The sequence below is a fragment of the Notolepis coatsorum genome (assembly GCF_963971535.1).
Source record: "Notolepis coatsorum genome assembly, chromosome: 2".
NCBI classification, from domain to species: domain Eukaryota; kingdom Metazoa; phylum Chordata; class Actinopteri; order Aulopiformes; family Paralepididae; genus Notolepis; species Notolepis coatsorum.
Genome location: NC_140166.1, coordinates 80,183,762 through 80,254,296, shown reverse-complemented (window position 1 = coordinate 80,254,296; position 70,535 = coordinate 80,183,762). Strand labels below are relative to the sequence as shown.

The following is a 70,535-nucleotide window of genomic DNA, read 5'->3' as shown; positions in this document are numbered from 1 at the left end:
AACACCTGCTATCGGAAGAATAGACAGTCAGAAAAAAAGTTACTTTAACTTTTTAGTACTTAAGTACATTTAAAAGTAGAATCTTTTTTACTTTTACTCAAGTGTATTTTTAGCCAGATACTCTGACTTTTACTTTTCTGAGACGGTATACCCCTACTTTCACTTAATCATTTCTGGGTACTTTTTACACCCAAAGCAAAGGCATCATTTAATAGTTGAACTTTCCAGCGGCAGCTGGGATTGAAAGTATTGTGGTGAAACTATAAGTTCCTGTGCCATCATCACAGTTGGCAGTCAATGTAGGCGCACCATAGGAGATAACCATGACCCAGAGCATCCAGAAGGAAAGGTGCTACTCCTGCCATTCAGGTTCTGCAACCCTCGAGTCGAATAGGGTCGATAGTGTGATCATATTCCCCAGATCTGTGTCAAAACTTGACACCATTCTCTTTAGTAAGCAGGTGACGTTATTTGCTATATATATATTTTTTTTACATATAATATAATAATAATAACTTTATTTGTATAGCACTTTTCATACAGAAATTGCAGTTCAAAGTGCTTCACAACAGTAAAAAAAAAATTCAGGCATAAACTAGCATACATTTTTTCTTTTTTTAAAGATAGAGAGGTAGCAAGGTAAGGTAAACCACAGTTTTTCAGTAATACAAATAATAAAATAGAATAGATTAATCTTAAGCTCGTCAAAATGAAGCTATTACTGCGTATTCTGAAATAAAACCTAATCTTGTAACCTCTACATGCTGTGTTACATTCAACACAAAACAAAGAGTAGTTATTCAAACAGGCTACTAATCATAATGCTTAGATATTCAGGAGCATCAATTCAGTTACTGATCCATAACTCGTAATCGTCTTAATAAATTCAGTTACTAATCCGTAATTTAATCATAATAAAACAACCTTTACATTCGGTAATTAATCCATAACTCATAGTCACCATAATAAAAAGTATCTCCAAGTTCAGCTACTGATCCATAACTCAGTCATCTTAATACAATGCGCTCCATATTCAGATAAGACCACATACCTGAACCACAACACTGAAGATGATAAGTTTCTTTCTTTCTTTCTCTCTTTCTCTCTCTCTCTGAATTATTTTCTATTCTACCCAACTCTATCCTTCCTCTACTTCCACTAGCCCCCCCCCCCCCCCCCCCCCTCGAGATGGGCAGGTGAGACCAACATGGGAGTGGATGACATCTAGTGGAAATATACAGCGGAATATGTTAGTGGCAAAACGTACACACAAAACTGCATCAAAATGCATTAGTTATAGGGGCAACTTTGAATGAATGAATGAATGAATGAATGAATTAATGAAAAAGTTTATTTTTGGACATGTTATTCTCCATATTTCTCCAAACAACTCACGATATCTTGTTCCGTCGAACCAAACAATCATAACAACAAATTATAAAAACATTAAAAGAAAAACATTAAAAAAAGAAAAAAATAAGGAATTATAAACAAAAGGTCAAGAGCAATGTGTTTGGTTAGCAGACATGTCCAAAAAAGGAGTAGAGGGAAGCTAAGCTTATTGATCCCTACCCCCTTACATTTATATTTGTTCTTCCATTAATTTTACTAAATATAACATAATTTTGTGTATTACAATATAGAATATACTTTTACTTATATTAAAAGATTACAAGAAAAAAAAACTTGATTCACTTGACAGCAGTGAATATAGTACAGCACTACATACACAATATAACATAACTTTGTTTATCCTCAATACTCATTTCTGTATTTTTCCAATGTGTATTTTTTTAGCTGCTTTTTAAATTGTGCCACATGTTTACTCAGTTTGATGTATTCGGGTAAATTATTCCACAAATTCACTCCACACACCGATATGCACATGCTTTTCAGCGTGGTGTTTACCATTGGTAAGTGGAATTGCATAATGCCAGCTATGTAATTGCAGTCCTTGATGTATATGAACAGAGGTTTTACACGGATATTGCTTGGGTACATTCTTTGTCAGGGACTTCTGCGAGTCTGCAGCGTTTACTGTTGTATCTAGTGGTCGTATCTCAAGTAAGGCTGGTCAAAAACGACTTTTTACATCATCGGTATGAAAAACCACATTATATAATCCAATCAATGTTCATCATATTTTGAGAGATCTGAGCCCTGATATCTGTCATGAATGAGAAAGAACACACCACCAGAGCCATTTATGACCAATAATAGGCTATATTTATGGTTACTATTGTGTCATCGATATACAATGAATTTTTCTTTCTTTTTTTAAGTAAAATAAGAAGTGAAATCTTGATTAGTATGGCATTTTTACAAGAAGCACAAAAATGGTGTTTGACCAGGTCCCAGTTTCCCAAAAAACCTCTTAGTACTAACAGCATCTTATGACATTCTGACTCAATGGGCTAAAGATGTGTTTAGTGTTAATGTCACTTGACATGTGATGTTGAAAGGTGTTCCTAAATGTAACCAAATAGCACAGCAATATAGAGTGAATGTGGTTCTCTTGACATTATCAATGTGACAAACATGGTGAACAGCGCTCCCTACTGACATTATCACCGCCATGCAGCAGCAGAGCTGGAAATGACACCAGGTCATTGGCCATACCTGCAAATCATTTGACAGTTGCCAATTGCAAGGGTGTAAAGTACTTGAGTAATTGTACTTCGTTACAATACTTAAGTACTGTTTGTATACTTGTACTTTTACTCAATTACATTTCAGAGAAAAAAAACCCAACTTTTTACTACTTACATTTAAAATGCAGACCTACAAAGTACAAATTTCGCAGGTCCAACCATTTTAATTAGAATATATGTTTTTCTGGCCGAACTAACGTTACCGCTATTAATTTATTAATCCTGCGGCCATCAATGGAAAATTAACCTGCCCATACCCATGCTGATTGGTCCTGTGTGATGCTTGGTTTCATTCCAGCCTTGCCTAAACACCAGCTGATGATTTCACTCATCTCACCTCTTCAACTAACTCTCCCTGAATTTCCACAAGGGGATCAATAAAGGAATATCTTATCTTATTACATGGCGTTTTTAACATTCGCCGAAATGCTTGATTGTGATTGGTCAATAGCCCCTGACAGCGGTGAATTATTTTTCGATAACCACCGGTGATTATTGTTTTTCGCAGCTGGAGTAATCAAGCCCAGTGCAATCAGACACACCAGCCGGGCTGCCGGCGATAATAATAATCACTTTATTTGGGCTGACAGAGCCACAGAACAACTGCGTCTGCATTTGATCTCGTCTTGTCGATGGTGTAAAATGAATTAGGTATATTGTTAGTAAGTTAGCCATGTAATAAGCGGGATAATGTATAGCTATACTCGGTCATTGTCGCAAAATAATTGACCTTCACTGACGTTTAAAACACTTCGGCGAGGCGCCTCGGTATTTTAAACTCCGCGTCGGTCAATTATTTTGCGACAATGACCTCGTAGCTATACATTATCCCTTACTTAACTCACCTGGTGCAATGTGTAGTTAAAATGAAAACTTGGCCCACGATGGAATGAGTTTGAGACCCCTGGTCTATCCCTTGCAATACAAAAAGTGTTTACTTTAATTTTCTAGTACTTAAGTACATTTAAAAAGTAGAATCTTTTTTACTTTTACTCAAGTGTGTTTTTAGCCAGATACTCTGACTTTTACTTGAGTACGATTTTGAGACGGTACCCATACTTTCACTTAAGGTGGGTACTTTTAGTTTTTACACCCCTGGACAATTGTCACATCCACAATTTTCAATGCCGTATAGCCAATCTAAGACTACGTTCACACTGCAAGCCTTAGCGCTCAATTCAGATGTATTGCTCAGATCCGTTCACATTATTATTATAATTTTCTTTTAAACATGGCCAATATCAGATTACAGTGTGAACCGCTCACCAGGGGCGGGGCTAGGGGGTGGCTACTTGGGCTCAAGCCCTGAATGTTTTCTGAAAAGCCCCGAATCTATTTAAAAAAATAAAAATAAAAATTATATATATATATTTTTTTGATAATTAATCATTGTTACATGAAAATATGTTTGCACCAGATTTAGCAGAAGCTAATTTCCATCTGTAGTCTATCCAGCTGCTAACTGTATTTGAGTGAGTTAAGTCTTGGTGTTATGGTAGACTCAGACCTAAGCTTTAAATCACAATCAACAAGTTGACAAAAACATAATTCTTCCACCATAGCTAAAGTACGGCCATTTATAAATCAAAAGGACGCTGAAAATAAAACCAGATCCATGCCTTTATCTCAAGCCGACTCGACTACTGTAATGCACTCCTTACCGGCCTCCCGAAAAAATACGATGATAACTATTTTATTGCAATGCACTATTGCATTATTTTATTCTATTTTACTAACTATTTTATTGCACTGCACTATTTTACTTTGTATCAGTGATAATCAAACCGCAAACAAAGACGCATATTAACACTTTCAGCGCCAGATGGCGCTGTTTACTGTTACTGTTGAAAGGCCAGCGCCTTTTAACATGGGGATACGTGGCTGTGTTTGCAGGCCTAAAGCTATATTATATATTATAGCTATGGATCTAATAATATAGTCGATTGTCATTGAGTTTCTTCCGGTCAAGATGCAAAAAACAGATACTTTTTCCATCCATACATTTCCGTTTTATACCGTCGTGAATATGAGTGTAGTTTCAGGGTGGTCTGGTGTCATTTCCAAAATGACAGACACCAAGCCACATCGTTTCAAATGGAGTGCAATAGCGGCCGCAATGTGTTAGAAGGCGGTATTGGACTTTTGAGATCTCAGACCCATCCCCAGTGATAACACAGGCTGCCGGCATGTCTTTATGAATGGAAATATCGAATAAAAGAAACAACGATGAAAACCCGACTATACTCTGGTTTTCGGGGGTCCTGGCGCTCAACGTTCGGCGAGTTAACCATAGATCTTAGATCCTAATATGAAAAACGATGTGATTTAATGTTCTATGTCTTACCTTGACTTTGTCTATTTTACTGCTATCTATTTTATGCTTTATGTCTGCACTTTATGCATTGCTCTTGATCTGCCAATGTTGTGCTCATTTTATGCCTGTCTTTTTGTACTGCTGTGAAGCACTTTGAGCTGCAATTCTTGTATGAAAGGTGCTATACAAACAGTGTATTATTATTATTATTATTATTATTATTATTATTATTATTATTATTATTATTATTATTATTATTATTATTATTATTATTATTATTATTATTATTATTATTATTATTATTATTATTATTATTATACATTTTTATAGTTTGCTTCATTAATTAAAGGGTGTGAATTTAAGTGTTCTCTAGTGCCTTTTGTCCACTTTAAGGTGGTGGTATAAGTTAAAGGTTGTGGTGTCGAAGTAAAAAAAATCACCTATCTGGGCTAAGCCCCGGATCTCCTACAATTCTAAATCCGCCCCTGCCGCTCACACTCCTGAACTGACCCGCATGCACATAATGAACAATAAGGAAGACGGCCGTAAACAGTTTATGGTTTGATTTATAAGTTAATGGACAGTGGAGGCTGGCTAATTAGTAAGCAGATGATAATGGGGCGCGAGGAGGTGAGAGAACCACTTCTTCTTTCAATATGCTTTATGACAATATGACACAGACCGGTTATGATACGTCCCCTAAAGTTTTGCTCGTACAGAAGTATCACTCTAAATACTTTTACAGTCAACTCCTCCACAGACCACCTCCGTCACATCTGTCTTCCGCGTTTGTATTCACTGAGTGACTCCCGCCTGTGCAGAATTGTGATGAACGTCAATATAGTGACAAATCCAATGGCCGAGGTCAGACTGAGGTCGCGTGGCAAAAGATCAGACCTGTATCTGATTTAAGACGAGATATGAAAGTGGCCCAAATTGGAAGAATTGAAAAGATCAGATTCCACGTGATTTGTGCCGTTCACATGGTCACATATGAGCAAAAGAAAATCTGATTTGGGCCACTTTCATCTGCAGTCTGAAGCTAGTCTGGCAATGAGATCCCCCTTCAAATACATTACAGAGGAACAAAGAGAACAAGGAACGAAACTGAAGCTGGTGCACTGCATACTGCAGTGGAGAACTGCTATCACAAATACCTAGCCATGATTAAAGGGGAATTGCAAGATACTTATTGCCACACAACCAGGTTGGTGGTATTTGTGTTCGAGAAGTGTTTGAAGCTCTGGATATACATAAAACAGGAACATGGATACATTTACCCCCCCTTCCCAGCAATAAATACAGCACAACACGACACAACATAACACTATGAATTGAAAATGGGGGACCCTGATGTAAACAAGACAAAACGTCTTTCTCTGGTCTGCATCCCCTTAACAATTGTGTGTATTGAGCCGTACTGTATTGTACCCATTCTGCAATCTGTTCAATAAAGTTTTCATTCATTCATTCACACACATAGAAGAGACTAGTCCATCAGGTCAGGAGCTTGGTTAGTGTAAGGGGGGGGGGGGAGGGGGGCCAAGGGAGTTCAGGGTCCAAATGGCTGTTGGGAAGAAGCTGATTGATTGATTGATTTGATTGAAAACTTTATTAACAGATTGCAGAATGGGTACAATACAGTACAGCTCAATACACACAATTGTTAAGGGGATGCAGACCAGAGAAAGACTTTCGTCTTGTTTACATCAGGGTCCCCCATTTTCAATTCATCAGGACATATATGACATACATGACATACAGATAGTCAGTACTGCTACATCTATACATTTATGACATACCAGATTTGCAAATACAGTACTGTTTGTGATACAGAAGGAGTCAAGAAAAGGGAGTATATACATTTGACGTAGAAACTGTACATTGGAGGAGGTTGGGTGGGGGGGGTTGGGTACACTGGGATATTGACAACCATACTGGGTAATCTACATTGGAGGTGGTTGGGGGGGGGGGCACACTGTATAAACAAGCAAAACTGTACATTGAGGGGGGGGGGGGAGACACTGTACAAACAAACAAAATTGTACATTGGACTATTGACAAAACCATACTAGGTAAATGACTGTATACATTGGAGGGGGTTGGGTTAGGATATTTACAGGGGCCAGTGTTGAATTGCAGTCTCCCGTAGGTGTCCCTTGAGAGAGGTTTTGAAAGTGGGTAGTGATCCACATTCCTTTACAGCTTTGGGTAGGGCGTTCCACATTGATGTGGCATAATTGCGAAACGTGTTTAGTCCCTTATTTGAGCCGAATCTGGGTTTAACATGATTTGTGGAGCTCCCTCTGGTGTTGTGATCGTGGTATTCACTGACCTTTGGGAAGTATTTTGACATGTACATGGGTACAAGCTGAATTCCACTCTGGGTGACTGTATTTATAATAAAGTTGCTTTACTACAGAGTGGGGCAGCGGTGGCCTAAAGGTTAGAGAATCGGGTTTGTGACCGGAAGGGTGCCGGTTCAATCCCCCGGACCGGTAGGGACAATCTGGGCAGGGGAAGTGAATGAATAACTCAACCCCATACCCTTAACACCAACTGTTGAAGTACCCTTGAGCAAGGCACTAAACCCCCAACTGCTCCAGTGGAGTTGCTCAGTGGCCAACGGTGTCAGACTGTGGTTGTACTGGGCAGCTCCCACGTGTGAATGAATGAAAACTTTATTTAACAGATTGCAGAATGGGTACAATACTGTACGGCTCAATACACACAATTGTTAAGGGGATGCAGACCAGAGAAAGATGTTTGTCTTGTTTACATCAGGGTCCCCCATTTTCAATTCATAGTGACATTTATGACATACACAACATACATGACACTGTGTGAATGTGAAGCAGGGCGTAGCTGAAAAAGAGCATCCGTGCTCAGCGAACCTATTTGCCTACTACTACCTATAAATAAAGGTTAAAATATATTTAAATGAGCCCACATTCAGCTCTGTGCCACCCAGAGATGGAGCCCTAAACTACTGCACTACTTGGCCACAGTGGCTCAGGAGGTATAAAGCTGTTGTCTGGTAATCGGAAGGTTCTCGGTTCGATTCCAGTGACTCCGGGGAGGATGTGTTGGCCCCTTGCACGGTTGCCTCTGCTGTGAATAAGTGCAAGTGAATAGGTGAATGTGAGTGTGAGGGCCGACGATCCACTCCATTGTGAGGCATAAGTTGTAAAGCAATGCCAGTGGTGGGTCAGTCGGTCCCATTACACAAATTTATTAACCGTACAGACCTAGATCATGAGGCTATTGAAACTGTTTTTGTAGAAATTCTATTTGAAAGGGCTAAATCTGTTCTAGTCGGCACAATTTACAGACCGCCAGACCAAAATGGCTTTTATGATGTGTTGGATGTGTGCTTAGCTGGAGCTGAGGATGCAGAAATTAATCTTATTGGGGATTGGAACACGGATATGCAACAAAAAGATGCACCCGTCTTCAAATCCTACAATAGGTTTTGTGATCTGCACGGCCTTAGCCAGCTAATCACACAACCCACACGTGTGTGTGAGTCAACTCAGACTACCATTGACCTCATCCTGACCTCTGACAAGTCCAAGATCGCCAATAAAGGGGTTATAGCATGCGGGTTAAGTGATCATTATATGATATTCTGTACGCGCAAAAAGCTAAAACAAAAGGCTGGCTGTCACAAAACAGTCACATCTAGAGACCTCAAAACCTACTCTAGCGAGGCCTTTAACCTTGAACTGGAGGGTCTGGACTGGTCAGATGAGCTCAATGGTACACTGGTTGAAGAAACATGGCTTGGCTTCAAAACCAAATTTTCAACGATACTAAACAACATGGCCCCCCTAAGAACCACCAGGGTAAAAGATTGCGCGGAGCTGTGGATGCACGCTGAAATACTGACCGCTATGAAAACCAGAGACAAAAAATGCTCTGAGTTTCGTAAAAGTCAGTCAAAGCTTACCATAAGCACGAGCAGTGAACTCCAAGCCCACGTGACTGAACTCAAACTGGAAAGAAACAGACTAAGAAATGATGTAAACTCCATGATCAAAACAGCAAAAATAAATTTCATCAATGACAAAACCGAGGAAAACAAAAACAAACCACGTGAACTTTGGAAATTACTCAATAACCAACTAGGCTGCAGTAAAAAACTTAAAACCAGATTCTCAAACATAAACATAAAGACGGACAACACGCTCATCACAGAAAAGCTGGATGTAGCCAATTACTTAAATAGTTTCTTCACAAACATAGCCACAACACTGGTAAACAAACTACCCTCCCACTCAGGGCAGTATGGGGTAGAACACATAGTAGCATACTACAAGAACCTAGGGGTCCACAAAGACGACTTCAAACTGGAAATGGTAACAACAGATGAGGTACTCAAAAAACTGAGCGCCCTCCAACCTAACAAGGCCACTGGCCATGACAACATCCCCTCCAAATTCCTCAGAGACTCAGCAGCCGCCATCACCCCAGTCATCACACACATAATAAACCTCTCCATAAAACAGGGACACGTCCCCAAGGACTTCAAAATTGCAAGAGTGACCCCTCTGCACAAAAAAGGCAGTAAATTAGACCCAGGCAACTACCGCCCTGTTTCTATCCTTACCTCCATCTCGAAAGTCATGGAAAATTTTTTATACGAACAGGTCGAAAAATACCTTGCGGAAAAAAATCTAATCTACGAATTCCAATCTGGCTTCAGAACATCCCACTCCACTGACACATGCCTTCTCTATTTAAACGACCACATCAAACAAGAGGTGGACGCGGGCAAATACTGCGGCATGGTCATGCTGGACCTACAAAAGGCCTTCGACACTGTCAATCACATCATTCTGATTGACAAGCTAAAAGCAAGTGGTTTTGATAGTCTATCAGTGAGCTGGATGCAATCCTACCTGGAGGGGAGAGAGCAGATGGTGGAGGTAAACGGTACCCTACCCCCCCCCCCCTCACAGTAAGCTGTGGTGTTCCACAAGGAAGCATACTAGGTCCGCTACTGTTCCTAATTTATGCAAATGACATGTCGTCAGCTTGTGACTGCAACTTGTTCCTGTTTGCGGACGACTCAGCCCTGCTGGTCTCTGACAAGAACAAGTTACAGGTTGAAAAAACCCTCAGCTCAGAACTAGGCAAAATCTGCATATGGCTCGCTGATAACAAACTATCATTACACATGGGCAAAACAGAGTCCATTCTCTTCGGTTCAAATAACAAACTCAGCAAGACCGACGGCTTCTCAGTTACAGTGGGTGACAATATTGTCACAAGGAAAGAAGATATTACCTACCTGGGTTACATCCTAGAGGCAAATCTTTCCTGTGACAAAATGGCATCCAATGTAATAAAAAAAGTCAACCAACGAACTCGATTCTTGTACCGGATCTCCTCACTGGTAAACAAGAATACCCTGAAGACTCTAGCAGGAGCACTCATTCAAGGGTACTACGACTATGCTTGCACCTCATGGTACCAAAGCACCTCAAAGGCGCTAAAAACAAAATTACAAACATCTCAAAACAAACTGGTCAGACTACTGCTTGACCTTACTCCTAGAACCCACCTCACCCCTGCCCACTTTGACAACCTAGGATGGCTTAGAGTAGACGACAGAGTACAGCAACTTGCAATGGGCCTGGTCTACAAGATACACTACACGACCAAGGTACCCATGTACATGTCAAAATACTTCCCAAAGGTCAGTGAATACCACGATCACAACACCAGAGGGAGCTCCACAAATCATGTTAAACCCAGATTCGGCTCAAACAAGGGACTAAACACGTTTTGCAATTATGCCACATCAATGTGGAACGCCCTACCCAAAGCTGTAAAGGAATGTGAATCACTACCCACTTTCAAAAACACTCTCAAAAAACACCTAAGGGAGACTGCAACTCGAAACTGGCCCATGTAAATGTCCGAACACAACCCCCTCCAATGTACAGTAAATTACCAAGTATGGTCTTGTCAATAATCCAATGTAGTTTTGTTTGTACAGTTATACAGTGTGTGTCCCCCCCCCCCTTATTTATTTTCCTTCTTCTCTACCCGGCTACAACACCCAAGAGTTTGAAACCCTTTTACAAACTGGGCAGTACATTAGGTAGGCAGGCAGTGTTCCTGTCTCAGAAGAGACCAGCTAATTCATTAAAGCAGATGTATCGTTTACATCCCTCGTGACATCTTGTTTAGGCTTGTTCATTTGAAGACTTCAAACCCTGGCCAAGCGGCAAGCCCAGCGCCTAAACATCCCAGACAGACAAATCGATGACTATGAACCCATTTTCCATGTCCCCACATATATACATTTATCTCAGTCAGAATATACCTGCATATAATCCTTCTATACACCTGCATATAACCCTGTACGATAGCACGTAATATGTATTCTTACAGTAAATATATATCCATGCACATCAGTCTGTACATAACCCTTTTACAAATCTGTAATTATAGACTAATCAACAGATCTGTAGACTAGATCTATATATATCCCTTACCTACTAGTTACACACTGCTGGCCAGTATGACTTACTACTACCATGGTGTCTTTATACTCGTATCACTGTACATATTAATATTAGAACTCTGTACATGCATCTGATTAGCACTACACTCAGTAGTACTAAATCTATATATTTTATACCCAGTTTAATCACCTGTACATTGTATTGCACTTTGGTTGGATGCCAAACTTCTTTTCGTTGTACTGTATGTACTTGTGCTGTAGTATGATGACTATACATTTGAATCTAATCTAAATTCAGCCAAGCCATCTTGCAGTGCAATAAAGAATACACACTTGGGATCTTTTTTTAGAAACATTTTATTTATCCAATCGCCATGAACAGGTTTAGTCAAAGAGGCCGAAACCCATGTCATCATCAGACCCCTCTGCAGACTCCTCCTTCTCCTCCTCCTTCTTTTCAACAACTGGAAAGAAATGAAATTGAAATTAACTGATTGGAACAGCCTACACACACACACTGCAACATTAGCCTACACAACACACACCATTGCTACATTAGCCTAAACAGACACACCACTGCTACATTAGCCTACACACACACACCACTGCTACATTAGCCTACTAGACACACACACCACTGCTACATTAGCCCAGGGGTTCCCAAACTTTTCAGGCCGGGGCCCAGAAAATAAGGCGTCAGAGAGCCGCGGCCCAATGCACATCGTCTGGCTTTTTTTTTTTTTTTTTTTTTTGTCATGCGACCGATTTTTTAAGCCAAATATCACTTCAATCCTATTAAGTTAGTTCAAGTTAGTTATTCATTTATATGTGCTATTTATGAGAGGGCTAACTTGTTGCAAAATAATAATGATAATAATAATAGCCTCATTAAAATACTATTGTTGCTTCGGTTGTTTTCAGCGTTTTATGTGCATAATCTGTTATTTAGTTTGAAATGTTCGTTGAAATAAGTAGATTTTTCGTTTGTTTATTTATTAAGTTAATATAAAACCATATAGTCACATTTTAGAATACAATAGAATAGAATTTTAGAATACAACTAGAAACACTGTCCTGGCCTGCTTCTAAGTTCAGTGGCCTGACAAAAAAAATTAAAATAAAAAAATAAAAAATAAAAAAATAAAAAATAAAAAAAATATTTATTTTTATTTTTTTTAAATCATCTCGCGGCCCACCCGTGGCTGCTCGCGGCCCACCTTTGGGTCGCGACCCCGACTTTGGGAACCACTGCATTAGCCTACTACACACATCACACTGCTACATTAGCCTACACACACCACACTGCTACATTAGCCTACACACACCACACTGCAAGATTAGCCTACACACTGCTACATTAACTCAGGGTAAGTAATGGCGGAACTGGATTCAATCAAACAATTTAAAGATTGTCCACAATTTTAGGAAGCCATGTCAGTCCCTTCAGTCGAGTGTTTAGTATATTGTAGGTGTTTAGTAGTGTAGGAATTACACCGGTGTTTAGTATATTGTAGGCGTTTAGTAGTGTACAAATGAGTGTTTAGTATATTGTAAGTGTTTAGTATAGTGTAAAAATTACACCAGTGTCTAGTATATTGTAAGTTTAGTATAGTGTAAAAATTACAGTGTTTAGTGTATTGTATGCGTTTAGTAGTGTAAAAAATACACCAGCTTAGTATATTTTAGGTTTAGTGTAAAAATTACACCAGTGTTTAGTATATTGTAGGTGTAGTGTAAACATTACGCTGTGTTTGGCATATTGTATGCGTTTAGTATATTGTAAACATTACACCAGTTTAGTATATTGTAGGTGTATTGTAAACATTACGCCCGTTTAGCATATTGTATGAGTTTAGTATATTGTAAACATTACACCAGTTTAGTATTATTGTAGGTGTATAGTGTAAACATTACGCCAGTGTTTAGTATATTATAAAGACTAGACTAGTATATTGTAGGCATTTAGTATAGTGTAAACATTACACCAGTGTTTAGTATAATTGTATGCGTTTAGTATATTGTAAACATTACACCAGTATATTGCTTTTTCTTTCAAATCGGGTTGGTGGATTTTGTGTCATTCTAGTACAGATAAAATCATTACATTAAATGAGGAGTTTTGGGGCATGGGGCATAATAAAGGAGATATGATCTAGAGCAGGGGTGGGCAATTAACTTTTACAAGGGGCCACATGAGAAACCTGAACTGTGTTGGAGGGCCGAACCAATGATAACTTGAACTTAATTCTGCTCACTATTCATTATCTCCCATTGTAAAAATGTACCGCAGGGCGGACACGGACGCCCAAAGGGCCGGAAGTAGGGGTGCACGATATTGATTTTTTGACCCAGATATCGATAACGTTCTGCTCCTCAAGGTCGATACAGATAATATATATATATTTATTGTATACTTTTTTTTATTATTATGTATATTCCTGTAATTTTGACCTAACCAGATTTATCACGACATGAGCGTTACTACTATGAACAAAACAAAGCCAAGAGAACCGTTTGACTCTTCAAATAAAGTGACTATTTATTTTTCCAAATAAATATAATTCGAGTCAATCACAAAATTCACAATCCGTCAGTCATTAACAATGCGTTTCCCTGAACAATGAGTGAACTAAAAACCAACAGGTATTGTGCTTTGTCAGCAGATAAAACATTTGACACTATAGGCGGAGAGTAGACTTGTGGTCTTGGTCCATGAAACAACTATTACTTGGCATTTATAGGACAGCACGCCTCAAAAAGAATTAAATAAACCAGACAAATCATCTGTCAAATGTCTTTAATTTTGCAAAGGCCTCGTCAATAGCCTAGGTACAAGCCGCGCCAGTTCCTTTGCAGCTGGCTTTGGATTCGCAGCAGCAGCTTAGCCTTTAGCTGCTCTGCGTCGTCGGATTTTAATACACCATCGTAGTGGTGGTGATGTTTCAGGTGACTTGGTTGGATGCGTTATAGCTTGTTGCCCCTTTCCCTGTGTGGAACTTCTGCATTTGTTACAAATAGCAAGCGAACTGTTTTCCTCTGAAACTTAGAAAAAGTCCGACGACGCCATCTTTGTTTACCATCTGCTGCCTCTGAATGTCACCAGCCAGGCATGACAAAGGGAGCGCTGGATTTGTGAAAAAGCGACACGCTATCAGTCGTACCACAGTACTGGCAAAACGGGAGGAGCCTACAATAAAAACAAGCGCCCTTCATCCCAATCCACCCACACCGGATTTCTTTTAACCAAAAAATGTATTCTATATTATCGGAGCTATCAATAATGTTATCGGGTTTATCGGGATGACGTCACAATTGCTGATATCGGCCCGATAATTATCGTGCATCCCTAGCCGGAAGTGGCCCGTAGGCCATATAATTGCCCAGGTCTGATCTAGAGCCAAGGTGCCATATGGCCCAGTGTCAGCGCTGCTGCTAAATGATGATGTTGAGCAGCTCACCTGCAGCAGGGGCAGCAGCGGCTGCGGCAGCGGGAGCAGAGCTGGCGGCTGCCACGGCACCACCTGCTGGCATGCTGGCCAGCTTAGCGTAGCCTGGGGAGAGAGAGAGGTCACGGGCAGGTTAAGCAGCAGTAGCATCAGAAAGGACGGCAAAACACAAACAATATAACGGATATCTTTACGAGGCTACGTTTAGACTTAAACGTCTTCGATTTAGAGCGGAGTAACTCATCTCCCGTCTACACAAGCGTGTTTAGCGCTACCCTGGAAGAGATCCGTCCACACGGCTCTCCTGAAAACACACATCACAAGACCTTTCGTGAATGTGCACGTCTGTGTACAGTGTCAAAGGGGAGGTTTAGTTGAAGGTGCAATGACCCGCAGTGAAGCTGCCCTGAACTCTGGTCTGTTTTGAGTTCAGCGCACATGAGTCGGGCTACTGCAAACTGCACCAAGCAGGCAACACGTGGGAAACTGGTCAAACTGCACCAAGCAGGCAACACGGTGGGAAACGGGTCAAACTGCACCAAGCAGGCAACACGGTGGGAAACTGGTCAAACTGCACCAAGCAGGCAACACGGTGGGAAACTGGTCAAACTGCACCAAGCAGGCAACACGGTGGGAAACTGGTCAAACTGCACCAAGCAGGCAACACGGTGGGAAACTGGTCAAACTGCACCAAGCAGGCAACACGGTGGGAAACTGGTCAAACTGCACCAAGCAGGCAACACGGTGGGAAACTGGTCAAATGTCAAAAAATACAAGTCATCAAACGCCGGAGACGCTGGATTCGCCTGTTCGAATCCAGTTCGAATCCAGCTCACAGCTCCGGCGTTGTCACCAGCTTGGCTGGCCGTTCACACTAATACAATTGGCAGTATTAGAGGGTGGGAAAGCTGGCGGGGTGGGTCCGGGTCATTGTAAACAGCGACTCCTACAGTTCGGTCGGGGCGCCTGCTCAGCGCGGATAGGATCTAAGGGGGGTAGTGTGATCCTTCCACACGTTACACCCTCTCAGTGAGAGTCCACGCTGCCAGGTGAAAAGAAGCGGTTGATTGGCTAGACGTGTGTCGGAGGAAGCACGTGATAGCCTCCACTCTCCCAGACCGACTGTGGGGGGTAAGTGCACAGCAACCAGGAAGGGGATTGGGAATTGGCATAACGACTAACATTGGGATGGGATCAAATTGGAGGAAAAAGGAGGGGGAAAAAGATAAAAAAAAATAAAAATACAAGTCATGTTTGTTGAGCTTTACGAGTCAGACCTTTGCAGGCCAAAGTCAGAAGAATTAGTAGGCTGGCCATTGTCGTAGGACTGCCTGGTCATGGATTATCAAAGGACATACAATAAATGCCCAAGAAAGACCCTGGGAATAATGGCTGTTTTTTGGGCTGTTTCAGACAAATCAACAGAGGTACACTTTTTATTGGCATTCTCAGAGTAGCGTCGGTTATCAATGAACGATGTCGGACAAATCACTATAAGCCACACAGCTAGTGGGCGTTTGTGCCGCGTGGTTGAAATGAGGATGGTCTTTAAGTCCCATCGATGTTTTCTTGGCTCCGCTGTAATGTCAGAAGATGTAACAATACTTTCCATCAGTGCACATGGGGGAGTGGGTGTACGTAAACGTATCTTCAATTTCATACAAAAGCACAATACTGCGTTGTGATTTTATTACATTTCAACAATGTACTACTACACTACCTGGTGCGCCTCTGCGTTGTTCAAACAGAGGTGGCGTGACGCCGACAGCTATGACATGATGTATTTTATGATCTGGAGCGTATCAAGTTAGCAATGACTTCATTATGTTAAATTGTCTGCATTTGTACCTCATTGTCTGCATTTTTACTTCATTGTACTTAGGTTGTACTTTAGTTTGTATAGTGTTATTTCTCTTTTACTTACTTGGCTTTTAACTGCCAGGCTGATATCAAAAGGCCCACCTTGAGTGCCTAAACCATCAACCAAACCATCCACTCTTATCTTGATCAGTTTGTGGTCCATTCAGATGAAACACTAATGAACGGCATGCAGACACTCACCTTGGGCAATCACCTCGTCCACGTTCTTGCCACTGAGTCCAGCGACGACCTGTTTGGAGGTGGGAGAGAGATAATTAAAATTAATATTCCAGGGACTAGTTGCCTCCCCATCAGATCCACATGACGATCTCGGATGCAATTTGTCTGGGTAACGTCAAGAGCAATGGGAAAGCATTTCACGCTGTAAATGTCAAACGCAGGACTTTTGAGAAATCAATCAAACCTTCTCCATGCGTTCATTATCGGCCTCGATGCCAACGCTCTCCAGGATCTTCTTGATGTCCTTGGACTGTGCGCCCTCAGCTCCACCAAGGGCAGCGAGCAGGTATGCAGCGACGTAACGCATCCTGCAAGGGAACAGCCAAGATCAAGTCAGTGACCTGCAAATGCTGAACACAGCACAGACTACAAGTTAAAACCGGGAAACACACGTGTGTGTATACAGGCTATATAATGCATTATTAGCAGGTGTTGTAGGTCTAAAGGGGTTAAACAAAAACAAACCAACAAGCACTTAATAGATTTACATATATCTTCAATAATGTTACTCTGCTACAAGCGATTCCAACCTCCACAGCAAACGACAAACGTTTGGTTTGTTTTCTGGGCATGCTCGTTATTAACTCCTGGGTGCTCCCGATTGAAGCAGATTTCAATGACTTGTAGAGTAATACGATAACGCTAAGAGAAAATACACAACCTCGCTGTTTTCACAAGTGAATTACCTGTGGTTAGACTTTCAAAAAACGTTAAGTGTTTGAGTTTTTTGTCACCCTTTTTCAACACCAATGGCAGTTTGATTCAGCAATAGGCAGAGATCAGCTAAAACTATTAGTGGTGATAAGTAAAACTTTGACTGGTATGAAAGCGCTTCTTACGCATGCATTTTTGTAAATTTCATGGGGGGCCGAATCACAGTGCAGGAGTCAACGCACTAGGAAACAAATGGGAGTTGATGACAAAACCAGATGCTTGTTTCATCAACTCTCCGAAATGCATGATGGTTCACACAAACATCTACACACCAGAGGTGTGGACTAGTCACATTACTTCAACTAGTCAGACTCTAGTCAAACATCTACACACCAGAGGTGTGGACTAGTCACAGTCACATTACTTCAACTAGTCAGACTCTAGTCAAACATCTACACACCAGAGGTGTGGACTAGTCACAGTCACATTACTTCAACTAGTCAGACTCTAGTCAAACATCTACACACCAGAGGTGTGGACTAGTCACAGTCACATTACTTCAACTAGTCAGACTCTAGTCAAACATCTACACACCAGAGGTGTGGACTAGTCACATTACTTCAACTAGTCAGACTCTAGTCAAACATCTACACACCAGAGGTGTGGACTAGTCACATTACTTCAACTAGTCGGACTCGAGTCACAAACATCTACACACCAGAGGTGAGGACTAGTCACATTACTTCAACTAGTCAGACTCTAGTCAAACATCTACACACCAGAGGTGTGGACTAGTCACATTACTTCAACTAGTCAGACTCTAGTCAAACATCTACACACCAGAGGTGAGGACTAGTCACATTACTTCAACTAGTCAGACTCGAGTCACAAACATCTACACACCAGAGGTGAGGACTAGTCACATTACTTTAACTAGTCAGACTCGAGTCACAAACATCTACACACCAGAGGTGAGGACTAGTCACATTACTTTAACTAGTCAGACTCGAGTCACAAACAAACATCTACACACCAGAGGTGAGGACTAGTCACATTACTTTAACTAGAGTCAGACTCGAGTCACAAACATCTACACACCAGAGGTGAGGACTAGTCACATTACTTTAACTAGTCAGACTCGAGTCACAAACAAACATCTACACACCAGGTGTGGACTAGTCACATTACTTTAACTAGTCAGACTCTAGTCAAACATCTACACACCAGAGGTGTGGACTAGTCACATTACTTTAACTAGTCAGACTCGAGTCACAAACAAACATCTACAAACCAGAGGTGTGGACTAGTCACATTACTTTAACTAGTCAGGACTCGACAAAGACTTGCAACTAGACTTTGACACCACTCAGGACTCAAGCCTCATGACTTGGAAGACTCGATATTCTCTCCAAGCACAACATGTATTAAAAAAATATATATATATGCCATACAAAGTGTAAAGCAAATCTTAAATTGAATTTTCCTGGCAACTACTACAATACCCATAACAAGCCTATAGCTAATCTTCAACCAATAACAAGAGCACAACTACTAACTTTGTTATGCCAGGTAACAATTGTTTGCCATCTCGCCCACAAAGATAAAGAGATAATAGGCAAAAATGTAACCAGGAATTTTAGAATGACGCCCAAGATCTATGAGTGGTGGGGTTCTCTAATTGAATTTACTTGCCAGATCATTTAAATGCCTTTCCACTTTTGGTGCAAACAGCGCTGGATCATTATAAACGGTATTGCTGCTGCTTGGCACAGGCACAGTTCTGGAGAAGAACCGCGCTCATCATCCGATCAATGTCTCGCTCAAAACGCACTTTTACTTGCTCTTGTCGATCGGATAAACGGATCTCGAGAAAGGACAAGACACAGACTGCTTCTATTTTAGTTAACTTTACAAGTTGACATCAATTCGCGCTCGTTTGGAGAGTGTATGTTTTGTGGCCTATGGTGGTATTTTCTCTCAGCCTTTTACAGTATTGAGCTTCAGACTCGGTTGGGTTTACCAGCTAGCAGAACGCGAGGGTAAGCGATGGTGAAAAGAGGCCGCAAGACAAGAATGTCTTGGAACCCATGATGTGTCAGAAAGACAGATACGGTCCCGATGGAGCGGGTTATTATTAGTAAGATATCAGATCAACTGTTCGCTAACGTGACATGTGGCTGCTGTTAACGCAGGGATGCTAGCTAGCTAGCCAAAGCCAGCGTTTCTCTGTAAAAACCAATAAAAGTATGTAAAACACCGGTTTTTGAGGTGGGGAATCGGCTTTAGAGTGAACCATTAGTGATACGCGGTCGTATTTGGGAGTTCTTCCCCACTCATAAGCATTGATAACAGTTTAATAAGTCACTCACTTGAGTCGAGAGAGGCTAGCGCGTGTTCTCGTCGGGTTCAGACGAGCAGAAAGGAAGTAGCGGAGCGGGGCGGAAAAGGAAGAGGCCTGTCACAGTAGCCCCGCCCCCTCTGGTTCCGGAAATAGGGGGTATCTGCAGAGCCATGCTGGACGGGTTGGAGGCAGGGCTTCATGGTCTGGACAAGTATTAGTGGTCTGGACAAGTATTTGCACTACTGCGCACCATTTTCAACTTCACTTTCGTCTCGTTGATTGATTGATTGATTGATTGAAAAGTTTATTAACAGATTGCAGAATGGGTACAGTACAGCTCAATACATACAATTGTTAAGAGGATGCAGACCTGAGAAAGACTTTCGTCTTGTTTCCATCAGGGTCCCCCATTTTCAATTCATCATATGACACACACGACATACAGATAGGCAGTACTGCTACATCTATACATTTATGACATACCAGATTTTCAAATACAGTACTGTTTGTGATACTAAAAAAAATCCAGAAAAAGAGTGTATATACATTTGACATAGAAACTGTGCATTGGAGGAGGTTGGGTAGGTGGGGTGGGACTGTACATTGGAGGTGGGGGGGGGGGGGGGGGGGGGGGGTTGGGTAGGGGGGACACACACTGTACATTGGAATACTGACATACATTTGACATAGAAACTGTACATTGGAGGAGGTTGGGTAGGTGGGGTGGGGTTGGGTGGGGCTGTACATTGGAGGTGGGCGGGGGGGGGGGGGGGGGGGTTGGGTACATTGGAATAATGACAAAGCCATGCTAGTTTACATAGATCCCCCATTTTCAACTTACCTTCCCCCATTTTCAACTTAACTTTCGTCTCGTTTACATAGGTACATAGACAGTAATGTTACATCTAGACATTTATGACATACCAGATCTAGTAATAATAGAGTAAACTTGTACATAGACAGTACTGCTACATCTAGACATTTATGACATACCAGATCTAGTAATTATATATCTAGTTATTATTACCATTTAGTAATAATAGAGTAAACTTAACTTTCGTCTCAGTAACAATGTTCATAAAGTGTTGAGTGCTACAGTGTAGGTTAGTTTATTAGGACAAGTGCATGACAGTAAGGTTAGTTAGGGTTAGATTTTTTTTATTCAGATAATGGTTGAAGAAGTGAGTCTTTAGTCGACGGCGAAATAATAGAGTAAACTTAACTTTTGTCTCGTTTACATAGGTACATAGACAGTAATGTTACATCTAGACATTTATGATTAGCCGACGCTTTTATCCAAAGCGACTTACAAGTTCTGTACGACAAGCCATCAGGAAGGGCACAACTCTATCAGCTGAGTAACAATGTTCATAAAGTGTTGAGTGCTACAGTGTAGGTTAGTTTATTAGGACAAGTGCATGACAGTAAGGTTAGTTAGGGTTAGATATTTTTTTTTTTATTCAGATAATGGTTGAAGAAGTGCGTCTTTAGTCGACGGCGAAAGATTGGACGTGATTCGGCTGTCCTAACTGGGGTGGGTAGTTCATTCCACCATTGTGGGGCAAGGACTGAGAATAGGCGACTTCTCTTTGATGACCCTCCCGGAGCTTGGATAGGAGTAGGTCTGAGGCGGCCAGAAGATGCAGAGCGTAGGGGTCTAAGCTGGTTAGAATAACAACATGCAACTTGACATTTCCGATTGTCATTTATTTATTTTTATTTATATAATGGTTGAAGTAGTGAGTCTTTAGTCGATGGCGAAAGATTGGACAAAATTGACTCTTTATACTCTCACGTGCTCCAGTCCACACGCATGCGCATACACATTGCACACTCCAACACATAGCGAGAGAGCCCCCCCCCCCCCATCCGCAATACTTGTCCAGACCACTAATACTTGTCCAGACCACGAAGCCCCGCCTCCAACCCGTCCAGCTTGGCTCTGCGGCTCTGCAGATACCCCCTACTCCTCCTCCAGCCAGCAGGGCCACACTGTTGTTGAGTGAAAGCACTTCACCTCAAGTTTCAAGTTCAAGTTTCTTTATTAGTTGTCATACACAGAAGTACAGAATACTTTTATATGAAGAACATCGGACATTCTTATTTAAGCGGTGGCAGTTCCTGTCATTCTAGCTTTCCAGTAACGTACTGTATCGTGTAGGTGTACTCAATAAATACTATTCGCTTTGCCTTATTTTTTTTAAGTATATAAAATAGAAGTCAAGTATGTAGACAAAAGTGTTCAATATATACATATATACAGTGTACAATGCAGAGTAGAAAAGTAACTGAGTTACAATACAAATTATGCTATATACTATACAGTACAATGCAGAAATGGGATGAGGTACAATTTCTGTACAATTTACAGGTGTAATGAGGGATCGGGTTGTAGTGCAAATTCTTTACCACACTTCACCTCGATTAATTTATTAAATTATCTCGAAAATATCATTGAGGTTACCTTCATTTGCAGTGACATCGAGATAGATTAGATTAGATTAAAATGTATTGCACAAGTACAGTACAACGAAAATAAGTTTGCAAATGTAACAGTAAAGTGCAACAGCAACAGTGGTTAGACTGGATACAAAACACACAAATTACTAGTACTACTGAGTGTATGTACAGAGTTGTATTATATAAATAGATACAGTATGACTACTACTCCTCGCCTATGGAGCGCCCTCCCTGACTACCTCAGAGCACCACAGACCACTGCTTCCTTTAAAAGAGAACTTAAAACATACCTCTTCACGAAAGCCTTCCCTTAGTTTTAACCTTTTTATACATGCCTTGTGTGTTTTATCCCTTTTTTATGCTTTGTCTCGTTTCTTTAATTGCCTAATGTTTTTAGTCTGTTTTTACTCTGTAGCACTGAGACTTGGTTTCCAGATATAGAGTGCATTATAAATCGAATGTATTATTATTATTATTATTTACTGACCAGCAGTGTAACTAATAAGTAGGAGTAGGATATGTACAGATATAGATATAGTAATAGGATAGGTATATATGCGGTGTGAATAAATATATAGTATGTAGCATTATAGTAAATGCGATCATACAGAGCTAAGGGTTTTGTGCAGGTGTATTCAGATAAATATGGGTATATATAATGCGGTAATATAAGATATAAATATGCTGTATATACAGCACTGTTGTACATGCCATCATACAGAGTATATGGGTAGACAGTGAAGCAGTAGGTAGGTATAAGTTGAGTTATATTGTGAATATGTACTTTATATTATTATATTATATTTGTATTTATACTTTTAAGTGTATCTATAGTGTATATAGATACTGGACTGTATAGGACTGTGAACCTATGCATCCCCCACCATGCTGCTTTGACAACCGAATTTCCCCAAGGGGATCAATAAAGGATCATCTTATCGAGATATATAGTTTGACTTTCCAAATTCAGAAACTCAAGGGACCTTAAATATAATAATAATAATGCAGGACCTCTTTAGGGGGGTCTTTATTCGGCATGCAATGAACTGGACATGCAATTGGAGCGGCACACACACACCGGGATACACACACACACACGTCGATGCGATTGAGTCTCTGCGCTTGACCCATCCCGTCGTCCTTCCCCCCATGGGCAGCTGGGAGCAGATAGGGCATCAACGTGAGCCGCGCCCCGGGGACCAATCCAAGTGCTCCTGTCCGTCTTCGTCAAGGACACCACAGCGTTAGCTATCTGTTGTTGTGCATGTTTTTCCATTGGGTTTATCTTATCGGGGGGGAAACCCTTGCGAGCACGGGGAGAACATGCAAACTCCACACAGAAAGGCCTGGGAGATACCCCACCTGGGTACCTGGCATCATGGAAACCTGGTCCCCAAGCGGGAATCGAACCCTGGACCTTCTTGCTGTGAGGCGACAGTGTTAACCACTACACCACCGTGCCGAAATAGGTTCCAAAGGTCAATCTAGCATATGTGTGATGTAAGATGGTCATTTTCCAACAAGGGGAATTGTCCATGATGATGTCCATTATGATGAATTGAAAATGGGGGACCCTGATGTAAACAAGACTAAAGTCTTTCTCTGGTCTGCATCCCCTTAACAATTGTGTGTATTGAGCTGTACTGTACTGTACCCATTCTGCAATCTGTTAATAAAGTTTTCAATCAATCAATCCAACTAATGTCTCAACATACTAATCATAGTTCCAGTTATTATACAGTTCAATGGTTACCATGAGGTCCAGCCACGCAAGGCCGGGGTGTGGTTAGACAACAGCAGAGAGGCAGGGAGAAGACGGATGGTTGCTCTCTCGTCAAAGACAATACAGTACAACAGGGTACATTAGAAAGTAAAACAAGTCGCTAGCCAAGTAAAAACTAGATGCTTATCTTGGCAATAAGATAGTTCCACAAAGCCAACAAACGACAAAATCATTTTCAGCATAATTTATTTTGTGCAGCAATCTAGTTGTTTTTGACCTACATTATTATACATCCACTACATTACTATACATCTACATTCATGTAACACGGTACATTTGATGACATTTAGAACACGATATAGCTTACAAGTCATAATAGTCGGCGACAAGCAGCAAAACATAAAATATTTTATCAAAAATTCACAAATGTTGTTAATTTGGTCTTGGTACTCGAAACAATACGGCCACATGCATAAGGCCTCTGAGAATATGAGCACTGATCTGAGGTCAGTACTTGTCCTCAGCCAGGAAGGTCGTATAGCTGTGAAATCTGACCAGTAGTCCTACATCAGTGCCGATACTTCAAAGTGACTTTAGGCATACTGGCCGTGGAACACAGTCAAAGGAGTACTAACAATTCCTGGAAAATTGTTTATGAAAATCTGTTGTGTAAAAGAAAGAAAGAAAAATATCAAAACAAAACTATTATAAAAATATTCTATTGACCATTTCAAAATATAAACAAGAATTACCGGTAGAAACTTTCAGATTGTTTTACGTTCTATTGAGGATTAAGTCAACGGTCACTAACATTCTGTGGAGTAGGCCTAGTGCAACGTTAACCACGCAGGTCCATAGTTAGGGTTAGTCAATCAGGACACCACTTGAGATTTTAGATATATAGGCCTATAGGAAATTGTCTCTATATTAAAAGGTGTTTTCCCTGTCATATAAACCCCTGCATTTCTACAAAACACCCCCCCCCCCCCCAAATGTCTTCAATTTCATGCTGAAAGGAGTCTAAAATGATGTCAATGGATGATTGACATTTTATCTAACCTATATTCACAATGACCGACCTGCAGTCCAACAATTGATTAGGCCAAACAGGACTAATCAATGCGGTTCCAGATGATACCATGTAAAAACCTCCAACCCCCACAAATCTGCCTTACATTAAACTTTATAGCACATCAACTTTGTCACAATTTTCAGTTATACACGCATAAGTAAACATTGATGCATACTTTCTTGACCATGAATGAGTAAATTACTGGGTAAACCTTGCATATTCGACGTACAACCTTTCACACAATTTTGCCAATATGTTTGCATGTATTGTTTTGACTGTGTGTACTTTTTGTCAGACTTCCTCATCTCATTAGAATTAGGGGATAGGAGTCCAAACACAATTTGGCTAATGTGCACTGTATGTCGTATCATGACCCCTTTTACACAAAAAGTTGTCCAATGCCATTTCATGACTACTTCAGTCAACCTTTGAGATAATCCAGTTGCAGCCTGCATATAGACTTGAGACACTAACATGGAATGGAACATTGAGGGATGCTGCCTGCCTGCCTGCCTGTCAGAAGACACAGAAACAATTGAATAACTAAAAAGTGAGATATGTCCAGTGAAACCAGAAAAAATAAAAACATCTTTCAGTAAAATGTCACCATACCTTTTTTTCTTCTTTTTTTTCTTTTTTTAAATCACTGATCACAACTGGTGGTTAGAAAAAGAACTATTTACAACTACTCTAGCTACTGTACCCAAGTACATTGAGTAGTGATACCTTTAACATTTTAAAAAGTATGTACCTTTTATTTTCACTTAATATCGAGTATTTGCTCTTACTTTTAATCCGAGTACATTGTAATGTTAGTCACAGTAGTGAGTACAATGAGATATATTGCTTTGTCACGCAAAGTCATTCTGGCCTTACTGCCTGCAATTGGCAACTGTTGATATGAGCAAAACCGTTGATAATGGCTCATTAAATAATTTCCCATACCATTTCTTAGACGAGTGTGCTTACATCTACTTGAGCAAAGATTCGGTGAAGTGACAGCACTTCTGCTTGAGTCATACGTTTCAGTGCTTTCCACCCCTGCAGGTAAGTAATGTATTCATCCTGAGAGTGAATAAGAATATGGCTTAGTCAACCAAAGCCTAGTGTATATACACACCATTGCATGCAGTATTGGAAATAAAAGTTTTTTACAAAACAGAAATGGAATTGTTTCCATTTCCAGGGATGTTTTGTATGTACAAACACTGGGAAACCCGGAATTCTTAAGGGGCTATCATTTAAACGACCGGTTAGCTTTCTTTCCTAGGAATTCCTTGTTTTTGTTTCTCCATAGTACACGAGAGACAGAGGTGCAGTTGTGTGTGTTGTGTTCTAACTTTTAGTAGTCACATTCCAAAGTTTTTCTTTTTGAGCACATATAATATGGGTATACACACATACATTCATGAAGGCCATGGCTTACAGAATTTATAAGCTTTTCACAACTTTCTCATGGTAACAAAAAAAATTAAGGCTCACTTTGTCCCCGTCACCAAACAACATGGACTTAAAACAATAGTGGTGCAAAGCAAGCCTATATTTAAAACACCATGGCCTGTCAATGTATGAAGACTTCCAAGTCTGACAATCCCGTGCCACCCCATCTTTGTGCCGTACCACTGACCCGGGACGTTCCCAGGCGAAGCCTGTGTATAAAAATTACTTTTGGTTGGACTATTAGCCTGCTCTAAAAAACATATATTATCAACTAAAGACTGTTTGGCAGCTGTGAGTTAATGTAGGGTGTTTCATCGTCATTCCCATATCTATGATGTGTTACTTTGTATATTACATACGGTGCCAATGATGCGAAGTGTCGGCTAAAGTATGCAGCAAGAATTAAAAGGTTAAGTAAGAAAGAGGTTCTAACTTATTGCTCTTTTGAACTATCGAAACGTCAGTACTGCCACGGGTGTTTGAATAGTATACAACCGTCATTAAAACCATACTCTGCATCTTATTACCTCATCCAAGCCCCTTAAAACCTACATATTTGAAGTCAATTATTCATGGCATGAGGAAGTTACAAAGTAGTGTTGAATATTTCATGAAAGACCTCAAAATCCTGTTTTTTAAGCCTGTGTAAGACATACCAGAATACCAGCATGATGTTAAAAATAAACCCAAAGATTTCTTGCTTTGTAGTTCAATTTGAAACGAGAAGGCAACCTTACAGCACACTCGACATCATACCCACAGTCTTATCGGGAGATACGGTGAGAATAGTGTCCACAGTGGCAGGGTTTACATATAAGCCACGCCTGTAGTTTCAAATAGAAGAGCATATTTACATACAGCACAGTGACTTAAAGGGATACTGTACTGAATTTGAGTCTCTTTCTTCACACATTGGATAGAGAGAAAAAAACTAAAGAAAAACGTTGGAACTGGCACTTCAGTTAATAATAATAATAATAATAATAATAATAATAATAATAATAATAATAATAATAATAATAATAATAATAATAATAATAATAATAATAATAATAATAATAATAATAATAATAGTAAAAAGGCTTCTTAGCACTAAATCAAAGCGATGGTTACAGACAGCCCGGAGCTGGACTCGCTCTCCTGTGACCGTCAGCGCCGCACGCCGCCGCACAGAGATTTAGAAATACTTTAGAAGCGGGTTTTCAGGGTAGCTGAAGGACAAAATGTCAAAACGTTCCTCCCAAAATGTGATAACTCACTGGCAAAGAAAGATAGCAGATTAAAAAAAAAAAAAAAAAAAAAAAAGGTCCTTGTCCAGGTATCCCTGTTTAAATCCCTTTATGTTTAGCGTGTCGTACATTCCCTCACAGGCCACGTGAAACGTCCAGCGGGCCCCACCTTCTGATCGTGCTACACGCACAGGGGTTCCACTTTTCCACTCTTTAGTTTTTTGGACGTAGGGGTTTTCTGCAGTGACGGGCGGCCGCCTGCACGCCCGAGTCCCCCTCTCGTGATGAACTGGTGTCGCCGTGTGTCCTACGGTGACACGCCGATGCTTTTATAGCGAGGACAGTACGGCGTAGCATGACGACGGGCGCCGTTAAGAGGTCGCCCGCAGAGGTGCACAGACGGAGCGCTGAGATGCTTTCATTTCTCCCATATTCAAACATATATGCGACGAAGTGAAATAGTAGATGTGTCCGTTTCAGGTTTTTTAGTCGATATGACCCATTAAAAGTAAAAATACGAATTGCCGCTTTCTTTATCTTAATGTTGGTGGGAGCGTCGCGCTACTCATTTATTCGTTATGGACTTAAGTCTATTAGCCGTGAATTGTATTAAATAAGCATGAACTGAGGTTTTCAATGATTTGAAATGAGGACCGCGTAGACTCAAACCGCACGCGCCCCATTAACGTGGAATAAGCACCAAGTCAGTTAGCCGTAGAGTCTATGGCTGAACGCGGACTTTGCAGACACACCGCTAAATGATGTGCATATTCCACCTAATAATTGTGTGGTCTGGTTTGAGTCTACATGGTCGGCATTTCAAATAATCTAAATATGAGTTAATGAATCTTTAAGTCAAATGATGTTAAAGAATAACAAGTTCAAAATGTGCAGTAAATCTGGCCACCAGTATTCCAGTACTTGGGGCCTTCTCTTTTGAACACCAGCGAAACCGGGAGTGAGAGAAGCAGCTCCTGATTAGAAGCGTTTGTTCTGCCCTGAGGCTCTCCGCAGTGGCAGCACTAACAAGAATAAAAACACCACCTCATCAAAGGATCTTTGTAGTCGGTCTCAAAATGTCCCCGAAAAACAGCATTCAAAATGTCAATTCAACATAATGCACAGGTTCAAATGTGACTAGCCATCGCTATTTACGCTAGAAAACTATAAACAATCTAGTGTCCCCCGCCTTGGTGTGCAGTGTCCAGTACAGTGGCAATAAGTCGTAGGGGGTGGATTATAAAAGGCGACAGGGAAAAAAAGGGTAGAAATGCAATACATGTGACTACAAATGAAAACTCTATCGTTATGCTGTTTGGGGAAGGGCGGTGATGAGAGAAGCGGGTAACATCGACGCCCGAGAGAACAGCTACTGGGGATAGCTGTTCTGTTGTCGGCGCTTCGCAGACCTCATTTTCTCGAAGCGCGACTCCATCTCCTCCAGGACCTTGGGGGTGTACCTCACCACCAGCTTCACGGTGCCCTGCGCCGCCTTCAGGAGCTCCACGGCCTTCTCGTGGTGTTCCCCCTCCACGCTCTGCGTGAAGCCAAAGAGAAGAGAGACAGTCAACACAGCGGTCATATCAGAGAGTTGTTGTCAACACAGCGGTCATATTAGAGTTGTCAACACAGAGGTCATATTAGAGTTGTTGTCAAGTGTCAACACAGCGGTCATATTAGAGTTGTTGTCAACACAGCGGTCATATTAGAGTTGTTGTCAACACAGCGGTCATATTAGAGAGTTGTTGTAATGTCAACACAGCGATCATATCAGCGTGAACTAAGTACAGCACATGAGATTTACCAGCGCTCCAAGATAGTTCATAATAGCCATCGCGCACAGGGCCAGGCATGAAACCGGCATAACCAAATGGAACGCCCTTCCCAACCATATCAGTCATGCAGACACTCTCGCATCATTCAAACAAGCCTTCAAAACCCACCTTTTTACCCTTGCTTTCAACCCATGAACTCCTATCCTCTCTCACCTTTTTTTTTCTTCTCTCTACTAAAAACTGTATTGTATTGTATTGTTTGTTATGTTAAAGGTCCCCTGTCTTATAAATAGCCTTTTCCAGTGTTTATCATTGTTTTCTAGCAATGGGGGTTTGTATCAATGGGGTCTGTGTCTCTAATTCTCATTTTGGCTCATCAGTCCAGTCTCGAGTTCACGAGATCCTCCCTCACTCAACTAAGCCATTCTGATTTGACTGTTTTGCTGACGTGAATAAGGCACTGGTTGTAGTCACCACCCAAAATCAACAATTCGCTCAACAACAGAGCAAGTGGAATTACTGACACTTCCTCAAACGGGTTGACGTGCGCGGGTGCCGACAGAGACAGCAGAGAACGAGAGAGAGGGAGATAGAGAGGGAGAGAGAGATAGAGAGGGAGAGAGAGAGAGAGGGAGAGAGAGATAGAGAGGGAGAGAGATAGATAGAGGGGGAGAGAGAGAGAGAGAGGGACACAAGCATTTACACACAACCTCCCGACCACGCACGGGGCAGGAGCTTCTCCACTCGCATATCACTGTCAAAATATCATTGCGCACGCTCCCACGCGCGCGCCCGTATTCCGATCCGTGCAATAATATTCACAGGGGTATATATTGTCATTTGAAACAAGTTACCAATTCAGATTCAGACTGTGGGTGACTGTCACTCAAAGCACTTATGGGCGGATCCCAGCCCAAAACAGCTTGAAATCTTGAAGTGGAAAAATGCTGCTTTAGAGTACTTGATTAGAAATACAAAACAATGAATTTTTTTGAAAAATACTTTACAGATGTTTTCCATAGACTCACAGGAATTGTGTAAAGTTGTCCAAATAGTGAAAGGAATAGCAAGACATGTCCCCTTTAAAGTGTCTTTAAGCATTTGGAAAAGCGGTCCGATGTATTATTATTATTATAATTCTTTCCATTACGGAGAACTCCCGGTGAAACCTACCACTCCGTTGACGGAGAGAAGCTGGTCGCCCCTCTTGAGACCGCCGTGGCGGTCGGCGATGCCGCCCGGGATGATGCGCGAGATGTAAATGGGGGAGTTTTGTTCCTTTCCGCCCATGATGTTGAAGCCCAGGCCCTCCTCCGTCTTGGGCAGCTCCACCACGCGGGGGTGTGAGTGGCCCTCGCTCGCTGCGAACGCTGCCACGGTGGCCTGCAGAGGAGAAGAACACAAGTGGTGTTAACCCTTTCACTACCACGCTACCAAAAGGGTTAACCCGTTCACTGTGACAATACAGAAGGTTAAAACCCTTTCACTACCACGCTACCAAAGGGTTAACCTGTGCACTGTGACAATACAGAAGGTGAAAACCCTTTCACTGCCACACTACCAAAGGGTTAACCCTTTCACTGTGACAATACAGAAGGTTAAAACCCTTTCACTGCCACACTACCAAAGGGTTAACCTGTGCACTGTGACAATACAGAAGGTGAAAACCCTTTCACTGCCACACTACCAACGGGTTAACCCTTTCACTGAGACAATACAGAAGGTGCCACACTACCAAAGGGTTTACCCTTTCACTGTGACAATACAGAAGGTTAAAACCCTTTCACTGCCACACTACCAAAGGGTTAACCCTTTCACAGCCACACTACAGACAGTTAACCCTTTCACTACCACACTACAGACGGTTAACCCTTCTGTAGTGTGGTAGTGAAAGGGTTAAAGCACAATATAACCCAGTGTCATATATCGTTAGCCTCATACGATAATTGCTGAAGTCATTTGACAAGATTTTTGGAATAGAAGAAAGAAAAAATACATTTTCCAGCAAACGTGTAAGAGTTTTTAATTTATATTTAGAAAATAAGTTCCATAAGGTGTATCAACAAGTTTGCAAAAATACAAAAACACAACAACCATTGCGTAACAAAATAAGGTGACTTTTAACACATCCGGGGCCATCCACGTATATATACGTGATTGGGAGTCAGCGCTTGACGGCCAATCACGTATATATACGTGTTTAACTCGTTATTTCTTTTATACTCTATTGCCATTCATAATTCATCGAGGCACCTTGTGCATACTGTTCTGAGTGTGTCTGCCATTGCAGACGGTCAATACTGCCCCTAACGCATTGTGGCAGCAACTGCACTACATTAGAAACGCTGTGGTTTGTTATCTGGGCCGAGCTGAGCCGTGCGGGCGGGGTTTAAATACTCCGTTGAGGTAACTTGTTACAACGATACATCTGCGAGGCTGCCCCCCCCCCCCCCCCCCCCCCTCCATATGCAATGCTGGAGAACTTGGCACAGAGACAAGGTATCTGATCAAATATATCAAATCTTGCATTGATCTGATATTTCTTTCTCCCGCGATTGAAGCTGTGTGTGGACTGTTGTGCTGTTTACCGTTGGCCGTTGGCTGCGGTGGGGGCGAGCGCCGCGCTCCAGGGCCCATTTCATTCTTGCATGAGGAAGGATAATAATGATAATCTAGTGTTGATTTCAGGATGATTACATAATCAGGCGAAAAATGACAACGTAATAAGTGGATTTCACTAAAACGCTATTATCCCGTCTTTTCCTGGGATTACTAAGAATCACCAAAACTATACTCATATTCAAAACGGTATAAAACGGAAATGTACGGATGAAAAAACAATCTGTTTTGTGCATGTTGACTGGAAGCAACTCACTGACAATCGACGGTGTTATTAGACCCATAGCTATAATATAAGATATATTTTAAGCACTTTTAAGCATATTTGACCACATCACCCCTGTCCTTGCCTCCCTTCATTGGCTCCCAGTACGCTACAGGATAGATTTTAAGGTTCTCCTATTTGTTTTTATAGCCCTTAATGGTCACCCCCTCCTACATCTCAGACCTCCTATCCCCCTATTCCAACACCAGGTCCCTCAGGTCAGCCGATCAGAGGCTCCTGACAGTCCGGAGGTCTAACCTCAAGCTCAGGGGGGGCCGTGCCTTTGCTATCGCAGCCCCTGAACTGTGGACCAGCATCCCCACCTACATTAGGCTCGCCCCCTCGATAGATGCCTTCAAATCGAGGCTCAAAACCCACTTCTACCTACTAGCCTTTCCCGTTCACTGACTCATGCCCTGTTTTCCTATGTGTTTGACTGTGTGCCCTCCCATAAAACGGAGTGTGATTCTTGTCTTTATGTATCTATGTGTACCTACCCTCTGTACAGCACTTTGATTGACATGCGTCATGTGCTATATAAATAAATCTGATTGATTGATTGACTCGCAAGTGAACAAAGCGCCCCATTGACTTACAGCCCTGGCGTTCTATACAGAAGGTAAACAGCGACCCCTGGCCGTGAATGTGTTAAAGGTGACTGTTGTGACTTAGGCATTTTTCCTCTTACATACATACATGTCATACACTAGGCAGTTGTTTTACTTGCCTAAGTCATGCGATCGCCGTCTGTGTATGTAACGTTAAAACGTTAAGTCACACGAGTGAGTTAGGCAGGTGGGGATTTTTGAACGTAACAAGCGTTCTGATTGGCTGAGGACATAGGCACTAAGCCAGGGCGATGCAGCAGTGTGAGGAGAGTACAGTTAGGCAGAAATCTCTTAGAAATTACTTGGGTAATTATCGTATGAGGCTAACGATATGCTAACTTGTAGGGAAGAAACCACCGACGTAGGGCTGGGCGATAAAACGATAACTATCGCGATATATTTTAATAATCGATATCGATCCATAAAAAAAAAAATCAATAAATATATATATATCTTTTTTTGTGACCTGCAACAGGGCAGTTTTAAAACCAGAGACAGTGGACAGACTTGTCTTTCTTGCCTGCAACTTAAAGTAATGGCTTTGCTTGTCCAAATGACAATACTGACCAAATTGAGATTTCTTTTTCTCTTGTCCATTTATTTAGTTTGCTTTCTAATTTAAAATACAGTTTAAAACAGTCTGTACACAGAAGGCTATGTGTGCTGGCAGAGCTAGTCTCCAGTCGCGAGTCACGGTGCACATGTGCGGTGGTTTGTCCACCAAAAAAGCGCCAAAAGATAGAAAAGAAACTAGCAGAGCCAGAACTATTCAACTCCCCTGGAGCCACAGCCAGCAGAGAAGCCTGTTTACTTTCGCTTTCAAACCAGCTGCAGCCTGAGAACTGGAGTGTGAGGGGCTGTAACACTAAAGATGGCGGCAACAACAATCAATAAATCAAATCCTTTATTTAACCAGATAAGCATCATTGAGATTAAAATCTCTTTTTCAAGAGCGATCTGGCCAAGCAAGGCAGCAGAAAGTTTCAACATAAAAAAGAACATCACAATAAAATACAGATAAAACATTTACATCAAGCTCCAATTTCAGGCAAGTTATCAAACAGGCAAATGATCAAACACAGTTGCACTGACCAAGGGAACTGAGTTCGTAGGATTTTAAAATGGCTTTGAATTCTCCGAGGGTGACCAGTCCTGGTAATTTTAGGTCCTCCTGTATCTTGTTCCAAGATGAAGGAGCAGCATATTTAAAAGCCCTTTTTCCCAATTCAGTTCTCATATGGGGAACTTCCAGTGTTAGAACAGCTTGAGAACGAAGGGCATACTTATATTGCTTTGTGCACAGAAGCACACTTAGGTACGAGGGAACCAGTTTAAGCAGAGCTTTGTGCACCAGAGAGAGCCATCGACAAAGAATTGAAAGAACAACAAAGAATTGCTGCAAAATAAACATACATCCGTTGTTTAAAAGATATATATATATATATTAGGGATGCTCGATATTGGCTTTTTTACCGATACCGATATACCGATATTGTCCAACTCTTAATTTCCGATACCGATATCAACCGATACCGATATATGCAGGGTTCCCCCCCCCCCCCAAAGAATGGAATAATTTCAGGTAATTAACATTACATATCTCTTGTTGTGGAATTAACACAACATTATGCATACTTTTGACAATAAATAAAATCTGAATTTGTTCTTACTTGCTTGCCTGGGTAAATAAAGGTTATAGAAATGTTAAAAAAAAAATATATATATATATATATATATATATTTTTTTTTAAACCGATACCGATATTTTCCAATATCACATTTTAATGCCGATATCGGCCGATAATATCGGTAGGCCGATAATATCGGACATCCCTAATATATATATATATATATATATAAATAAATTAATTTCTTTTTCTAATACTTATAACAATATCAATAATTATCTATATCGAGTGATGTGATAACATTATCATATCGTTATCGTGATATAATTTTTGGCCATATCACCCAGCCCTACTGACGATGTTTGTTTAGTTGGACCTTAATCAGAAGCAAACGGAGTAGGCCTTGATCATCCATTCCGGACACAGAGAGACCCTAATATAATAATATATATATATAATATAATGTAAATGTATTATTATATAATACTGAACACAGCCATGGGAGATGCTTATCTTTATCAATGGAACTAGTCAAGTGAATTGAGCTATCTCAAACCTCGCTCTATTGTCTGGATCCTCCAATCGCAACTGTCGCTTTTCTCTGACAAACCTGTGTCTGGAGGGAAGTGACAGTTGTGATTGGAGGATCAAGAGAATAGGGCGGGGTTTGAGACAGGTGAATCGGGTGTTGGATGTGATACTACCTTGGCTGTGGCGTTGGCCCTGACTTCAGGACTGCTATTGATGTCCACCGTTTCGTACACATGCTCATAGACCTGAGGACACAAGAGAATCCACGGAGTGGAAAGATCAGTCAACAACATATCATCTCAACAGTGAACTATGCTTTACAAGGTTTACAAGAGGAAGTTCAACTTAATTATTTTCAGAACATTTCTAAAGATTTTACATTTTCATTTTCATTAGCTGATGCCACAAGGACCGCTAGTCTCACTGGGGTCCAACATACAACAGAAAGAGATTACAGAACAGAAAAACACTCTACATACAAACATTTGACCGGACGTGAAAAGTTGTAAGTAACACACACAGTTAAAGCACCCGAGAGTTAACGCACAGAAATAACTAAGGCTGGAAAAAAACATCTACTTACTAATTAATTTTGACTGATATAATGCGACTGCTATATTATTCATGATGGGGAATGACCATGTTTGTGTCATTATTCTAATTTTCATCAGAACATCTTGATCGTGACGTGATGATTCTGTAGACCAGGACATCTCTGCAGCACCAGAATGGTATAACTAACATATTGCACCTACTGTGAGTTGGATATTGCACTAAAGACATTGCAATTTAGATTAAAACTTTATTAATTGAAAACATTTGAATTGGCGTTTGACCCACGTCGTGTCTCACTCTGTCGCCGTGAGCATTTCCCACGGCAGCTACGTAGCCCGAGAAGTCGCCTATAGAGTGACACCACTATCGAGAGTGCAGTCTTAACTCACTTCTCTGACGGAGTGACACTACTATCGAGAGTGCAGTCTTAACTCACTTCTCTGACGGAGTGACACTACTATCGAGAGTGCAGTCCTAACTCACTTCTCTGACGGTGTTACAGAGTGACACTACTATCGAGAGTGCAGTCTTAACTCACTTCTCTGACTGTGTTACAGAGTGACACTACTATCAAGAGTGCAGTCTTAACTCACTTCTCTGACGGTGTTACAGAGTGACACCACTATCAAGAGTGCAGTCTTAACTCACTTCTCTGACAGTGTTACAGAGTGACACCACTATCAAGAGTGCAGTCTTAACTCACTTCTCTGACTGTGTTACAGAGTGACACTACTATCGAGAGTGCAGTCTTAACTCACTTCTCTGACGGTGTTACAGAGTGACACCACTATCGAGAGTGCAGTCTTAACTCACTTCTCTGACTGTGTTACAGAGTGACACTACTATCAAGAGTGCAGTCTTAACGATAGGTTATGACTATAACCAAGTTCTGTTAGTTAGGGGCGATGCTTGGCATCACACTGCACTATCTCGCGTACGTGCACGCGCACTGAATAAACCACAAATGTACCTCTAATACCAGTATTAGTCTGACCACACCCCTCATCAGCTTACCTTCATAAGCAGGTGTGTGGTCACCTGCTCTCCTCCTTCCCAAGCTTTCACCACAAGGTGAGGACAAGGGCTGCAGCGGCCGTCTGATGCCAAGCATCGCCCCTAACTAACAGAACTTCGTTCTGTATCGTTAGTGGCTTAGCTTGGCATCACACTGCACAATGGGAGGCCAAGCGGAGCCACTGGCTGACAAATACACCCCGCTGACAGCCCCCCCACAACCATCAGAACAGGGAGGGCCGAGCCCCCCCGACCCCCCCTAATGGCGGGTAGCCCCCCTATTAGGGACGTCACGGGAAGGCGACGGACCCGACCGTGCGAAGAGGCACTCAAGCACTCAACGCACAGGGTGAGCAGCCGTGGCTTGACCCCACGACTACACACACGCACAACCCGCATGCCACCCGGGAACGAACGGAGGAACAACCTCGTTACTGCCCCCAGAATCACGGGGTCAAGGGCAAACCCAACCCCGTGGCAAGGCCGTAGCAGCGGAGCACGAAGGAAGACCCAGACCCACCAAAAGGACTGGACTCCCTAGAATGGGGGCCCGGAGAAGTCCATGATGCCAGCATCAAGACCCCACCAGGTGGGCACGTAGTGCCCCGCCCCCCACATCGCCAGCGTATTCGGACAAAGGCCCCTCAGTTACTGCACCTGGTATTCCCAGGCGGAATCCCATCCAAGTACTAACCAGGCCAGAACCTGCTTAGCTTCCGAGATCGGACGAGATCGGGCGTGTTCAGGTTGGTATGGCCGTAAGCCGAGCGGGCCCTGTCCCCCCAATAGTACACCACCTGGCACACTGACCCTGCAGAACAGGCAGTCAGCATGGCCGTAAGCACACAAAAGGTTAACCAACGGAAGCAGGCAGCGCACCGGGGAAAAACCAGGCAACAGGCTGTTAACCCTAGCCTGGAGACTGCGGACGAGACAGGCGCCAGAGGGGACAGCTGAACACAGCCGCCCCGGCGGAAGGAGCGTAAGCTGGCGGTGTTGCATGACCAAGCCTCCATTTAAAAACCCCCACCCAGAGGGGTCGAGGCAGAGAAGGCTGACACGATTGGCAGACGTCATGAACGTGCAGGGGCACCCTCAAACGGTGAACCCGGGAGTTGACACTGCTCCAACACACCAGGGAATCAACCACCTCGGTGTTACCCAATGCGGTGGTTGTTCCTATAACCCCTCAAGAAAAAACTCCAAAACACACCTGCGGGTATACACCGGCTATACCGCAGTACAAGTGCTTCAGTTTCCAAAAAGGGTTAACCCAGGCCTACGGGTCGCAAACATCACTTCGGACCGGGCCTGGCGGTACGGGAAGCACAGGGTCACCAGAGGAGGTCAAAAAAACCACCCCCACAGGCCCCTCTTCGCCATGCGTGAGAGAGGAGCGAAAAATAATGGAGAACCAGCCCCTAAGCACACCGTACCTGGTATTCCCCGGCGGTCTCCCAACCAAGTACTAACCAGGACCAACCTGTGTAGCGGCCGAGATCCGACGAGATCGAGCGCGTACAGAATGGCATGGCTGTAAGCCATGACGACAGTGCTGAGTAAAAACATACCCAACCAGGGTCTCCATAGCGCTTAACCCTGTGACACCCAGACCGACCTGGCATTTTTCCCCCTGAAAAAAGCCCAAGTCCCTCAGGGTACCAGAACAGCAGATCTGCATCCCCGGCGGACAACGGGTTCAACTGATCTGGACCAGCGTGACCAGAACCAGTCCCGTGCCCTAACCACGCCGACATGCCTACTCCAGGAGAAGGGCAGATATGCGTGTTGATCTTAACATGAAAAGAAGGCGCCACCCAGACGTTCGGACGAACCGCGCCTGGTGGCCCACCCCAAGGGCGTGAGACCCCACCACATATGTTCAGATCCATCCCGTCATCATCCCCCAGACATGAACGAGAATCCGTCGACAACCCACCCAGGTCATGGGATGTGGTCGTCGGAAGAGGAAAACCCCCCATCTCAGTTGCTTTATAAAAACGCTGTTTCAACCACAAGCAACCAAGGCGTGCCAGTCAATCGCCTGTTTACAGCGAGCTAGCACTATACGTGCGTCGGGACACACCCCCATCAATGAACAGGCTATTTAGACCTGTCATTTAATCCCCAAGGCGCCCAGGGGAACGACAAGAGGGGTGTGACACTCCCTAACTCCAACACTTCTGGAATAGAAAGAAGGAAGCATCAACAGTATGTATCCCAGTCTACACAGCCGGGGTAAAAATTTTTCACATTTTTACATCCCACCACCCTCCCATAGGAAAGAGACAGGGATCCCCAGAGAGACTTCCCACGCGAGCTGTACAGATTGAAAAGAATATATTGCACCTTGAGCCATGTAAAAAACTGGTTTTAGGGCCTCCGGGGAAGAGGCACTGAACCCATACACACTCAATAAACGAATTGAATCGAATATACATACAATAGAAAAGGACCCTTCTAGAGGGTCCACTCACTTTGACAATCTGAGGAGGAAGGCTCTGTACTCTGATGGAGGCTTCCTCACATGGAAGGAGTCCGAACTCACAGAAGGCCTGAATAGGCGCTTGGTGAGGAGGAGCCCTGACCACCCCCCCTGAAAACAGATCCATCACATGGACCTGAACAGCACACGGAAGTCCTACCAACAGAGACGCGCACGGTGACGTACTCTATGGCGGGGGAATTCCTGCGGTGCACACGCCCAATATACCAGGCCGTGGGACCAGGAACTCCCTCCCCCCCCCCGTAACGTGTCGAACCGCCACGTGACGGGAACCTTGAAGGACAGGGGGTGTACCCCTGACCGACAGAACAATGGGGAGAGGAAAGGTTACCAGTTCACCCCTTTACGACCCCACACCCATGATACGATGTAACGACAAAAAGAGAATATGACACAGTCATAGTCAGCTCTATGAAGCGTTTCACAGCTCCACACAGCGCATGAGCTAACCTGCTATCTGATTTTTACTAAGGAAAAACACAGAATAGAGAGGGCTCTAAGAACCCCGGTCCAACATACACATGTGCTTCTGTGGCCAGTACAACCCAGTTGTAGGTCACATGACACACACAACCCATCATCACCTACAAAAAATGGCAAAAACACTCAACAGAGGAACGCCGTTTTTTTCACAATGCGAGAATACATCATTCTTGATTAGTATCGACCACAGGCCTTGCTAAGCACACATGACAGCAACCAAACCAATTTCCCATTAGGAAATAAGTTTCTCCAGCAGATTTAGCACAACCTCAGCAATCAAGCTAAGAGCTACATCGTATCCCTACCACACAAAAGACACAATTAATGCACAATATGTCTGATAGGAGGATGAAAAAGTCCCCAGGGAACCGGGGGGGAAAACACAATCCTCCTATTTTACCCTCAATACGGCCAGTTAAAACAGGAAAACCTGTTAATGTGTGAACACACTGTTCATTGTCATTACAGTCTGAGAAAGAACATTCTTTTACTCACTTGTCACCAAGCATAGCTTCATAGGTTAGTTGCCTTAGTAGTGAGTACACGGTACATATAAACACCATGATGTTTCTCACACAACAACCAGATCATTACATCACGATTTGCACGGAGAAGCTAACTGCCAGTGACAAAAAACAGCCCACACATAACCCGCAACGTATCCTAAATGCATTGCAACAACACACGTTTTGGGAAAAAACACCGTTATTCACAATACATTTAGCAAAGTAAAACCAGAAGACGTGTTATGAGGTCTGGTCAACCCCGTTCCTACCCGGAACGCAGATCAGCGAAGTGCAGTCACAGACACCGTAGGAACACAGCCGTCCTGTGTTGTCCGAACTGGGTAGCGACACCGCCCCAACCCGTACTACAGTCCCCCGTTGATGCAACCTTGCCGTCCAGGCTCAGGGCAGGGTCGACGAAACATCCCCTGTCAAGGATGACGTCGCGGTCAAGAGTGTAAAACATGTTAAAATCAAAGCACGTTCAACAGAATAGCATCAAGCTAACGGCGATCAGAAGCGAGCTCACGGCGGCGCGCGAGAAGCTAAGCTACCCCGCGCCAGCCATGGCCCATATCAGCAAGCTAACGTTACCTAGCGACCACGACATGCTAGCCCCGCAGCTAACAGCTGACTGGCTAATAGTAGGCCCTAAGCAGGCCATGCAGCGATCCAGCAGGCTAACGCAGCAGTTAACAGCTGACTGGCTAACCGTAAGCTATGAACATGTAAACAATGACATAACACTCACCCAGACAGGCCGCCGTTCTGAACCTCTCCTCACTTTTTAAGAGAAAAGAGAAAACAAGATGTCAACACCGCTTCACAACGGTGACTTTACCACATCCGACGGAATCAGCACAGTACCAACTGGCCTGTGTAGCTGACTTTGAACATGAATCTGCCGCTATCGCACATTACATGCACATATCCCCTCGTGAAGGAATACTCTCATTTGGATATGAAAGATGGGGCCTTAACACGGTGACAGAGAGAATCCACTCGTCCAGAACACACAGGGATCACCAGTGTCAATGGTCGCGGCCCACTAGTTAAAACTATAATGGTCTCCAGACCAAGGCCTTCTGTCGCCTAGGTGGCTAAACAAAGGACCCTAGCCTGGGGCCGGTTTCCATAAACTTTGTCAAGTAGCCCCCATAGCACTAACAGACAAGTGGAGCCCGCCAGCAAACACTACTCACCCAACCTGGAACGCACCGCTTCTCACAACAGCGGCATGTCCGACAGTTCAGCTGTGGCCTGACAGGTTTCACCCCAACAAACACAGCAAGGAACTGCAGTTGAGAAGCATGCAGCGGCGTGCTCCCAATACGAAAACCGGTGGAGGGTTTTTAGAATGATCATCATCTTCCAGACACTCCAGTACGAAGACAATATCGCCGTATTTTCTCGAAAATAGTGAGAGAGAAAATAAAGATATGATGTCAACGTATCCTTGTTTCCCAAAGCTGCTCCTAAACCTTTCTTCCATCATGGTGTCAAGTGTGGGGATCTACCGAGGCACTTCTTCCTTGTGGTGAAAGCGAGAAGGAGGAGAGCAGGTGACCACACACCTGCTTATGAAGGTAAGCTGATGAGGGGTGTGGTCAGACTAATACTGGTATTAGAGGTACATTTGTGGTTTATTCAGTGCGCGTGCACGTACGCGAGATAGTGCAGTGTGATGCCAAGCTAAGCCACTAACGATACAGAACTCACTTCTCTGACGGTGTTACAGAGTGACACCACTATCAAGAGTGCAGTCTTAACTCACTTCTCTGACGGTGTTACAGAGTGACACCACTATCGAGAGTGCAGTCTTAACTCACTTCTCTGACGGTGTTACAGAGTGACACCACTATCGAGAGTGCAGTCCTAACTCACTTCTCTGACGGTGTTACAGAGTGACACCACTATCGAGAGTGCAGTTTTAACTCACTTCTCTGACGGTGTTACAGAGTGACACTACTATCGAGAGTGCAGTCCTAACTCACTTATCTAACCAGGGTTCCCACAGACATTGCAAAATGAAATTCAAGGACTTTCTCAAGCAGTCTTTTATTTTAAAAGAGCATTTAACACTTTGGGTGCCATGGGTTAAATTCATGATATACCATAGATTGCCAGCTCTATTTGTCTATGGAGAAGTACCCCTTCTTTGCATGGCTATAACTTTTTAAATTCTATTGCTACATTGCCATTATTAGGGCCCATTCAAAGTCCTATATGTATTGTTCATTGTGTAGCAACGTTAAACTTTTTCATTCACATATTCATAGTAAAGTATGGTCTAATGTATAAGTATGTTTTCATCTCTTTCTGCAGCTTTCTCCAGAACGTGATCTATAGCCCCAAATGCATTATATTGATGATGAAATACAGTTTGATGGCAATCGGGGCGATATAAAAAATTTCAATTGGACGTACTTCTAGAATGATCTACGTATAATCTGATGATGACCGGATGGGCGGGGGATCGTTTATAATTCCGTGGGCAGCGTTATATCATTCATCTAGTGTGGGTCATATGTTCATCATAACAGTTTATATGGAACACGATCAAAAATAACGCTGAATCTTACCGGATCTTCCTCGCGCCGTTGGACGATCAGCGTGGTGTAGACCGTTTTCGATTATGGGATGTTTATCCTGATGAACCATTTCCAGCTTGTATAATACTATATACGTCCAAATCATGTTGTTTATCGAGTTATTGGCAATGGATCGCTATATATTGTGACGAGCCAGAGTGCCGGCAGCCAAACCGAGTGCCCAGAAGCTTATTGCTTAATAACAGCGGAGCAGTGCTGCCGTTGCTTCCACGTTTTCCCTGATTGGCTGCGACACGCCCCGTGGCAGGCGCGGCAACCGCAGAGCGGAGCTCTGCCGCGGAGCGGAGCGGCAGAGCTTGCGGCATTATGTAACCGCCCTAATCCGCCATGATTTTCATTCGGCGCTCAGCTCACCTGGCAACGCAGCAGTCCTGCGGTCCGTTGTTGACAAGTTCGAATCCCATCAATTTTTTTTTTAACGTGTATTCTTTCGCCGGTTAAGGTTAGGCATGGTTATGGTTAAGGTTAAGGTTAGGCATTGTTTCGGAGTTGGTTAAGGTTAGAACGGTTAAGTTTAGGCGCTGTTAAGGAGCTGGTTAAGGTTAGAGTTTGTCTTAGAGAATGGCCATATTCTTTCTATGGTTAAGGTTAAGGTTAGGCATGGTTAAGGTTAAGGTTAAGGTTAGGCATTGTTTCGGAGTTGGTTAAGGTTAGAACGGTTAAGTTTAGGCGCTGTTAAGGAGCTTAGAGAATGGCAATAGACAGCCTATTTCCGCACTGCAGCTCTCCCGCGTTGCCGCGGTCACATGGTCAAATTGTCACATTCTTGCACTGCTCCGCTGTTAAAAAGTAACACGCTGCCCGGAAGTAATATGGCCGACCAGCACAACCTCCACAGCACTTCATGTTTGGCGATTGCGCCGATCGGCCACCAGATGGCGCTCCTGAACCGCCAGAGAGCTCAGTGGGTCCTCCTGGTGGATCTCAGGCCAGCGGAGGGGAAATATGAATCCGATCACAGATTTTTGAAATATTGATATTAAAGACGCTGTAAAGCGTCCTTCGGCAACTTGAGCATGGCCGGGAATGACGCTGTAAAGCGTTTCCCGGCAGTTAAAGTGTTAAAAGGATACAATTTACTTTAAAATGCAGTTTATTTTGTGAAAGAAAATCGGATCCAATATGTATGGCTTAAAACCAATTTCCGACAATTAGTTACACTTTAGATTAAAAAAAACAATTTCTCGATTCAGAACCATTTTATCATGGATGAACAACATATCATGGATGAACAAAACTTTGATTGATTTGAATTTAAAGGACTTTAAGCAACTTGTTAAAAAATTTGCTGTTTTCAAGGAATTCCAGGCCTTGACAATTTTGTCAAAAATCAAGCACTTTAAGCACTTCAAGGACCTTGTGCGAACTCAGAGTGCAGTCCTAACTCACCTCTCTGACGGCGTTGCAGAACTCGCTCTGCAGAACCCTCTGGAGCGCCTGCAGTTTCTGGGGCGGCACCTCCCCCGTCCTCTGCAGCTTGTCCAGCAGCTCGATGGCGCGGGAAATATCTGCAGATAATAATAATAATAATGATAATAACTTTATTTATATAGCACCATACAGATTGCAGCTCAAAGTGCTTGACACAAAAAAACTAAACAAAAGGAGAATACAAATAATAATAATAGAGAGTAAACAATAAACACTTAATTAAATAACAGTAAAATAAGACATTAAAAAAATTACAAATACAATTATAAAAACGGTAATAAAATATTTAAGTTAAAATAGAAATAAAGAACAATGACAATAAAATAAAGATAATTAATTCAAAAGCTAGTTTAAAAAGGGACATTTTGAGCAGTTTTTTTTGTGTCAACCGAGTCTGCTGTCCTAATGACCTGGGGGAGTGTTCCAGAGTTTTGGGGCGTAGTAGCTGAAAGCACTCTCACCTCTTTTTTAGTATTTTTTAAGTTTTTTTTATAATGGATGGGTACATTTAAGGAGGCCGGCTGTGGTCGATCCAAGAGCTCGAGTTGGCACATAAAATGACAAGAAGTCAGTCATGTATGAAGGTGCTAAACCATTTATGAATTTGTATATAAGTAAAAGAACTTTGATGAGAACACATGGACCACAGGAGATATTAGAAATTCCAGTTAGCCTACTACTATGAAAGAAATAGAGACCAAACCACAACTAAAAGGTGTATTTTGCGAGTTAGGAATTGCCTTCACCACCATAGCCAGACACAACATGGCATATCATTATCACCAACTGTGTTGACAGGAAAATCGGGTTGAAATTAGCCATCGACAACATGCCGGGGTTGTGTGCGAGTTAAACGGTTAAAGTCGCATTTTAAATGGTGGGAATGAGGAGGTTATCTCACCAATGTATGATGTCAGAGGATTCTCACAACATAATTGCAACTCCTATTGTTTTCCTAGGAATTGGGATTGTTAGCCTATATCAGGCAGCCACACACTACTATTATCTCACATATTATTATTCTTTCCTCCCGTTTCTCGCCATGCTACTCCTCCCAGAGCAGTTTCCTCTACCATACATCACAGATGTATCGGGCGTACCTTGGCTTTTTTCCGTGGCTGCGCCCAATTTTGGTGGAAAACACGGATACGGTTCCTATTGACAGTTAGGAACCTTCCTATAAGGTTCCTATACTATTCCAATACGGTTCTAGTACTATTGTATTTGGCCAGCATATTTTTTTTTGTTAGTGCATCAAATTAAGTCAAGCAATTGCTTTCCAACACTGGCCGCCATTGAGCTTTCAAGCTTTTGTGGTAAAATGGTAAATGGTGCATTTATATAGCAGCTTTTATCCAAAGCGCTTTGCCATCTTTGTTCCTCACATTAGCCCATTCACTAACACATTCACACACCGGCGTTGGGCGGAGTCAACCATGCAATGTGCCAAACTGCACATCGGGAGCAGCTCAAGGACACTTTGACGCGTTACCCGGGAATCGAACCAAGAACCCGATTACCAGACGACTGCTCTACCTCCTGAGCCACTGTCGGCCCCAAATATAATATAACAGATATGTTGTGAAATATTGTGAAAACTTGTTTCCCCGTTTTCAGACCAGCTCTTTCAGTCTCTTTCCTGTGGTCTTTTTCTATTCAGCTACAAGCGATTTCCCCATTTCCCTTTCCCTACCTGGACATTTAACCCTTTCTGCCACACACTACCAAATGGTTAACCCTTTCACTGCGACAATACCGAAGGTTAACCCTTTCACTGCCACACAACAAAGGGTTAACCCTTTCACTACCACACACAACAAAGGGTTAACCCTTTACTATCACACTACAGACGGTCTGTAGTGTGATAGTAAAGGGTTAACCTATTGTAGTGTGGTAGTGAAAGGGTTAATAATATTATGCGTGTGAATCTCTGGGTGACGTAGGTAATGACTATTTCTGGGACTCGATAGTCATCAGCATGATTTATATGCGTTTGAGATATAGCTTTATTGATCCCCTTGGGGAAATTCGGGCGTCATAGCAGCATGGGGGGAGGGGAGGTACAGTATGGGCATGGTAATAGTAGAAAGACATAAATATATAGAGTACTTCATTATATTCTATAGGCAATAGAATTTGATCTGAATATTAAAAGAATTTGACAAATAAATAAACAGTGTAAAGCTACAGTATATAATTAACTCTGAATATGAGAAAAGTATACAGTGTAATTAAAGGTGCAGATGAGGGTCTGTATGCCCTATCAGTTATATTATACATAGGGGTGCACCGATGTATCGGTCGGGTATCGGTATTGGCCGATAAGTGCCTTGTTGACTGCAATCGGCCTATCGGCCGATAAGCTCGAATGTGCCGATGGCAGTAGCCGATAAATATCCATCAATTTGTGTCTCGTCAAAAGGCAAAAAAAAATTCAGTCGCGTCCTGCACAACGCCGCCCCCAGTCCCCGACACACACACAAGCTACTGCATCAAAGTTACTACTAAATATTCAACATTCTCTTTTGAGACTCCGCTTCAGACTCTTATCATTTGGCACTAAAAGCTAAACATTGTCACCGATATGGCTGTCCGCAACATGTCATTAATTGTGTACGCGAGGTGGTCGCTCAGTGACGACGCTAACGTGAGCTAGGTTAGCTAGCATGAGCTACCGGGAGATGGAAAGACTAACGTTACTGGTGAAAATGTGATTTACGTTGGAATACTCCTTTGCCAATTTGCTGTACTTTGCTTGCAGGTCTGCAGCCATTATTGCTGGATTATGAATAGCCCCAACTTTAGCCAAGGTAACATTATGGCTAAACCTTTAACGTTAGTCAACGCTAGCTTTCGGTTAGCTGTTCAATGCTAATAACACAACCAAGCGAACCCATCAGAGCTCCCCGTCAACACCCCTCTCTCGGGAAGATGGCATTTAAGAAAGTATCTGCTGTTAAAATGACAAACATTCGTTTTGTGGCATTAACGTTATATAGTTACTGTTACACGTTCAATAACATCAGCATAGTATTTACCCGAACATAGCAAGTAGCCAGCATTACTCGTTCATACTAGCTCAGTTCCTTCCGTTGCTCATAGAGCCCTGAGTTGTACCCAATCCATTCTGCAATCTGTTAATAAAGTTTTCAATCAGACAAATGTATAGAAAGGCTTTGTTTTATTATAACATTCGTTGCAGTAAAATCATTATGCCTCGTTTGGTCATCCTGTGGAGCGCTGGTCGGCGGGGCCGGGGAGCTAACGTATTAGCTACGGTAAGCTCGTTGTGGTTCTCGCAAGCAGATCAATGGCGGCATGCCCGGAAGTAGAAAATGAATAAACGCTTGCCGATTGGTGGTAAAAACAGCAGGAGGTGGGTGCTAGCGGTGTGACGTAATTGGCCGAATCGACTGTCAATCAAAATTGTTCTATTGCATTGGTTGAGAGCTCTGGTTGAGACAATAGTATCCAGCTGCAGGCCGCCAGACCATACTGGGAGAGGGATAGTGCTACATGGCATGGTGGAATTAATACCATAAACATATTTCTTGATGTTTCCTTTTTTTAAGTAAGTAAAGAGGCCTACAAATACAAACATACAAATATACAGTAGTTTCATTACAAAATGCAAATTTTCATATCGGTGCATTCCTAATTATACATATAAAGAATTTAAATATATACTAGTATGAGTAAGAGTAAAAGTAAACAGTATACACAGATGCAGTATACACAATCAATCAATCAATCAATCAAATGTATTTGTATAGCACGTTTAAACATGACGCTTGTCAACCAAAGTGCTTCACATAGCTAAGCTAAGTACAAAGAAAAGTATAAAATAAACAGAAAGAATTTTTATAAAATCAACGGATAGACAAAGGAAAAACAGAACAACACGTCAACAAGTACGGCAAGAGTCAAAGTGAGTCAGGGAAGGCCAGGCGATATAGGTGGGTTTTGAGTTTTGATTTAAAAGACTCGATGGAGGGGGCAAATTTAATGGACATGGGGATGCTGTTCCAGAGGTCAGGGGCTGCGACCGCAAAAGCACGTCCCCCCTTAGACTTGAAGTTAGACCTACGGGTGGTTAGGAGACCCTTATCAGCCGATCTGAGGGCCCTGACGTTGGTATAGGGGGTGAGGAGGTCTGCTAGGTAAGCAGGCGCCTTACCATTTAGGGCTTTATAAACCAATAAAAGGACCTTGAAGTCTATTCTAAAGCGCACCGGGAGCCAGTGGAGGGAGGCAAGTACAGGGGTGATGTGAGCTCTCTTCCGGGTACCTGTGAGCAGTCTAGCGTAGAGCTGCCGCGATTACCGCATTACCGCGGTATCGCTGTTACATCACGGCCACCGCAGAGTAGGCTGAATACCGCGTCACCGCTGTTTTTTATAATAATAATAATAAATTACCCTCCTCTCGTTGGGCTTGCGGCTCTGCAGATATACCCTACTCCTCTATCGAGGTTCCAAGCGACCCTATTGGGTACCAGTAGGCCTGCCACGATAACACATTTTGCTGGGCGATTAATTGCCCCCGAAAATATCGCGATAAGCGATATTATTGCGACCGGTTAGAGACATTTTTTTTGAGACATTTATTTCCCAAAACTTTTATTTTGAAGCCCACCGCTCCGTCTTTTCCGGTGTTTTAGACTTTTCCCCGGCGCTGCACCTGGACCCTAGTCAGCAGCCCTCACTCATGCGATGTAAACCAGGGACTCGAATACGCATGTTGTTGTTGTAGGACATTGATGCCAAGAGCTATCTGTAGCTACTGCTGGATGGCGTTGGGACAACGCCTCAGTGAACTATTTAGTTTACTGCGACATTTCGTAGTTACCTAGCCAACGGAGGTATTATGCACTGGACTATTGCTGGAGGATTTGTTGATGTCGGGAGCTATCCGTAGCTAGCCGGCTGGATAACGTTACACAATGCCTCGTGTATTAAACTAAGTGAATAGTTGACTGGGTCATTTTGTAACGGTAGCTAACGTTATCTCACGAAGGTCCCACACTGACTAGACTAACGTCACGGTGAGGCAATAGCCTCTGTTTACATGCAGGCATTAGCAGCAGCAGCAGTGCTAACTAACGTTACATGGTTACAGAAACAGAAACAGGTGGGGAGGGGGTAGCAGCAGCAGCAGTGCGCGGTGCGCGCTTCATGTCTGCTGAGACAGCGAGTGAGAACTCCGCTAAAGAATTGGATCATGATTTTCGGTTTTCACATGACTATTTGATAGCCCGTCACACGGCGCATTTAACGCTACTTGATTAAAAGGAGCAACACTATTGAGAAATGTAGTTAAGCTATGTGGCGTTGCCCCACGGAGCTCCTGATGGAAACAAGACAAACGTCTTTCTCAGGTCTGCATCCCCTTAACAATTGTATGTATTGAGCCGTACTGTATTGTACCCATTCTGCAATCTGTTAAATAAAGTTTTCATTCATTCATTCATCTGTGCTGTGCTCTGTAGTAAAGCCAGCGGCCCGCCTCCCAACACGGACAGTGACTGACAAGGGGCACTGGTTCCGCCTCATTAAAACAAACGCGCAAATAGCAATTAATCGCGCCCGTCAAAATCATTGCATTAATTTTAATTATCGCGGCAATTAATCGATTTATTGCTTATCGCGGCAGGCCTAGGTACCAGAAAAGTCACGTGAAACATTGCAGACCACCGATTGGTCAGAAGAGAGACGCGTCACACGTTGTAGCGTCATGCAGTGTGTTACCACCAATCGGCAAGCGCGTATTCGTTTTTTACGTCCTGAATGTCAGCTCATCACAACACGGCTAATAACGTTAGCTTTAACTCTCCGCCGGAGTGGACTACCATCGCTGCTCAGGAGTACTAAACGAGACATAATGATTTTACTGTCTGCAACGAATGTTATAATAAAAGCTTTTTAATAAAAGCCTTCGTTCTATACACTTGTCTGATTGAAAACTTTATTAACAGACCGCAGAATGGGACAACTCAGCACGCTCTGAGCAAAGAAAGGAACTGAGATATGAATAGAGTATTGCTTGCCTTGCTATGGTCCGGTAAATACGCTGATGTTATTGAACGTATAACTATATAATGTTAATGCCACAAAACGAATGCCTTTATTATAAAGTAGTAACTTTATAGTAATAATAATAAGAAAGGGTCGGGGGGGTTAGGGGTAACCACCCCTGCCCGCGACACCGAGTGAACTGCGCTCGACCAGAGGGGAAACTTCGAATCCGTGTTTCACTTTCAATAACTAATGCGTGCTTGCCGAATCCCAAACAATATTCATGCTGCAAAGTCATCCTCTAAAGATAGACATTTAGACTAGAGGCAGGCTATATGCTATAAAGAGTAGACTACTACTACTAAAAAAAAAAATGCATTCAAACTTTTTTTTTTTTTTTTTGTGTGCATGCGGTAATAACCGCGGCGGTAGGAAATATTTTGCAAATGTGTGCGGTAAGGAAAACATCAATACCGCGGCAGCTCTAGTCTAGCGGCAGCGTTTTGGGGGAGTTGTAGACGGGCTATGGTGGATTTATTTAGCCCCAGGTACAGGGAGTTACAGTAGTCTAAGCGTGAGGATATGAAGGCGTGAATTATTCTTTCCAGGTCTGAGGGGGAGAGAATGGCCTTGATCTTGGCTATGGACCGGAGCTGGAAAAAGCACCCCTTCACCACAAGGTGGCCTGATATACGTAGGGATGGGTACCGAATCCGGTACTTCTAAGGGTATCGACCGAATCACGTCGGTACTACAGAGTAGTGTACCGATTCACGTGAGATCCACCGGTGCCACATTTGGGTAATGCAAAAAATAAAATAAAAAGAAAAGTAGGTAGGTAGATTACATTTTTAGAGACTAAAGTACCGAAAAAGGGTACCGTTGGGTACCGGTATCGATTCACAGGTACCGGTACCGGTTCAAATGTGAACGGTACCCAACCCTAGATATACGTCATACGTTGTAGTCTATGTAGGTTTGTTTTGTCCTAAAGTTGTACTTAGTGAGTGTTACGTGTGGGGTGTGTTTGTACCCTGATCAGGTGTTCCCAGTGTGATGTGTAATGTCTGGTTGTAGTACCCCGTCATGGTCTTGTAGTTCCCCGACGTTTCCCTCCCGGGTGTATCCATCTGTAATCAGCCCAGGTGTTTCTTGTCTCGTCATTCCCTTGTGTATAACGGTTCTGTTCTCCCCTGCATGTGTGGCTGATCCTGTTTGTACAGTCCTGTGGTTTGTTTGTCGTTACTTTGTTATTCCTTTGATTTACAAAAACCCATGGTAAATATAATTAAACATCTTTTTGGTTACTTTGGCTACCGTTTCCAATTATGTTACATTGACAAGACGACGAGCACTCTTTCAGTCAATGGTAACGTAATAGTGAGCATTTGCTGCATAAGACCCGTTTATTCCCAAAGTTGTTTTCCCCCAAAAAGAGGCACAAATCACAACTGACCACGTCTTTGCCTTGGACTTTGTCTGCACAAATCAGGGCCGATGACGTATTGCTAGGGCCATGCAAAATAAATAGTTTGGTTCCGGTTGCCGACCGGATTTAATAATTAAATTTAATCTTTATTTTTTATAAAGTTTTATTAAATCTTAGTAAAAAAGTGCAGTCCATGTCAATAATGAGAATATATAAAAAGCAAGTATTTCACAATATTTGCACAGCTCTCTGACGTCAGGATATTTAGTGAGTAGTATTTAGGGGTGGCATTTTTAATACTAACGTCACAGTGACCAAATGCGTCCACATTTTTATAGGATTCTATCACATTTTCCTAACAATAGCCGAATAGCGAATATAACTTACCCTGCGCCGTTTTCATTGAGGTTTCTTACAAATTAACGATGTTTTATTTGTCCTTTATATGCGGATACCATTAAAATCTTAAATTGTACCAGTATGTTCCTCTTTAGACAACAAACTAATGATGCACTTTTGTTCCACCCCAGGTGAAAATCTGCATAAATGTATACCTAGGTAAATGGTATATTGCTCCACTTCTACAAGGGCTATTTGCATATTCTTGGTATCTAGGAACATCTATGGACCTCAATGAATGTATTCTCAGTGTCAGAAATATTGTGTCTATTACTAGGCTTGCTTAAATTGTGATGAAACAAAGGAAAATATGAATTATGATTTTTCTTTTAATCTTTGACAGTGAATAAAACCATGATAATAATGACCAAACTTAAAAAGTTTGCCACTGAGCTCATTCAGTACCCTCTTGAGATCATGTGTACAAAAGATCTAAGGAAATTAATAAAGGGAAGATGATCAAACTGAAGGTTCTGTATATACAGTACTGAATTCTCCCATCCTGACCAATGCAATTTGAAATATTATTATAGAATATAGAATATATGCTTATACATTACCATTATACCACATTATTATAGCCAATTCGCACATTTATATATATATACATATAGTATCTTTCAAATGGCCGAGTTCAATTTGGATATAGTATCACCAGGCTTGCATAATAACAGATACTGATATTTACTGTAATCGACTGTACTATTTTATTTCCCCCACAGTATAACCATTTTGTAACTAATTTCAGATCTAATTCTTCCTACATGATAACAATAGTGTGGAGAAACTGACTGCGTTTCAATATTTGTCAAAAACGTTACCTTTTGTAGCTTATTATCGCAAATCATAACAATTATTGATATGATTCATTCAGAACGCTGAACTTTGAACCACCATAGTGGACCACATGAAGTGTAGATCGGAGAAATTCCAACGCTCAACGATAGCTAGCGATGTCCTCTACAAAATGGCCGCAAAAAGATTCCAATTCCCATGGTTCAACATTTCCGGTTCCGGGTCAAAAAACTATTGCAAAAAGAAAACTTAAAACGATATAAGTCCACTTTTAACCTATTGCTAAACTATTGCCAACCTAACGTTTTACATTCTACATGTATTTGTGACATAGTAGTGATAATAATACTTGAAAACGTTTGATTTTAAAAACGCTAATTTATTGCATCACTCATAAAAATATTAATATATGATAATAATGTCAAAAGGGGTCGGTACCGACCCCGTGGGGGGGAACAGGTTAAGATAAATAGGTGACCATTCTCGGTCACTATATTCAGGTCGCATTAATAGTTTAACGCTCCTGTGTTGATGTTCAGATCACGTTTTCCTAATCCGGTGCTGACCTGTGAACAACTAGGTGATAAAAGTCTTGGGATTTTTAGTCAATTTGTAGTCATAACATTTTCACCTTTTAAACCAATGCTGCCATCTACTGACAACAGAAAGTGTTGTCTATAACGTTAAATTGATTAGAGAGGCTACCCGCACACTTGTAAACACCATCGCCCAAAACACATTCTAGAGATTCCTACTTTTTACTGGTACATATACGTTCATATCTAATAGTCTTTAGATGAATACCCATGAAATTTGATATATATATTCTAAAATAAGTATAATTTCACTTCACGTACCTGTCGGCATGAAATTCCCAAACGCTGACAGTAAAAAAAGCCTGGATGTCGCGCAAAATGGGGCGTGACCGAATTCGTTTTTTTGGGCGTTCCCAGACAAAGAGTGACGAGATTGGTCTACGTTCCATTACTACCTTTGTACATTGTACTTTTGTAGTACAGTGTCTTTGTATTTTAACCTTTAGTATTATGGATATTAAACATGATGGCAGAGTACGTACATGCATCCATGTTGCCGTGAAAAATGTAATTAAATAAAAAAAGTCCCTATTCATAGTCGCCGTGGGGGAAAAAATAAAATTATTAGGGCTGTCTTAAATACTTCGAAGCTTCGTTCGATGGCACAAGCTTCGAACATTAAAAAAAAATCGAAGTTTAATATTTTTTTTTAAATACAATAAAAAAAAATCTCCAAAATCCAATGAAACTAAAGTAAGCGGCGCCTTCCCGCCTCTATTCCAATGAAACGAAAGTAAGCGGCGCCTTCCCGCCTCCATTCCAATGAAACGAAAGTAAGCGGCGCCTCAACTCCACCTCTCTACAACAAGCATGTGGAGATTATCCGTGTTGAAAACAACAAGGACATGTGCAGCAGACATGTCGACGAAGAAGTCATCAGACGTGTGGTTACACTTTAAAATATGCAAAGACAATGCCCAAAAAGCCGAGTGCCAGATATGCCAGAAGAAAATGGCATATCACAACTCTACAACAACTTTGTCAAATCACCTAAAAAACGTAAGTATCGTTGTACACGACCGCGACGCCACACAAAACATTAACAAGGCTATGCATATGCTGCTATGACTAATATGTTACCAAATTGGCTCATTTAATTGTAATCATCTGCTTTTGTAGGTGCATTCGATATAATTATAAATTAAATATAATATAATTGTTTGCTTGATAGACGAAGGTTGCAACATAATTATGTAATGTCATGTCGTTGGCTGTGAGAGCAGCCCCACTGCACCCAGGCAGCGCAGCCGAGTGAAACCTTGTCGAAAGGGGCTACTTAATTAATTAATCCAATCCACTTTATTTATAGAGCACATTTAAAAACAACAACGTTTACCAAAGTGCTGTACAAGTCCCACAACATAAGATAAAAAAAAAAAAAAAAAATTATTATTGTTATTAATTTTTATAATTTTTTTCTCGAAGCTTCGAATTAAAATCGAAGCTCGGCCCCGAAGCTTCGATTGCCAAAAAAAGCTTCGAAGGTCAGCCCTACAAATTATAAAAATCCCCTACCTACCCATGGCCTTAACTGACAACCAACAGGAACCAAACTATTTATTTTGTTAGGCCCAGTCTGATGTACAGGCAATACATCACTTCGCCTGATGGGAGGGACCGCCCACTAATCAATGACCTCATTCACACAGAAAACCTTCTGTATTGTCGCAGTGAAAGGGTTAACTGTTTTGGTAGTGTGGTGGTGAAAGGGTTCACCTTCTGTATCATCGCAGTGAAAGGGTTAACCTTCTGTAGTGTAGCAGACAGTGAAAGGGTTAAAATTTTGTGGTGTGGCAGACTGGCAGTGAGAGGGTTAAGCCGAACGAGAGAGGAAGAGAGCCCACATTAGTAACGAGCCGGCACGTCAACTGAATGACCGCTTCATTCTCCTCCACTGAGGGAATATTTCCATCCAAGTGCTGAAGAGCAGCCAGGAGGGGCTCCGTGTTTTGGGTCACGCTGCATCAGACTCGGGAGAGGGATGAGACAGGAGCACAAACTCATAGGGGTGGGAATCACCAGAGGCCTCACGATACGATATTATCACGATACTTAAGTCACGATACGATAGTATTGCGATTCAAAAGATATTGCGATATGATGAGTATTGCGCAATATTACCCTTTTTCAACTGCAAAGTAAAATTTTGTCAACATGTTTTGTCTAATAAAATAAAGTTTTCAGTCTGTTCATCTCACTTCAATCATTTTTATTGCAGCAACTGGGATTTGTTCAAGCAGACAGATGTCAACACTGTAATCTGTGTTGCATGTACCTGACAAACTGAACTGTTTGTATAATTAGTCATATTCCAATTTAACTGAATGCACACGTGTGCGTGTGTGTGGACTATTGTACTATTACAGGTACTGAAATTAACAATGCAACTTCCTTATACAAACTTTTTTTTTCTTTTATAAATAAATAATAAAATATCGATACTTCTGGGTACAGTATCGCCACGCGTCGCAAAGTATCACGATACTACTACATATCAATATCTTCCCCCACCACTAATCACGTGTGTCGTCATTGATAGAATGAAAAACAGGGTAAATATCTGCAGATGACAGCATCTACTTGTAGATCTCAGAGGAGGAGGACAACAGCCAGAGTGTGTGTTTCAGAGCAGCAGGCATGGTGTTAGAGATAGTGCTCAGGGTCATCGGCTGAGGTGCTTGAGAAGCCGTTGTTATGGTGATGAGATAGGGTGGGACATGGGACATTTTGAACCATAGTTCGATTTGGGTCAAAAGTGCCGTTGCCATAGTAACAGTCGAGCGAGAGAGAGAGAGAGAGAGAGAGAGAGAGAGAGATAGAGAGAGAGAGAGAGTTCGACATTGCGAGACTTGAAGACGGTAAGCTGTGAGTTCTTCAGAAGACTAACCAGAATAGGACACGAGGCTGAGACGTGTAGACGTGGACAGAGAGACCGAGCACTAACTAGAGGGTGGTGGGAGGGGCCTCCTCCCCCCCCCCCCCTCCTAGTCCTCGAGGAAGCTAGCTCCGGCTAACAGGGAAGGTTTTGGCTCACGAGGCCTCAACCACCATTGGACTAATAGCAGAAGAGACGGTAGAGATAATGAATTCGATATATTTTTCAAGTACCTTTCAGAACTGTTTTTCCATCTTGTGCAGAGTATGTTTATGAGAATAAACGTCAACACCAGGAGAGGTATCCTGCTTCCCGTGTCTCGTTAATTGTTTTTGAGACAAATGCATCCACGGGGTAGAGAGAGGGAATCGGTCAGTAGTACGATAAGAAAGAGATAAACACAACGCAGAAAACTTCACGGAACCACAGGTGACGAGGTGATACTGGCGGCCGAGCATCTCTCCCTCATCATAACCCTCTCTCCCCTTATTTTGCTTTTTAAAAGAAAATCAGTGCTTGCTTGCTTGAAGGGGTTGAATAGGCAATAGTCTTCACAATGAATTAGCCGTTTCAGCTCTGATCCGTTTTGATTGATTGATTGAAAACGTTATTAACAGATTGCAGAATGGGTACAATACACTGTACGGCTCAATACACACAATTGTTAAGGGAATGCAGACCAGAGAAAGACTTTCGTCTTGTTTACATCAGGGTCCCCCATTTTCAATTCATAATGATAACTAGGGATGGGTACCGAATCCGGTACTTTTCTTTTTATTGGTCTTTTTTCCCCCTCCATTTTCCTCCGATTTTCTCCCATCCCAATGTTAGTCGTATGCCAATTCCCAGTCCCTTCCTGGTCGCTGCGCTTTACCCCCCACAGTCAGATCATTTGGGAGAGTGTAGGCTACCACGTGCTTCCTCCGACACACATCCAGCCAATCACCGCTTCTTTTCACCTGGCAGCGCGGATTCTCATTGAGAGGGCGTAGCGTGTGGGAGGACCACACTATCCCCCTCACGTCCAATCCGCGCTTAGCAGGCGCCCCGACCGAACTGTAGGAGTCGCTGTTTACAACGACCCGGACCCACCCCGCCAGCTTCTCCCACCCTCTGATACAGCCAATTGTATCAGTGCAGACGGCCAGCCAAGCTGGTGACAACCCCGGAGCTGTGAGCTGGATTCGAACAGGCGAACCAAGCTCACAGCTCCGGGGCTGGTGACGAACGCAATCTCCGCTCGACCACCTAACCGCCCCCGAATCCGGTACTTTTAAGGGTATCGACCGAATCATGTACCACCGAGTACCGATTCACGTGAGATCCACCGGTGCCACATTTCGGTACTGTAAAAAAAATATTTTTTTTTAAGTCCGATGACGTCAACGTTTTGTTTACCGCGAAACTAAACCTATGAAGTGTGCCGCACGTTCACACACACACACAATGCTTACCTAGGATTTGACTTGATTCAACAACAAAGCAGTCGGGGCAATGGCAAGCCGAAAACTGTCGCAAGTGTGGTTACACTTTACAAAGCTAGATGCAGACAATGCTTGCTGCCTGGAATATTATATATATATATATTAACAAATTGTTTACAACCGAGGTAGGTAGATAACATTTTTTTTACTAAAGTACAGAAAAGGGGTACCGTTGGGTATCGATTCACAGGTACCGGTACCAGTTCAAATGTGAATGGTACCAACTAGGAGTGCACAATATAGATTTTTTGACCCCGATACCGATAACTTTATGCTCCTCAAGGCCGATACCGATACCAATATTTATTGTATTATACAATTTTTTTTTAAATGTATATTCCTATAGTTTTGACCTAACCAGATTTATCATGACATGAGCGTTACTTACTACTATGAACAAAACAAAGCCAAGACAACAGTTTTGACTGATAAAGTGACCATATTTATTTTTCCAAATAAATATAATTTGAATCAGAAAATTCACAATCCGTCAATAACTTATAATACATCCAACCTAACAAGTCACCTGCAACATCACCACCGCTACGATGGTGTGTTAAAAGCCTACGACGGCGTGCGAGCAGCTAAAGCTGCTGTGAATCCAAAGCCAGCTACAAAGGAACCCGCGGCGCTTGTACCTATTGACGAGGCGTTTGCTAAATTAAAGAAGTTTGACAGAAATGACCCAAGGGCTCAAGCCGCTAGCTTTTAAGCAGTGCTTGGTGGTGCAAATTAACCTGGCTACTACGGAGCAATAAGTGACTGCTTATTCAACCAAGGGTTGCATCACAGTCATGAAAGGGGCTAGATTTGCAGCAGCTTTAGTTGCTCGCGCGTCGTCGTAGGCTTTTAACACAATAACACACCATCGTAGCGGTGGTGATGTTGCAGGTGACTTGTTAGGTTGGATGTATTATAAGTTGTTTCCCCTTTCCCTCCTCGTGGAACTTCTGCATTGCATTTGTTACAAATAGCAAGCAAACTTTTTTCCCCACACTACTGACGCCATCTTTGTTTACATCCGTGCTGCTTCAGAAACTTATGTGGCTACGTCACAGCCAAGAAAGGGAGCGCTGGATTTGTGTAAAACGCCACACGCTATCAGTCGTACCACAGTACTGGCAACACGGGAGGAGCCTACAATAAAAACAAACGCCCTTCATCCCAATCCACCCACACCGCATTTTTTTTTTACCAAAAAATATATTATATTATCGGAGCTATCAATAACGTTATTGGGTTTATCGGGATGACGTCATAATTGCTGATATCGGCCCGATAATTATCGTGCATCCCTAATACCGACCCTAATGATCACCTTTTGTTTTTAGACTATGCAAAGTTACCAGTTGCCAATTCCAGTCAGAGGCACGGAACGTTATTACAGGCTGTGATTAGATTCAAAATTTCTTTTCTTTTCCTTCCTATTGCTACTAAGGTTTTTAGTGAGTCGTTCCTTATCTTCATTGGGGAAAGTCTGCGAGTGTCGCATATTTTAATGTATACTATATTGTATGGTGTTTTTTTGTTTTTGATCTATTGTGATGTTTCTTCTGGACTTGTACAATAAGACGTGTACAGCCCATGGGGGCTATTCCGTGTGATCTCGGGCTATAAAAATACATTTGATTTGATTACATGACTGTATCTTTGTTTTAATTAACCATACTTGCACAAGTGCCACTAAATCAAACCAAATAACCTCCCAAAATAAAAAGGTTGTATATGCGACCATTTCGTTTGCAATCTAGAGCCCTGAAATGCCAACTTTGGTTGTGGCAAAATAATGATGAGATGCTCATATTAGGGATGCCCCGATCGATCGGCCACCGATCGTTATCGGCCGATACTCAGTATAAATATGCAATCTGTGAATTCCGATAATGAGTCATATTCGCCGATCGCGGAAACCGATCAAGCGAAGGTCTCACTCGCTGTCTGTCTCAGACACACACAACCTGCAAACTGCCGCTGCTCCTCCTCCCTAGCCCCGCCCGCCCCCGTGTAGAGTTTGTAAACAAAGAGGACTGAGAGGCGGCTCCCCTGCTCGAGTCTGTAGTGCATTCGACCTGAGCTAACGTTAGCTACCTAGCTATCGTTACTGTTTAAACAAAATTACCCAGTCAACTATTCACGTTTAGTAGGCATTGTCTAACGGTATTTAGCCGGCTAGCTACTGATAGCTCCTGATATCAACAAATGATCCAGAAAGTCTAGTAGTCCATGTTCATACCTCCGTTAGCTTGCGTTAGCTGACGTTAGTTCTCTGTTCAAAACGAAATGTCCCATTGAACTAAAGTTCTGTCTTAACGTCATCTAGACGGCTAGCAGTAGCTACAGATAGCTCTTGATATCAATGTCTTATAACATTGATTCAATGCGTATTGGAGCTGAGGGCTTGCTGAATGTGAAATGACCAAAGAACCGTAACGTTACCAATAGGGTCCAGCTGCAGCGCCGGAGAATCCTTTTTGGAGCTGGAGGCTACTAGAGTAGACAGACAGTGGATCTGTTTGCAGATAGCGAGCATTTTGACTTGTTGCGTGGTGGCGATGTCTCGCAGATAATACAAGTACAAGTCTAATTATATAATATATATATTTTATAAAAAAATAAAAAAAATTATATAAAATAATTTTTAATTTCTTTTTAATCAAAAACAATCGGTATCGGATCGGTATCGGCCGATATGGCTCACGACGATCGGTGATCGGTGGCAAAAAACGTGATCGGGGCATCCCTAGCTCATATTGTAATATCATGATATCAGCAGTCTTAAAATGACAATAATATTGTTTATCGCAATTCATTCTGGGACAATATATCGTCCAACAAAAATAGTTATCGTGACAGCCTGGCCTACATCCCAGCCTTATAAGGTTCAAATAAATCGCTTTAAAATCAGTAGTGTTGGAGAATTTTGGATATAAAGAAAATGACCAGGGGGTTGTTGTTGTGAGAGAGAGAGACAGAGAGGGGGGGGAAGACATTCGGCAAAGGACGCCGAGTCCGGGAATCGAACCCGGGTCAGCCGCTTCGCGACGCAGCGCAATACATGGTGTGCTACTAGAGTGCCCCCTGTACAATGTTGATGAATGCACTCATCAATAGAACTTATTAGATGAAACGTAATATACCCATGGAATTATATATAGAAGAATATACCAGTATTAGCCACTACTGAAGACGTGCACATGTGTGAGGCGGCGCACAGGACGTACAGGCGTGATCTTATGAAACAGCTGACTGACGACAACAAAGTGAACAAACACCGCCAGTGCAGCAAGGCGGCTACAATACACCACAACAACTTTCAGCTGTAATAATCCATTTGCTCAAACACGTTTGAAAAATAACTGGCCATTTGAATTCCTCAACTGCAACATCCCAGATTCCCAGCTGTATAGTTTCAACACACAACTATTAGCTACAATATTACACAACTATAATAATAACACAGGCTTACCTTCAGGTAGATAGAAAACTCAGAAGGAATTTGCTTTCCCATGCAATCCTGTCAATCATATCTGAATCCAGCTTCAGGATGATTTTTTCCAGTTACCCTAACTTATGCATAAGCATGACAGCCTCCACACTGACCTGAGATTCTGTGCCCTGATGACAATGCACTTCATTAGGGGTGGGGGGGGGGAATCTATTCACATAAGAATTGCGATTTATCTTCTTTTTTTGAACAAATGTTTTTTTATTTTTATTTTTGACATGACATACAAACATTTACAGTAGAAATCCACTATAAATCACAGGGCTATTACCGACATAATACTAACAATAATGACAGCCCGGTTTTTAAAATTAAAATAGATGTAGATTAAAGATTAAAGATATACACAGATTAATTACAATACAACACATAAATGCTCTTGCTCGTTCTACCCGTGTGTGTGTGATTCCCCAAGGGATCAATAAAGGAATATCTCATCTTATTGGACTCTGGGACAATACGCTTATCTCACGTTTCAATACTTGGGTGCCGCCGATTCCATATGCATTGCGATTCGATATTACAATTTATTGCAATTTTTGTTTACTTATTTGAACACTTCATGTTGTGTAGATATCGGCTTTAACCTGTGCACTGTATTATCTGTATGTAAGTATCTCTAATGGCAAAGGCCAGTGTTGTAGACTAAGGATAGCTGGATGGTTTACTGAAGATTCCAAGAAAAACACGATTATGCCTACTACTTTTATGTTTATATTTTGACTTGTGTTCTCACTATTTGCACTAATAAATCCTGCTGCAATCACCAATAAAACATTGTTCAGGATTTTCTTCCATATCGTCATGAATATATCGCAAATGACCCTGAAATATCCTGATATTATTTTAGGCTATTGCGCCCACCTCCAGATCTCATCCCCCCCCCCAGAACTTGTATTGTTAAGAGGCCAACTGGATTTACATACATTGCCCAGAAGCTAACAGTTAATTGAGCTCACAAATTAGATGGAAAAGTAACTAAAAGCGTAAAGCTCTGGCCATTTTTATGCTGGGATTGTCCAACTTCTATGTCACTATGAATTGAAAATGGGCGACCCTGATATAAACAAGACAAACGTCTTTCTCTGGTCTGCATCCCCTTAACAATTGTGTGTATTGAGCCGTACTGTATTGTACCCATTCTGCAATCTGTTAAATAAAGTTTTCAATCAATCAATCAATCATTCATTCATTCATGCGCTTTTCGAGCGCCTTTGCTGGAATGAAGGGACACTGGAAATATATTTATGTTAGCATTACATCCTTAACAGAAGATGAGGTGTGGTTGGAGGCTAACACAGGATGACTGAAACTTTAAAGTTAAAACAAAAAAAATCTTTAAAAAAGTATTTATAATTTCTAGGAGCTAAGAGTTGGTACAATGCAGATGCAGGTGAGTTGATTGAAAACGTTATTTAACAGATTGCAGAATGGGTACAAATTACAATACAGTACGGCTCAAGATGCAGACCAGAGAAAGACTTTCGTCTTGTTTACATCAGGGTCCCCCATTTTCAATTCATAGTGCCTCATATTGGAATTAAAGAAATATATATATAATGTATTTAACCACCCAAATAACGTTATTATAATAACATAGCTAAAATATTGTAACGTTACAAACAAAGGCTTGTTTCTGTGAGTGGCTCGTTAATAAAAAAAGGTAACTCTGGTTCATGTCGGTCAGTTCGTGATGAGAGCCGACATTAGCTACGTTAGCTACCGACCAACTGTTTATCAATAATAATAAACCACTCGAAGGACGTAAAACATACCTCTTTCCAGCCGAACAGGCTCCCCGAGTGATGCCATTCTTCAAACGAGAGGGTACTGGATCACCGTTAAGCGTTATTATTAAAACTAAATATTATTGAAACCCTAGATAGCTAGTTAACGTGCCGCTAAACCAAAGAGGATAAACCAGATTAGCTCGACTAGCTGCTACCTGGCTAGTGGACAGTATTATGGTGCGTTCGGACGTCCTCGTACACTGGTATTGATTGATTGATTGATTGATTGATTGATTGATTGATTGATTGATTGATTGATTGATTGATTGAAAACTTTATTAACAGATTATTGAATTGATTGATTGATTGATTGATTGATTGATTGATTGATTGAAAACTGTATTAACAGATTGCAGAATGGGTACCATACTATACAGTACAGCTCAATACACACAATTGTTAAGGGAATGCAGACCAGAGAAAGACTTTCGTCTTGTTTACATCAGGTCCCCCATTTTCAATTAATCATAACATACATACATGACATACAGATAGACAGTACTGGGGGACCCTGATGTAAACTAGATGCAAGTCTTTCTCTGGTCTGCATCCCCTTAACAATTGCATGTATTGAGCTGTATTGTACTGTACCCATTCTGCAATCTGTTAATAAAGTTTTCAATCAATCAATCAATCAATACTAGTAATCAATCAGAAATTAGTACAACCTTCCTGTAATGGCTATTATAGGCAGCGTATAATGTATTTCAGCGTTCTTGCCACATGATCCCAAGTCAGGTCACATAATATAAGATAAAAAAAAGTGTCAGTTCATTTTTGTGGTCTGTATTATTATACCCAAATGTATATTTTGTTTGCACGATTTTTTTTTTTTAATCAGCATTGAAATAGAAGGTGCCAAATCATTTTCATTTCACCTCAAATCACAGATGTGTGTGACTTGGAAGGGCTTTGTGTCACCTGCCTGGATGCGTCTAATCTTATCCTAACGGATTTATGCTTCTGTGTTCACGTTCTGCGATCTGATTGGTCACTGACGTACGCTAGTTTTGCCCCCGGTAAGTTATCTACGCCAGTATCCAATTCATCTTTGAAATGAATCATTCCAGCAAAGTAGGCTTCTATTATTCGAATTACTGTTTTAATGGGTATCACAGTAGTAAGTCTTACTGTAGAACATGACATATTAGCATGACATCTGATTTATTAATGCCAATACTAAAGATTATGGACAAACGCAATTGGCACAAGTGTAAATCATGGATTAGTCCCTCAATTTTAACATCTGACTTAGCTCACCTTGTTAGTCTGCCAGCTGTGGATCCTATGGTCACAAGTTGAAATCACTCTTGGTTCAAGTTTTTTTTTCTTTTTTTTTTCCGTTTTATTAATTTATCCACTCTGGTTGGATGGTGTGTATGTATATGTATGTATTGTGCTGTATAATGACAATACATTTGAATCGAATCTCATTTTGAAATAGCTACCTGTTGAGTGGATCACCATGGTGCAATGCAATCACCTCCGAAGCTGTCTGCCACTGTCGTGTCCATAGGCAGCGTAGCGATTTCAAAATGAGATTCGATTCAAATGTATTGTCATTATACAGCACAATACATACATATACATACACACCATCCAACCAGAGTGGATAAATTAATTAAACGTAAAAAAAAATAAAAAAAAAATGAACCAAGAGTGATTTGAACTTGTGACCATAGGATCCACAGCAAGCAGACTAACAAGGTGAACTAAGTCAGATGTTAAAAATGAGTGACTAATCCATGATTTATACTTGTGCCAATTGCGTTTGTCCCCAATCTTTAGTACTATTGGCATTAATAAATCAGATGTCATGCTAATATGTCATGTTCTACAGTAGGACTTACTACTGTGATACCCATTAAAACAGTAATTCGAATAATAGAAGCCTACTTTGCTGGAATTATTCATTTCAAAGACCAATCAGATCGCAGAAGCATAATGCTGCCTGCGTATGTACTCAGTACAGTCATCTATGACAGTTTTATAGCTATTTTTGTCCAATAATATACAGTGCGTTTAATCTCATAATATTTAATGTCCAGGCTTATTAAGTTATTTACCTAATTCACACTAGACACCAACTCGTCTGTGTGAAATGGCGTGATGATAATAGACTGTCTCGTTAGCATAATGTCCTTTGTCGATGTACTCGCGTAAGCAAGTTGGTTATTTACTAGTCAACAGGAGCACATGAACGCACCATATACACTGAATGTTTGTGCGTGCGTTGATTTTTTCCGGTCTCAGTGAGTCGGGTATATCTGCAGAGCCGCAAGCCCAACGTCTGGGCGGGGCTTCGGGGCTTGTACTCTGTTTGAGGCGGTCCTTGCGGCTCTGCAGATATCCCCTATTGGTCTCAGTCAGAGCTCAGATGTGTTCAACCATAGATGTTCAACAGCCCCAGTGGGTTCCGGAAGTATTTTCTCTATGGTTGTAGCCAAGGTAACCTCGTTCCCAGTTATAGCCAAGGTAACTAACTACGTGTATAACTATATATAGAGCCAGCCTATACCTACTCATATTATTTAAACCACTGGCTAGAATGGTTTATTATCATAGTGTATTCATACTCGTACTACTGTATTGTATATATTATATTGTACATACATAGCATATTTAACCATTTTATTTTTACCATTTACTCAGTAGCTTTCTCATAATATAATAAACTCCATACACCTGTTATATACTGTATACTACAAAGCACTCCTTTGCACTCTGGTTAGATGCCAACTTCATTGTGTTGTACCATATACGTGTGCTTGTGCAAGGACTGACTAATCTCTCTAAAACTCACTCACCCTTGGGTTTGCAAAGGAGTGGTTAGGTTCAGAGATTTAACAAAGTAATTTGCTCATAACATCTCAAACAAACTTGACTGTTAAAAATAATGACACTAATCTGCTGACACATTTGAGATAGAAAGTACTTTCTTGTGTAAGAACAGATGAGACTTTGCTGTATTATGTGTGTAGAGGGTGCGGTTTAAGAGGTATTATATGTCCTGTTATGCAAGTGTATATATTTTATATGCTTTAAATACCAAATGAAATATTGACAGATTGTATGTATGGACAGGTGGGAAAATATAAATGGTGGACAATTCCTCCATTCAAAATTCTGCTTAAGTAAAAGTAGAGAAGTATTTGATCTTGAATGTACTTAATATTGCAGTAGGCAACTTCGTCGAAATTAGCAAGAGTGAGTTTACCTGCCCAGCAGAAATAGAGCAAACTCTGCATCTCTTTTAAAGCACATGCAGAACAAAGGTTTTCCAGACCCCTAGAGACACCAGCAGCTTTAAGCTGAATGAATATACCTGTAGATATATTTCCCAGCCTCTGATTGGAAGTTGCTTTTGCACATTGTGTGTACACCACTTGGCAGACCAAAAACATCTCATTGGCCAAAAACAACAGCTCCCCGCATCAATAACCAATCAGATGTGCGGCCAATCAGGGGCTGGGAAATATTTTTTTTATTTAATTTTTTTTAAAGATTCAGCTTTATTTTATCGAAAAACTTGCACATGCATAGAGCTTGCTCTATTTCTGCTGGGCAGGTAAACTCAGTATAATTTTTCCAAAGTTGTGTACTGCAGCTTTAAGTATCAAAAGTACAAGTCAAATCATCAAAGGTTATGTTAAAGTATGTGGTCCTGTTATGCTGCTCTGCTTACATCCCCAGGCTTCAAAGTACATCATACATTTTTGCCATGTTTTCTATGCTAATTATTCTCCTTCAAAGTAACTATAGTAACTGATGGGTTCAAATAAATGTAGTGGAGTAAAAGTATAAAGTTCACTCAAATACTCAAGTACAAGTACCTCAAGTACAAGTACCTCAACATGAAGGTACAGTACTTGAGTTAGACTCCAATTTACAATCTATTAATCAAACGAAAACTAGAGTATGAGGTAGTAATGCTGCGCAGCATATGACCTGAAATCCATATTATGGTATACAATCACATTTAACTTGGTAATCAAACTACACATCCTTCATTATATTTGGCCCTCTGGCAAATATGTACGTCAAAAATTATGTGATGGGTTGTTGTACATTCAGTTCGATTAAAGGGGCAGAAAGTAGGAATGCATTTACCAATCATACAAAATTGGGTTGGTAAGAGATTCATAATGTCATTATTGACATAGTATTTTGGGTATATCGCCCAGCCCTAGTATGAGGTCTTCATAAGCCCTCCAACCCCCCCCCCCCCCCCCCTCCTCCAAACCACATGACCTCATACCTCACACTCCACTGTACTGCATGTTCTTCTGGGTGCTGCTCTTGATCAAGATATTATGAAACAGGGTCTTCCTGCTCAGATCACCTAAAACATGTAGCCTATTTCTCTCATGTATTCTGCCTGTTCCCATGAATTCACAGACTCTCACATAACAAAGCATCCCCTGTCTGAACTATGTCCGCAGATTAATGTCAAACTCAAAGACAGTTTAATTTGGAAGTGTTTCACAAAGTTCTTTGGTATTTTTTAATTGTTTGTGTGCCCGCCGCCCGGCCATTTTGAACTATAATATCTGGGTTGAGAAATTCCAGCAAGTCGTGTGTACTGAGTTAATATTCAAATCCTCGCGTGTCTGCTGCATAGCATGTTGGCATGAATGTGATGTGAGAGGAACTTACCTCGCCGTTCCATCCACTGTTTCTGTCCAATGATCCTGTATCTTCCAGACAACATGTCTTTTCTTTCATCCTAACCCTGACACCACAATGACTACTGGGGGAAAAGACACCTGACAGTCCCTTCATACTAGGACTTTATATGAATGTTGAAAAGGGCTCTCAGGTGCGCTTACCATCAAGATATTCCAAACACAGACCGGAAATCTAAATCATCTACGTGTTAACTTGAGTTTCATACTGTTTTAAGCTATATAGTATCCTTTTGGGTGGCACACAGTATACCTATAGAGCGAGACTAGTTTCAACTGTTTATTAATTATGTTTAAGGTATTTTGGTTGTGCTTCAATGTTCCTGGCTATGATACTGTATCGTAACAGACAAAATGGGCTAGGGATTAAGAACTGTGCTTTAATAATTACCGGTAGATTGATATTTTTGTGAGCACAGGTATCTAAACAAATATGGTTTTCATCCATAGGTTAAATTGGCAGGGACTACCCCCGGGGACCTAGGGGTGCGGGAGGGTCCCATGGACCAGCAGGGACTATACCCCGGGGACCTAGGGGTGCGGGAGGGTCCCATGGACCAGCAGGGACTACCCTGGGGACCTGGGGATGAGACAGGATGTGCAGGAGGGTCCCATGGACCAGCCATCCCCTCCCCCCGCCCTCTTCCACAACAGTGGTACTAAGATCTCAGCATCGCGAACAGCATAAAAGGCCCATGCATCCTTGATTACTCTAAAGGGGCCCTCTTGGTACTTCCTCTAGCCATCGCTGTGCCTACATTGTTTAGCCGTCTCTATTATTGAAAATATAATATTTGTATTCATTCAGCGAACAATTGAAATTATTTATTTATATTTTGACTATTGGTTATAGCGCCTCCTGCTGGTTGGCAACCATTTAATTTGAAACTCTTTAAACTCCTAAACCACATCACTGCTTTATGAGTACTTGTGTGCGTGTGTGTGTGTGTGTGTGTGTGTGTGTGTGTGTGTGTGTGTGTGTGTGTCTGTCTGTCTGTCTGTCTGTCTGTCTGTCTTTCTGTCTGTCTGTCTGTCTGTCTGTCTGTCTGTCTGTCTGTCTGTCTGTCTGTCTGTCTGTCTGTCTGTCTGTCTGTCTGTCTGTCTGTCTGTCTGTCTGTCTGTCTGTCTGTCTGTCTGTCTGTCTGTCTGTCTGTCTGTCTGTCTGTCTGTCTGTCTGTCTGTCTGTCTGTGGTTTATACTAACTAAAAGTACAGGGTTCAAACTTTATTGACATTGCCTTTGTTTTTCAGTTGCCTATAGTCATTTTTATTTCTTCAAATATTTCAGTTTAATATTGCAAACAACTTCACAACATACAAAATTAATTATATTAACCCAGAAACATGTCAATGAATAAATTGTATATATATATACTCTTATATATCTTTTCCTCTGGTGGGGATAAAAAAATAAACAGCAAAGCTTTGACAACAGCACCTTGACATAGTATGTAATTCCAACATTACCTTGAGAAGTTTAGAACAGTAAACAGATAAAAGTACTTGAGAGGAAAACCGTTTTTTTCTGCTGAGTATGTAAACGGAATGTTTTGGTCGGCATCATATCCTTTTTTGTGGAGAATTTCTCAATTCACAATTAAAGCAGCATGCAAGCTTTTAAAAATGGAACTGTCCTGCTCCTTGCCTGTTTGTTCCTTCATTCTCTAATTCTTGGCAACGTAAACAAACCACAATGTCTTGAGGAATGTGATACAGTAATTTAAACTGGGCGCAAAATGACTGATCAGATTTTTTTTAATTGTTTACAAGGTCATGAATATGTTCAATAAATAGACTGTAGTATCACTTTTACTGTATAAACTTCATCTTTTTTTTTACATGCAGTCCATAAAATTTTCATTTGACGGAATAATTTACCCTGTTATGTATATATACAAATAGATATTTCCTTTTATTCTCATGTTAAACTCTTCAATAAAATCTATACATCATATACACTATCTTCCTCTTTTAATGGTCAATGTGCATACACATGAAGTGTCTATCCTTATAAACCGCCAGCCAATCTTCTTTTTGCTATCCATGGTCAGCGCTCGCACGTAGGACTGGGTTGTCCTACATTGGGAATTATAATGCCGCTTGTCTATTCCCCGGCATCCCTCCTTCGTGTACCCCATGGGGTTGCATTTAGTCTCGTAAAAGTACTGCTTCAGTTGGCCATTCGGCACGGGGACCTTCTCCATGACCGTCACCGTCTGCCCGGACATGTCTATCGCCGTCTTTTTATCCACGGCCGTCACCCACTGGCTAATACTGTCACACACGCTGAGCTCGCCGCGCCGCGAGGGGTCGGAGTGCCGGCGCACCCTCATGGACATGTTCGCGGCGTCCAGGTAGTTTTTATATTCCTCCAGGAGAAAGAGCAACGGCGGCTCCAAAGGCACTTGGTTGCTGATGATCACCCGCCGCGACGAGTACAGGTCGGCGTCCTTCGTCTCCGCGGTGATCACCGAGGACGGGAGCCCGCCGCCGCCGCCTCCCTGCAGGCCCTGGTCGTCGTCGTCG

At 41.9% G+C, this 70,535-nt stretch overlaps 3 protein-coding genes across 3 annotated transcripts in view; all 3 read right to left on the bottom strand.

Moving 5' to 3' along the window:
• Positions 1–11,779: 11,779 nt before the first annotated feature.
• On the bottom strand, positions 11,780–20,112 carry rplp2b (ribosomal protein, large P2 b). The gene is made up of 5 exons (XM_084307399.1): positions 20,010–20,112; positions 17,171–17,294; positions 16,948–16,996; positions 14,899–14,991; positions 11,780–11,904 (listed from the first exon to the last, which is right to left on the bottom strand). Exons 2-5 carry the CDS (start codon positions 17,291–17,293, stop codon positions 11,825–11,827), a joined length of 345 nt encoding a protein of 114 aa, XP_084163525.1. The 5' UTR covers position 17,294; positions 20,010–20,112; the 3' UTR covers positions 11,780–11,824.
• A 4,296-nt stretch (positions 20,113–24,408) lies between these two features.
• Positions 24,409–63,453, bottom strand: lin7c (lin-7 homolog C (C. elegans)). Its single transcript, XM_084308952.1, has 5 exons — positions 63,311–63,453; positions 44,397–44,515; positions 35,505–35,576; positions 30,854–31,063; positions 24,409–29,442 (listed from the first exon to the last, which is right to left on the bottom strand). Exons 1-5 carry the CDS (start codon positions 63,345–63,347, stop codon positions 29,275–29,277), a joined length of 606 nt encoding a protein of 201 aa, XP_084165078.1. The 5' UTR covers positions 63,348–63,453; the 3' UTR covers positions 24,409–29,274.
• A 6,514-nt stretch (positions 63,454–69,967) lies between these two features.
• The window catches only part of bdnf (brain-derived neurotrophic factor), a gene marked incomplete at its 3' end in the record, with an annotated part of 20,156 nt that continues 19,588 nt past the window's right edge, over positions 69,968–70,535 (bottom strand). Inside the window, exon 2 of the mRNA XM_084308951.1 lies at positions 69,968–70,535. This exon is cut by the window's right edge and continues 287 nt beyond it. Coding sequence (XP_084165077.1) covers positions 69,968–70,535 — 568 coding nt within the window.

Excerpts from the sequence above, each read along its gene's own strand:
- rplp2b (XM_084307399.1), bottom strand. The coding sequence starts at position 17,293 with ATGCGTTACGTCGCTGCATACCTGCTCGCTGCCCTTGGTGGAGCTGAG. Across the intron at positions 14,992-16,947 it reads GGACGAGGTGATTGCCCAAG|GCTACGCTAAGCTGGCCAGC; the intron begins GTGAGTGTCTGC and ends CTCTCTCCCCAG. Across the intron at positions 11,905-14,898 it reads CGCTGCTGCCCCTGCTGCAG|TTGTTGAAAAGAAGGAGGAG; the intron begins GTGAGCTGCTCA and ends ATTTCTTTCCAG.
- lin7c (XM_084308952.1), bottom strand. The coding sequence starts at position 63,347 with ATGGCATCACTCGGGGAGCCTGTTCGGCTGGAAAGAG. Across the intron at positions 35,577-44,396 it reads TCTGCAACGCCGTCAGAGAG|GTCTATGAGCATGTGTACGA; the intron begins GTGAGTTAGGAC and ends TTGTGTCCTCAG. Across the intron at positions 29,443-30,853 it reads TTCTCTCCGTCAACGGAGTG|AGCGTGGAGGGGGAACACCA; the intron begins GTAGGTTTCACC and ends GGCTTCACGCAG.